The sequence below is a fragment of the Atractosteus spatula genome, chromosome 19, assembly GCF_055471065.1.
Source record: "Atractosteus spatula isolate fAtrSpa1 chromosome 19, fAtrSpa1.hap1, whole genome shotgun sequence".
Lineage (NCBI taxonomy): Eukaryota > Metazoa > Chordata > Actinopteri > Semionotiformes > Lepisosteidae > Atractosteus > Atractosteus spatula.
The window spans coordinates 7507437-7579525 of record NC_142724.1 but is presented as its reverse complement, the minus strand read 5'-3'; the positions used below and the strand labels follow the sequence as shown (position 1 = coordinate 7579525).

Below are 72089 nucleotides of genomic sequence, written 5' to 3'. Positions count from 1 at the left end.
GTAAGAACCATTTATTAGAAGTATTATTGTATTAGACATATTATTGGAAAGTAACTTTAACAGGACCTATGATAAATTAATGTGTAAGAAACATTCATTAGAAGTTGTTTATCAAGAGATTTAATTGGGTCGTTAATAACCAGTTTGAAAAAATTCCCTTCTCTAATCACTGCCAAAGTAAAAAGGAATTTGTTTTTGGTAAGATCTAAAATAAAGGATTGAATTTGGCTTGTCAGGGATTCCATTTGGATATGTATAACTTAGTAATATTAATGGTGGAACATAACATAATTGTATAGCTTTGGTATATGGTAACAGGAGAAAAAATATTTTTTTCCTATAATCCCTTGATTTCTGAAATAATCATGGGGAATTAGTATTTTAACATCTTTTGCTTAAAAAATATTGTTTGTGTTATTTTGTTATTTCTTTCTGTTCAATTCATTTTAAAAATTGTTTTTCTTCCCTTCTGCACTAAATATCTAACAAAGCTGTGTACACATTATCTCATTTTTGGCCAGTGTGCACAAAATCAATTATATCCTGCTTAGATTAGCTCCAAATACAGTTTATTTTTCTATCAATTTTGCTGAAAGCACAAGGGATGGTACAGAAATAGACTTAAAATAAAATTTCATCTGTCAGACCCAGTCCAAGATCAAAGTGCAATTAACTGTAACATGCTCCATGCAAAATGTAATGTCACTGGGTGCAGCAGTACCAAACCATTTGTATTGCTGCTCTTTAAATGTTATATGGATCAATAAACTGGTAGCATATTCTGCTATATGTTAAATAATCATCCAGAGAGAAAAAATATTCTTTTGTTTGTCAGGAAAATCAGTACTGTATAAAAAGGATTTAAGTATGCTGTTTATCCAAGAAAGTTAAGTCTTCAAAATGGCCCCTCACTGTTAGAAAGTTTGAGTAATTTGCAGGGACAAATATGTATAAGTTAAACATTATAGATTGCAAAAATAACTTTTTCTTATTTTGATGCCCAATTTCTGTCCTCACTTGTGTATCTAGTATTTGTCAGCAACAGTCTGATAAATATTCGACTTTGGCAATGTGAAAATAAACACTGTTATAATGTGAACAGGATATCACCGTGTCACCCTGCAACTCACAACTGGCAGCCCACTGAAGCTGAGCAGGTGTGAGCCTGGTCAGTACCTGTATGGGAGACCTCCTGGGAAAAACTAAGGTTGCTGCTGGAAGAGGTGTTAGTGAGGCCAGCAGGGGGCGCTCACCCTGCAGTCCATGTGGGTCCTAATGCCCCAGTATAGTGACATGGACACGATACTGTAAACAAGCGGCGTCTTTCGGATGAGATGTAAAACCGAGGTCCTGACTCTCTGTGGTCATTAAAAATCCCAGGGTGTTTCTCGAAAAGAGTAGGGGTGTAACCCCGGCGTCCTGGCCAAATTTCCCATGCCTCCTAATAATCCCCCTCTATGAATTGGCTACATTACTTTGTTCTCCTCCCCCCCACTCCGACGGTTGGAGTATTCTCGGTCGCATTTAATGGCAACATCAGCTCAAAGATTTGGTTCAAACCGACAAGCGGACCCTGCTGATGCGTGATTAACGCTAGGATGAGAGAGATAATGTGAACAGGATGAGCTTTTGTCCCAGAAAATGTACTGTATAGGATTAAGAATATAAGAACCTTCATCAAATATTCTATCCTTCCACACAAAGAAATGGAGCTGAGCAAGGGATAAGTAATCAAATGAAAACTGGCTCCTTGTTTCTACTTTATCAATGTACACCTCAGGGACTTCAATCCTGCAGAATAATTGTCATTACAGGTTTAAATAATCCAACATTCTAAAGAAAAGTCATCTTTTAAAAAGATGATTCTGTTAAAATGATGCAGAAGCTATAAAATCTATACATAAAGTGCACCAAATGTACTGTAGATGGTTGCAGTTAGAGCTGCCTAACTGATGATTTTCTGAATTCTAGTAATTTCATCACTACTCCCTACATTGTTTTGTTTTATTTTTTTGCCCTGAGCAATGCTTTTCACGAAACCATTTTAAAGCTGTTTTTTAAACAATGAGAGAGAAGATTACTGCAGGAGAGGTCCATTAAAATTAATCTTTAATGTAGTTTCAATAAATGTTTCAATGGAAGGGTTTTTACAGCAACCATAAGCACTTTTCAGCTATTGTTACCACAAAGATGAAAAGGGCTCTCCTGGTTTGCAGATACAAGATTATTCTATCCTTTTACAATTACTTTCAAAAAGTTTTTAAAAATGTTTTAAAACAGGTGCTCCCAGACACACTGTTGTAATTAGTTAAATTTTGTATGAAAGTTAACAGGCTACAGGCTACGAATGCTGTCACTGCACTGCAGTGGTGTGGTGAAAGGATCTACAGGGATCTAGAGTGTGATCTTTGCATTCCAGTTGGCCTGCTAGGCTGTGAAACTGTGAAACGTAAGCTAAAAAAGTTACTTGACAACACACTTGGCTTAGAGTAGGTACAAAAAGATGCCAGAATTTTAGTGTCTGTGAATGCTGTAGTAGAAGAAGACCTCCAAATGTCCTGGTCTCCCTGACATTAAATTAAGGTCCCAGTCGATACAAACCCATGAGAAACCTGGCATGCATCAATCAGTAAAAGAAGTCAGACACATTTGTCTTTCATGCAAAATTCTGTCCTGAACTGGCATCAGCAGCCATTTCTGATGATCGTGGAAGATCTTGACCGAGACTGATGCAAACTTAATGGTGAAACGTAAGCAGCATCAGATGGATGGGCAGGCAATGTCTGTGTTGTGGTTCGAGATCTTAATTTTCACTCCAAATGATATCTTTGACAAAACAATGAAAATATAATTATAGATTCTGACAGAGGCATCCTCTCAGCTGAAGCAAACATACATAGTTGACAAAAACCTGGTCACAGTCAATAAGTGACTTGATCCAGGCTTGATCCAGCAGTGTCTGAGCCATAGAGCTCAATCTGCCTTTATTGCAAATGCTTTATTGATGGCGTTCTTGGGGGTTCTTGGAAGAGTCACCTGGGAGCTAAAACCTTCTTCCCTTTTAATGGAAAACACCTCCAATACATCTGAATTGCTGAATTGCACATTAACCACTGATCAGGACATTAGCATTAGAGTCAGCAAAGAAAAGAAGCAGCAATTCAGAAGTATTGGAGGTTATTGACTGTGACCAGGTTTCCCAAGTGGCAGAACACAACTGGCATTGCACCATCCTGGGTAAGGGTAGGAGACACAACTTCCCTGGCCTCTGTATGTTTACAGTAAAGCCACTGAACAACATTGCTCCAATGATGCTAACTCTCCTGTACAGATCTGTGGAGTTTGCCATGTGTTAAAAGAAGAATAGCTTCTGGAGGATGGAGGAGAATAACTCCTGTCTTCATTCTTTATTCTCTCTATGCAGATACGGGGATAGTTGCTATGAGCCAGGCCAAGAAAAACTGGATGGATAGAATGATAAAAAATTATTTTAAAAAGGGCTGAAATAATTTTGCAGTGTATGACCAAATTTCTTTAGTTTAGTTTTTGCAACAGTTTTAAAACCCAGACCCAGAGGGGTGAAAAGGCTGGAATATCTCAGACCCATTAAACTGTGTCCAGTTACAGAGCTGTAATGTTAAGTAAGATGCATCCAATTTGTTGTCAAAATTCTGGCGATAAAATAAAATGGGTCTACGAAGCTGAATTTTTTTTTTGCCACAAAAGTAGAAAGATCATCAGGGATGTGTTACCTGAATTACAATTTGAGATATGTTCTGGCAGATGAAAGATACAGTACACAAGGCGAGCATCTATAAGATTTTCTGAGATTGTGTTTATAAGCAGATTCCCTGTGGAATCAGTATCACAGAGTTAACACTTTCTCTGTTTTTATTACGTAGGGCCCTTGGAGAAACATTTGCATGAGCATGTTGTATTTTATTTCTTCTTTTAAGTCCAACAAATGGTTAATATTCAGTTGTTTTAGTTCTTATACTACTTGAAGTAGTTAATATCCCATTTTGGCAGCTCTGATCGCTGTAGCCCTTGTCATAGTGAAACAGACAACTGTCATTACATAGCTGTCTGTGCTATTTCTTGTACAGTCTGCAGCTTGTAAAACTTGATCCAACATATAGTGCTCCATGTTTCACATGTCTAACTCCTTTTAAATATGTTTGCATGGATGGACATTTCAGGGTAAATCAACATTGAATGTAGTGTTGTTCTCCTCATCATCTTTACAATTTGTGCAATATATGCTGCTGAAGTGGTTTTCTGAAATCTGTTGACTTGTGGAACTACTGTAAAATTGTTTTCCATTTGCAGAAAACAAATTATGGTGGATATACAGTACAATACTTTCAAATGAATGTTCATACAGGCTTATTGCTCATACAGTATATAAAGGCAACTCACCAGAGTTCCAGAGTTATCAGATTAACAGTAAACAAATCATTGTCCTTTAAAGGAAGAATAAAAGAGAAGAAGTTAGAAATGTTTTGGATAAGGGTTGTGACCTATAAAACACAATTTGTCATTTAATGGTAAGTTGAGAAAAGTACTAAAGTTATTTGTTTAAAATGAATTAAACCAAAGGGGAGGGTGATTGATTTTAAATTCTGTGGGGACATTACTTCTAGAAAGGGATGCTTGGTGAAGGCTTTGCTTGGTGAAACTTACAAATTAATTAGACATGCAGTTGCATGTGTACACCTATTAGCAAGAGTTAACACAAACATGTTCGTTTTTTTTTAAATGTTGCACATTTCATTTTATTCCAAAGTGCTTCAATATGAATGAAAAGCAGGCAATCTCAGAACCCAGCCAATAGCTGCATTTTATTCTTTACAAAATAACACTAAAAATAAGCCGGAATCGCAGTGGAAAGAACACTTTCACTCAGAACAATGCCCATCTATTGACCTCAGGAACTGCTGTACATTTGGCACTGGGCACAAAGCTAAGCAAATTAGGACCTTAAGAATTTGGCTCAAAGGACACAAAGAATCCCTAAAAGGCCTGTTAAAGAAGGAAGAAAGCATCTAAAAAGTGAAGAGTTCTCAGCACAAGCTGTGTCTGCAGATGTCTGTTCTGAGTCACTGCTTGTAATTATTACTCTCTGATAGAGAGCTGAACCTCAGAGCACACACGCAGACAAAACGGACTGGAGGCTCAGTGTGAGAACTGGACAAGTCCTCCTGGACCAGGATTTAATAGCTACAGTGAAATATGTTCTGATGAAATATGGCATATGACAGAGGCTCTTAAAGTTAATATCCCACAATATCAACACTGAAGGAGAGGCTGGAGAAAACATTAATTCTTCTGCTCGTCATCTAGTGCAAGCTGGCTGAGGCCCCAAATATCCGTATTCATATTGAGCAATTAAGCGACATTATGGGCAACAGAGATTTGGCTTAATTCCCTTTAATTTTACAGTTTCATATTTCTACCTCTGCAGTTTAATCCTGACACATAAGGTTTAATCCTACTATTTTTTATGATGTTATGTATTTCACACATGTTGTCAGCTGACACAGGTTTGGGCTGACAGTCTTTAACATAACAGAAGAAAAATATATCCAGACATATCTGGACGCATTGGATGAGTTGAAATGAAAATATATAATTATAGACAGTGGCACACACTGCTTAACCAAAATATTAGGCAATGGCATGTTGCATTGGAGTGACACATACTGCTATACTATACTGTATGTCCTATGATTCCTGAGAATGATAAAGTAGTAGCAGACCAGGCATTTTCTTCATTGTCCTGTGCTGTCATAAAGAAGGATGACGTAAGTGACCTCACAAGAAACCTAGTTTTTAGTGGGCGTGCTCCAGATTCACCTCTGTAGAAAACAGCAGCCTTGGCTAATGTGACAGCTCAGACACCCACATGGGTTTACTGGCAATGGCTGATGATAAACATAGAATTAGGAGCTGCTGTTACAAACTAAGACACATCACATGTAGAGCTACGTCCTCTGCTTTATCCACAGCTATGTTACCATTGCAGAAGAACAAATCCGCTATTGAGATATTCTTGAAGTTTTGGGAGTACAATATACAGTACATTGCTAAAGTCTCTGATTCACACTTTGCAAAGGAGTTCTATCTCTGAAAAAAAATGCTACAAAAAATATACTACAGTTTGTGATAAAAAGCTTCCAAGTTTTTTTTATTTATTTATTGGTCACATGGAGCTCTAACAGATTATTTAAAAGTCATGCAGCAGCTGTTGAGTTCTATTTCTGATGTTTTACGTCTGATTTCTCAGCCTTTTAAATGATGAAAGATCACCCGTGCTCAAAGAAGTCATCATTGAAGGAGCTTAAAATAAGTTACTAAAACATTGTAGATGAGAACAGATGTAGAACTGTTTATTTACACCTCAGTCAAGACATGCAATAAGGTATAATAAATAAGCCATAGCCTGGCTTTCCTATGTGGTAAGTGACAGAAACAAAGACACTAATGCTCTCAGATTAATGAGTCTGTTCTGTGCATCTGCTTTTGAATAATTGTGCAGTTCATTGGATTGACTTCTTTCATGTTTGAGGTCATCGATTCCTTTTGAAACAGAAGGGGATTAAAATTGTTCAGATCTGATCAGTGATAAGGTCACTTGAAGAAATTCAGGCCAAGATTAAGCCTGTCTTGTGTAATACCACTAATTTTGCATCAAACTGTCCCTTATCTGGACTGTTCATGCGGCAGCAATCAAAAACCTCATTACACAAGAGTGGATAACATTTGTAATATCATGCAACATATTAACTATTTTTCCTGAATGTGTGTCTATATCTTTATTTTAGCACATAAAAAGCCATTGAGATATTTCCTGTGTTCTCAATTACCATTACAGGAGATTTAAAAAGCATCATGATTATTATTTAATTACTTTCTTTTCAGATGGGTTATTGCTTGTGTCATATCATGCCAATATCTTCAGCTCCAGCTAAAACTTAGAATGAAATTTAATTTTCGCATAAAATGAGGGACATTTGTTCTTACCTGAAGACAAGATAAGATTACAGTGGACGGCCTGATCTTTTTAAAACACATGAATTTATTGAAAGAATTTACTGAATGGATTTGTGCCCTGAAATGGCAGCTCCTGTAAATGTGGCAACTTCCATGACAATTCCACCTCCTCTCTAGAGGGACACCACCCAGATCTTAGGAGCACAATAAATCTATTTAAGCACAATATTCCTTTTTCTCTCTACATTCTTAAACAACTAACTTGTCCAACTACATATTTCAGTTATATTAAATTTAATAAAGAAATTTAACATATTTACAGAAATATGAATTTCTAAATGGAAATTCTAATTATGTTTTCGTTATCTTTTAATATACACCGATCTCTGCTTTTGCATTCTTAATAAACAAAACAGGACATGTTTTCAAGTAAGAACAATCCTGAAGCTTTTTCATCTCCTGTAATGAAGATTGAGAACACAGGAAATATCTCAATGGCTTTTTTGTACTAAAATATAGATATTGACACACATTCAGGAAAAAATGTTAATATAGTTAATCTTATAGAAGAAACAGTTTTCCACTACAGCCCCCAGACTTTCAATACAGCTTTCATAGGGAGACCAAGCTAGAGAGGCTGGACAAGCAGATTAGTGTACAGGGATAATGTATTGAGCTTTTCATGTCTTAGACCTAGATTCATACCATTAGCAGGGAGAGGTTTCAAATCTGACTTGTGCGAGGTCTCACCACTTCAAAGGTAGGATATTTTGTTGCTTATTATTGCTTAATGGCAGGCCAGGAGGAGAAAGTCTTTCATATCTCCACTTTCTCAGTGTAAATAATTATATTTTTTGTTTTGTGAAGAGCTGTACTACCACTTTGCGTGGTGACTCTCCGCAATTAGTACGGTGATTGCGTTTATAAAACTTTTCTTGCAAGAAAAAGAAAGAACAGAGTTGTATTGTACATGTAGAGTAATTTTCTGCTTTGCATTTTCTAAGGCAAAAGGTGCCTGTGAGAATAATTATAAATCACCAAGTTTTTGTACAGTATGTCCTGTTTTGTTTATACAGTTTGCAAAAGCAGATATTGATATATATTAAAAGATAATGAAAACATCATTAGAATTTCCACTTAGAAATTCATATTTCTGTAAATGTGTTACATTTCTTTATTAAATTTAATAAAATTGAAATATGTAGTTGAACAAGTTATTTGTTGTTTCAGAAAAAAAAGAATATTGTGCTTAAATAGATTTATTGTGCATAAAGATTTCAGTTTAAAACAGCAGTTGTCTATTTGCAAAAACATTTACAGCCATGTGCGTTCTTTTCTTTTCGTCTGCAACAAAGCCCTGAGAGCATACTGTACCTATATGCTATACCTATATGCATGAAAGTTGCTAAAAATTACAATACATAAAATAAAAACACATATTGGACTGAAAACACACATATAAAATAGCCTGTGCAGGACAGGGAGACCTGAAGAGGATGGCTCATACCACTTGTGATATCCATGTTAATACCGTATGTGTTAATATATTGCTCTGCTCTCATTGGCTATGGTCAGATCACCACAACTTGTTCACATCACTTTTGTTCCTCATTACTGATGCGATATTCAACACTGGCTTGTGTGCTGCTTTGCTTCATTTTTGCTCTTTCCATTTCAGCTGCTTAAATTGTGTTCTCCTACTCGGACAGACAGGATAGTCATACTGATGTAGAAACAGTGAGCTTACACACAGGCTTCGCTCTGGCATTGGTCAGCTGCCTATTCTCATTAAATGAATGAAGAAGATGCTTTTGAAGCCTTGAATTAATAAAAGCATTACATAGACAGATAGAACAGCATGACAGCATCACATAGTAATGAAAATATGCTAATCTTGTGCAGGAAGGATTCACTTTTCAAATAATTTCCAGGATGCTCATCTTTTGCGTAAAGCACTGGACAATTGCATGATTGCTATACAAAAACTTTAGTGTCATGCCTGTAGGAATTTATCCCTGTGAAAATGTATTGCACTCAATATGCTCGTTAAGGGGAGCATACTTTCCCTAAAAGAAAGTTAATTTTTTAATGTATATGAGTATATAATTCTTGTCTACCCTGCAGTTGTCTTGGTTCATGCACAACACTTTGAATGAGGCCCACAGCCAGAATGAATGCTAAATAAAAAACTGTTAACAGCACTATCACAGTGCTAAAAACGAGAGAAAAGTTGTAAGTATAAGGTCCATAGAAGCACAAATGTATTTTTAGGATATGTTGAACATTGCTACAGTTTGGTTTGGGGGAGGGGGGTATTATGAACAGCAATTCTTGTTTAATATGCAGTCTAGCATGGAAGGCTTTGTTTCCATTTCTCTAAGTAAAAAGCTATCAGTGCAAGCTATCTGTGCAGTGTGTTTATCTGTGTTTTGAAAGTGAATACTGTCCTCACCAATGTGTTTAGGTGTATAAAGACTCAATCTTTTGAAGTGTTTGGATTGGCATATTTGTTTTGGTAATTAACTAGTCTATTGATGAGATTCTGCATTATCTTGAGAACCCTCTCCTTTACTTGGATTTTACATGACAAAAAGGAGGCACAGCTGAGTACACTGAAATCTGATGTTTTAAAACCATAATCATTATTAAAAATAAAAAATCATCAATTTGATGTAAAAAAATCAGATAATGATATAGCTCTTTAGACATGGCTTGGCAGTTCAGTTCAGTTTTGCACTTTTATATGAAGAAGACAAACGTGCATCGTATTGCTTGCCCTTTGTAATACCAAGAAAAGGCTATGCAGTTCCTTGGGCCTCAGGTTCATCATTACATCATATACTAGCAATTAAATTGCTTGACTGTGAGACCAGTGTGATTTATTTTAATCCTTGCTCTTTACAATGTGACTAAAGGTAAGTGCCCTAGATACTTTAGAGAGCAAATTGAGTAACGGTAAGTGAGTACAGCTCAATATCTAATTCAAGTCTAAAACTGAATGCTCTTTTACTGACCTAGAAATAACTGCATACAGTACATTTTATTACAGCTACATTTTAGAGGTGCATTTATTATATTGTGTTCATTTCTGAGATTTAATTTATTTTATTCTTTACAATATTTCCAGGATAGGGTACTACCTTATTTCCTCTTTTTAAAATGCAAAGTATGCGCTATTAGATACCTAGTAAACCTAACTTCTGATATCATGGCCTAAGACAGGAATGCTCCAGAACTAATAAAGTACTGTTGAATACATTAGGGTTACAAATTATTTAAAACACAAATATTAGAATTATCAGCAACTAAAATCTTTACAGATAAGTTTCTTACGTGATGCCTACTCTCTTCCCAATGCCTAAAAGAAAATTCCAGTAATTTGGCTAGAACTAGTTTCAAGTTGCCAAGGGTCCAGCTGACAATAGTGGAGTGCTCCAGTTTTCATTATTTCTTCAAGTAAGTTCTCATTCATAATTGTTTTTTTTAAGTTATTCTTTAATAGTTGGAGCTGTGTAAACGTGTTTTATATGTTTATATGTTAATATGACAGTGCTTTATTATGTATGTACGGTAAATGTGATGGTTTGTCCCTTAAAAACAGGCTTCAAACTCGTGTAAGTAACTAGACGACTTAAAAAGTGAACCAAGCGACATTTGCCCTGTTAATTAATCCAGAGCTTGAAAAATGTAAACATTCAATGAATGTGCAATTGAGTTGATTTCTGTTAACCTTAAAGGTCACCTTAAAAACTATGAGAAGGAAACAGTGATGTTAACACGATCAAGACCTGTTGGTTGCTTAGGAAACCGGAATAATATATGGACCTCTTTATTCTGATGCATTAAAATTTCTGTAATACATAAAATCCTTCATAAATACATCCTTTTCTAGATGTAATTCATCCATTTATTTATTCCCTCATTTTTATAAAGTAATATTGCACAAGGAAGGATGTTTAATGTGCATAGGATATTTTTCCATTAGAGATACAAACTCTAACCCCATTATATCAGTTTCTCGTATCATATATATGAGAAATGGATTTTGATTGTTAACCTAATGTGACAGTACTTGGTGATATCGTTAACCAAACTAATATTTTATTTCAGCATGGCTGAATATGAATCACTGAATAAATTGATTTTACCCCGCTGTGATCATACACTGTTTCCAGGGGACACTTTTATGTAAGTGTCTGTCATCTCTCTTTCTCAGTTTCATAAATGTTTAGCATACTCCAGTCCATAAATGTGCACTGCAAATTAGTGTAAGCACAAAATAATATTCAATTATCATAAAAATGTAAGAAGCATAAAATGCTCTTTTCTGCTACATGCTGATGAGCTCACTTAAGAGGTATTGTTGTCTTGTCTAACAATAGCTTCTCTTTTCCTTCACAGAAGGCAGAAACCCAGATGACAGTCAGGGTGGTATAATTTGCCCCCACAAAAGTGCTCAATCCTATTTGTGTCCCCTGTCATTCCCTGCAGCTCTGATCTGCAATCTATCTGAGAGTTTTTATGTCCTTATTTTCATATCAGCCCATCTTTGCGCTGCCATTTTACCATCTGTAAATCTCTGTTTTCCACTGTCTGCAGAGAACCTATGATGACACCCCGATAAGCTCAGCCAAGACAGTGGCCAGGACACCAGCCCATCCCTGTTGTCATGACGATGGTATGTATTTCTCTTCTTTCACCATGGTAATGGTGCTGACCTTTAGTGAAGCTTTTCTATACCATAATTTTGACTAATTCTGTTGGGGGAGAAATAAAAATAAGACACAAGTAGATCATTGTGTCAGAGTCAATACTCTTAGCCAAATTTTATTTACCTTTCAGCATAAGGGCAAACATGAATACTGGTGCAAAGTGTAGTTCTTTCTGCAGAGCACCTGTCACAAAGGTAACAACTGAAGCATATTACAGTATGTTTTGAGCTCAAGTAAGAATGTCAATGACTGTAAAGATCTTGGATGAGTTTGCTTAAAAATATATCATCCTTCTCTTGAAGTTAAAATCAGGACAATTCTGCAACTGGAGCCATTTTTCGTATAGTTTTCAACTGTCTCTCAAAAAAACTTCCAAAATCCATTGCCTTAAAAGGTTGTATTTTTTCAGCAAGATCAGGTCTGTTGCCAGAGCTTTTGCTCCAGAATGTTCTTATCTGACTGCATTAAAACCAATTCAGAACTGTGTGCAACAGCTCAACTTCCAAATTATACTCAGTTTGTTGAGCTGGCTGAAAATTAAACTTGTATATTCAAAACCCTAAAATAATAAAACTTACATCAGTTTCAGCATTCTTCAGTTTTATTAATTTAAAGTAATCATAAAATATCTACATCCCTCCCTGAAAAGATCCATTGTAAATCCTAGTTGTTACAATCCAGGTATTAAAGAGGATTTGAACTGCTAACTAGCAAGGCAATGTGTGACTCATTCATCAACAATTCACATTTTTTTTTTGTCAGAAAAATAATTGATTAAAACTTGATCTTGGAGAACCACAAGACAGTCTCTCCTTGTTCACAAATCTTGTTCACCATTTAATAGTTTATTGATCCAAGAGCCTCATTAAACATTTATAGGTGACTGCATAAATGATCATACCATAGTTTGGTTTTGTTCTGTACAAATGTTTTATGTAAACTCCTGTTCTGAGTGCTGAATTTACTTGTGGCTCATTTCCAGCTGTTCTCATTTTGTCATTGATTGGTGGTGGGTTGGCTTGCCTTCATCAATCCTTCCTTAAAATGTGTTTCCAGAATGCATTGTTTTGCCAACAGCACTATCTTCAATGATCTTGTTAAAAAAAATAATTTCTTATGTCATTTCAAAAACATAATTGCTCCTATTTATCAAAGTTCTGCTTAATTCTTTGAATCAATTAAGTTGTGTTGTTTAAAAATGCATTTTTGAGAACTAAAGAACTGATAGGGAGCTTCATACAATGAATGAAGCATTTAGCACAGAGATCAATTTTTTTGCATGTTTGCATTTCTGGAAAAAAGGATCTGTAAATAGTCCACAGCTAAGCAAATATGCAGGCAGGCACCATGTCATAAAAAGCAGCAAGATGACTTAATTTTGTCTCCAGTTAAATAAAAATCAGTTTGTTTAAAGATATGATGTATACTGTTCTCAAGCAATATTTATTCAAGCAAAATCAGCCTGTCCTGTGATTGTTGTCTTTTCACAAGCAACCTTTAACAGCTGGCATTGAAACAGTACAGAGAAAATATAGGGGTTTTTTTGCACACATGTACTATAGTGGACTGGCATTCCATGCAGGAGGAGAGCTCTCAGTCCTGCATTGCACATGGTGCTTCCTGGTTAAGGTCTAGTTTGATGCAACCCTCACTGAGATAAGGGAGTTTCTGCAGATGGATCGATGGATACAAATAAATATTTCAACTGACTTGGCATTTACCTCAATATTTTTGTGCCTTATATATATATACTAAATTATACCAAGCATCAAAAGAAACGAATCACTTGTAATTGCAAAAAAAATCGCAAAGTCATTATCAGGAAAATATTTTTGTAGCAGGTCTCCTGACGTTGTATTGCACAGATATAACATTGATAGATTTATTAGGCTCATTAACATTTGTTATCAACAGGATTGACCATAAGGGTCTCGCCTGTGAAAGTCACAGGAATATTATGTGATTACAGTCCGAACCAATACAAATTACATCTGTGAGGCACGCTTGGTACAGGGTTGTAGATGACGTCTGGTGGAATCTTTGCCCTCTCATACAGCCTGGGCAACGTGTGCCACATGTCATCTCAGTTTATCCCACAAATGTCTGCCTCAAGTCTGGAGAGTGGGGCATCACTGTCACATTCTCATCTTGCAAGAAAGCTGCTGTTACACAAGCATTAGAGGAATTGTACTGTCCTGAAGAATGAGCCCACAGGAAGGGCAGCAAGTGAAGTTCCTCAATGTGCAGTAGGGCCATGGAGTCATGTTACTGTCAAGCACTATAAGTGGAGCTCTATAAACACTCCTACCCTGACCATCACACTTAGACCTCCTCATCGTTTGGTCTGTTGTACCAATACTTCTGAACCAGTGCTCCACATCCACTGATATCAGTATCACTGATTCATAACTAAAGGGGACTTTACATCAAGGTGTTGCTCCAACATATCACTGGAGCAAAGGTGTTCTTTTCTTGATAAGACAGGTATATTTGCTCCTTTATGTGTTTTTCTTTTATGTTTTTCCCCATGACATTTACATTAAACAGGTTAATTTTCCTCATCACATGTTCCCAATCATCTCTCTCACTAATGAGATTTAGCATTAATCCAACAGTAAAAAGGTGACCATACAAACACGGTGATACGTTTCTTCTGATGCTAGCTCTGTATGTATTTTAATCATTCATACCACATATCCATGGCATGTCACATAAAGAAAAGATTCTGCTTTCTACTTCATTACTTTTTTTTCTGATAATATTATTGTCTGCTTACTGTCATAATATGTTACAATAGAGTTTGACTAGAAAATTATGGAGTAGCATAAATTAGGCTAGATGCAAGAGGTCTTTTCTCACTCATATTGCACAAGAAATTAGACAAAACAAAAAAAGAAAAACCAAAGTTCTTTAGTTCATTGGTTGATATCTGTGATACATCTGTGATCTGTCATGTAGTTGGAACTGTTGACTGTCTTTAGTGCTTCTCTGCTTCTGAGAAGAATGAAATGCTGTTTGTACACCATGGCATTTAGGCTCACACAATGCAATGCACTATATTTAGTTGTAGATACAGTGCCAATTTAATGTGCCGTTTAAGGATGGCACAATAGAATTAAAACCAATGAGTACGGGTAATCCAATCAAATCTACACAATCCAAGGCTATACAAAAGTGTATAATCTCTCAGTCTACTTAATAATGTCTGTCATTCTCTATCCCTGTAGAAGAAGTTGCTAAGAAATGAAGCATTGAGCATTTGCAACACAGAAAGGCCACACATCACAGCTGATTGGCTGTCACCAACCTACGGTGCCTCTCTCAAAACCGAACCCCTGGCAGACTGTGACTAAGAATATGTACACAGGTAAGGCCTGAAAACAACAGGGAAAGATAATGTTTCACAAGTAAGCCACTGTAATTCAACTGTGTATCTTCAGAATTGTGTTGTTGAAATATCCAGATGACAAGAGAAAAGCCTTAAAATGTTAAGGTATAGACATGGGGCTGTCTCTCAACATGTGTAATGTTAACCATAATTTAAGTATAAGTATTGTTTGTTTTGTGTTAGAAGCTAAATTTAAATTTAACAAATTATTTTTATGTAAGGATTAATACTGGGAATACAGCTGAGCTACCATTTTTATTTCCTTTTTATTCCAGTCATATGGTACTGTACCTCATATGGTATGGAACCTGGTACGTTACTGTTAAGCATCCAGCAGAGGGCGCAAAAGGGATAAAAGCCATAAAAATGTTCAAGCCACTCACGGTTAACATGACCGTGTTTTTGCTTAACATATACATTGTGACAGTATCGGTAAGAAGGAACTTTTCCAGCAAACTGCTTTCCTCCATTGAATGAGTTAACTGAACTGAAGCACAAGTTGATCTCTTTCCCTGTTTTCCAGAGGTTTCATATTGAAAACAAATTAGTCTGAAAGAATGCCAATGTCCGTCTTGAAATTATTGCAAATTATCTGTTCCCTTTTTGCCCAGCTTCTCCAACCATCTTGAAATGTTTGGGGGCTGAAGTTCAGTAGGCGTTCTCTGCCCTCTTTTTCTACATTCAGACTAGTTTCTTTTTTGTATAGTGAACAGAATTTAGATACGCCCTACGACATGTATATTTTAAAAATATAAAAATGGTTACAAATGAGAGGCCATTCGGCCCACGTAGTTCACAAGTTCAGTCATCCAGCCCTTTCCTGAAGCTAGGCGTGAGCTTCAACATCATGATCAGGGATCCTCCTGACCCCCAAAGGACTCTGTGTCTCCTGCTCTCACTTTGAAATTCATTTGCACTCAGTTTTGGCTTGTGTCTTTGTGCTCGTGTATTAATATTTGCTCTAAATAAGTCCAATGGGTTGACTGCGTCTTTCTCTTTGATGACTCTAAATAACTAAATTCTTCATAGCTTTTGCTGTTAAGAAGGCTCCACAGCCGAAACGTTGTGTTTTCTTTCTTCTCTTTTCAGCATGGAATAAACCTATTACTTGTTCCTTATGAATTCATGTTGGCACTTCTCTTCCAAATGAGGTACTAAACCCTGAGTAAATTCCATTTTCACCAAATTACAAGACTTGAGTCAGTATATTGTTATCCCAAAAAACAAAACACTCTATGAATCAAAAATCTTATCTGCTTGCTGAAATGTAAATTATTTATGTGGCCAATGTGCTATTGAGCTAAAACTTGGGCAGGCACATATATTTTCTAATGAAATATATTTTCAGAATGAGGGAAGAAATTTGAGTCTTTCTTTAATCAAATGAGAACCGCATCTTCCCCCAAACCACTATTTTAAGTAAAAGGAAAATAATGCTATGATTCGTATGTCAATGGGTTAAATTTAACTGCTAATTAGAACCAAAATGAGTTAACCATAGCTGCCCAGCTGTGTCAGTGAAATTGTCACTTAATACACTAGACTTGAGAATCCCTCCAGTTTCCACAGTAACTAAGATTAAAATAGAAGCCCAGAATGGTGGGGGTAATTTGAGATCACATTCCTCCTGGAAGGAAGAAACATGTCTTTTGTGGTATAAAAGTGAAAAGCAAGAATAAATATCCTAAGATTAATAAAAACAATTTCTTTTAGAACTGTAGTAAATTAAATTAAAATGCATCACCTGTCAGGCATTGTACAGCTGCTTTTTGTAACCCAAATTATATTCTGCTGCACGTACCTCTTTAGATCACTATATTAGACAGACATTTTCCAGCCAAGACTGAAGTCTATAATAGCATTAGAAAGGATCAGTGGCCTACCCTCTGTTTAAGGTGTGTGCACAGATGCCTGCAAATTGAGCAGTAAGTCAGAATCTCAATGTTCTCTGGAAAGATTAGGGTTATTAGTGTGTAACTTTGAAACAGAAAAAGAAAAAAAGGGATTATTTGTCTTTTAGGTTAAATAAGTCTGTTCAACTATTAAGAAGAAACTTCACAATAAAGATAGATATCAGAAGAACACATTAATAAAAAATAGTTTTAGAATTTGGTTACATTCTAAGAACAGTATTTGAAGGCCTTTAACTCCTGTTTTGTTAAAATATAAGAGCATTTTCCTTGGACAGATTCATGAAAAATACAATATGTGCATTCAAACAGTCATTACAAAGCAAGAGGAAGCAGAGCAACAATATTAGACATAAAATAAGAAAATTATTTTATGACTCATGTAAGCCTTTCTCTAATAATCCCACAAGAAGTGGCTCACTTAAAACCCTTTGTACATGGCCAGAATAAAGGCTGTTTTTTAACCCAATTACAGCCCAAGCACTGCATGTGGTTTCAGCCAGTAGAGTCCACATTGATCCCTGCAAAACTGCTTTGAAAACAAATGGACTGTGGGTTATTGTTCCCTTGTTACTGCGCAAAGCTTTACACAGCAGTTTATACACAGGCTTGTTGACAATTTCTTTTAAAAGTCCAGATTTATTACTTCTAAGAGATTTCTTGCCGGCTTGTTTGCTGTGCCAGCACAGTGCCAGAGTGATTAGAGTTGCTGTCTTGCAGTGCAGAGGCCCTGGGTTCAGTTCCTGGGGTGCTGTCTGTGTGGAGTTTGTATGTTCTCCCCATGTTCACATGGGTTTCCTCTGGGTGCTCTGGTTTCCTCCCACAGTCTAGAGACATAGTGGTAGGTTAACTGGCATCTGGATAAATTGACACTGGTGTGAGTGTCTATCTATGTGTGAAATGATATAAAAGTTTTATAATTAGAGCATTATTGTGCATTAGAGCAACTGCAATAGCTACAAAATGCAGGTGGTCATTTACCTTACATTTATCTTAATTTCTACTGAAAGATACATTTCTCAAGGTAGATAAGGAACTGAGGCACATGCTCATTTATTTTCAAGTTTCTGAAATGTTTTGATACCCAAAAATGCTTGTTATGTTCGTTCTTGTTATTTTTCTACATCATAATTGTCCGTCATTCCTTCCCACGCACGTTATTAATTTGTATCATTTCCAGTTTAACCCTCAATCTATTCTATCTCCTACACCCCCTCCTTTTCCTGATAAGTGAAAATACAAGGATATTTCTCCTTTCAGAGTTATGGTTCCATGTTCCACTGAATTCCACCATTTCCTTTATTTTTCCGTCCCAACACACCACAAGTCAACAGTAATGTATCAGTTCAAATATCCTGAAAATATTATATGTCGTATATGTGCAATCTGGCCATGCAAAACTAAATTTAAAATAATCAGAATGAAAACTAACAAACAGCAATATGAAGACTGTATAATTAAATATTTTTCTAAGTACCATACATTTTCCACTGTTCTCACATACAGCACATAATAGAACAAATATGAGATCCTGCTTTTATTCCATACACTTTGTACATTTGAATATGTACTCTGAATCGGTATGCTTTGGCTGTTTTTAAAATGACTGCCCCAGTTTAAATAACATATAACACACTTTTGAATGGAAAACCTCAGGCAAAATAATGCAGCATTTATTAGACTGTTATTTCAGTGTCCGATATGACCTCTACTAATTATCATTTTCTTTTTAAATATTTAAAAAGTTTGCTTTGGAGCTTCCTCCCACAGAACCTCTTTCATGTACCACTGTGAGATCCCAGTGGGTTAGATATCCTTAATATTAATAAACTGGGTAACATACAGTATCTCTATGAGAAGATGAACCCTGGGCTTTCATCTTGGATAGCAAGTAGCCAAAGTGCATTTGTTGTGTGCGAGGACTGTCTTCAAAAAGGCTCAAGGCATAATAAAAACAATGTAAAATTCAAGCTGTCTAATATCATACACGAGAGATGCCGGCCCTCCAAAACTGGTTGATGTCAGCAGTCTTTGGACAGACAAATGATCTAAATTAAAATCAAAGGAAAACAAATCTAGCGCCATTTTTATGCTATATGTCTGACTTGAAAGCCATCTCAAAATTGCGAATCCAGAAAGACATTACCCATATTTTAAATATTGCAAGTCAGATCAACAAAAATAAAATGTGCAGAGTGAAATCATTCACAGGTGAATAAAGTGAGTGTATAGAGTATAATACCCCAATTGTAGTATTAGTAGCAGTAGTATTTCATTTTTATCATTTAGAACCATCCAGGTTGTTATGATTTCAGATGCATATTTTACTTTTCCAAAATATTTTCTTTAAAGCGGCATTGATTTACATTGAATTGTAATTATATATATATGTAATATAATTATTTACAACACTATTTTAAACAGAGATTAGATTGTATTTGTGTTGTTTGTTAGTTAGAATATCAAATCTAGCATTTCTTATTTAAGGCATAAGTTTTTTTTATTGGTTGCATATTACAAATCAAGATAAAGCAGGTCAGATTCTTGTATGACCTGCTGTTTCTGTTAGTCTTTTGTGGACATCCTTCACTCATTATCAGAACGCTGCTTATTCTTGGCAAGTGTTCAGGAGCCCAGTGCAAAGCATAACTACACCCTGGATGTACAGCCAAAAGCATACAGGGACAATTTACAAGCACTACTTAATCTCGCCAGCATGTCAATTAAAGATTGGAACGAGCATCTAAAAAAACACATGCAAACATAGCAATACCATTCAAACTTCACACTGCAGACACCCCCATCTGCAATCAAACTCAAGGCCCAAGAGATGAAAAGCGATAGTTTTGTCCATCACATCACAATGCCACCCATTTTTGGATATCTTCTTTGTTATAATCTACAGGTAGATGCTTGACAACTGGGCCAATTCTTCTACCTTGGCTCTAGAATAACGAGCAGGTGGTTAGGGATTGCGTCTTCAACTAATAAGCAAAAAATACATCTTTCACAGCAAGAATTATTGCACTTTTCTTATGTGTCCTGTATATCTTATTTCATGGATGATGCCATCGTCTCCTATGTGCTATCTATTTTTTTTCTCAGAAGTTCATGCTAGGTAAGCGGTCCTAGCTGGAGCAAAGAATTAACAGCACATTGTTAAGCGCCAAAGGAACACTCTTCAACAAACTGGCAGCCTGCTTGATTGAACCTGCGAAATCAACAGTATAAGAAATATATCCTTTCCCTAATGACTGTTACCAGCCTAGATATCTCACCTTTCTATTTTAATACCAACAGGGAAATCAGAGAAAGGACACCAATTAAGTTTAAAATGTCTCTGCAAGCCTGAACGTAATTGCTCTTTTTTCCTTTAATTATCTTTTCTAACACTGTATTCTCTTCAACAGGGGGTATGGTACTGAGTCACAGAAACAAACAGTATATAGCAGATCATTGAGAAACACTGTCAATGTCCAGAGTGTTTTTAATTGGATGTAAAATATTCACATCTATTCATACTGTACATATGCATATATGATTATGTACTCTTGGTTTTAGAATACTCAATAAAAGAATGTAAAACATGGATATATTTATTTGAAAGCAAAGACAAGCCTTATCTGTTTAACTCTCTAAGTTGTGGAAAAACATAAACTGAACATTTTCCAGTTTTTTGTGCAGTTCTTGTTCCACCTAATTTTTCGGTCTTGTTTTTGATAGGACGAGCTGTATTTTCAGTTTAACTATTTTTATCAGTAGTACATCAAAAACTGGCAGAGAACTACACTTAATTTATTCCAATTGTAATTGCACACACACAGTATACAGTATGTAGTATATACCAAACATCATAAGAAAGTTACTTATAAGTGCAAATCACGAGATTACTATAAAGGTAATGATAGCCTTTTTGTAGCAGTTTACATTGACATTTTATTGATCAGTCATGGTGGGTAGATCTATTGTGCAGATTGATGTTTACCATCAACAGGATTCAGAAAGAGATTGTCTACTGTGAAATCCAAAGGCTGGTACAGTAGCTTGTGTGTCCACTGCTAAAAACAGAACAAGGTCTACATCTGGAATGCATGCTTACACCAGACTGCAGATGCTGTCTTGTGGTATTCTGTCCCATTGCTCTAGTAGACCTTGAATAGTCATAAGCCTGTTCACTGGTCTATGGGCCACAGGTACCCACTGTAGATACCAGCCCATCCTACAAATGTTCAGTGGGCTTCAAGTCTGGAAAGTAAGGCCTCTACAACATATATGCCACTTTCTAATCTTGCAAGAAAACTGTTTATACATGAGCAACAAAAGATTGACATTGTCATGCTGGACTGTTGCCATATCGTGATATCAGCGTAAAGCCACAGGACATGTACCAAGTCAGGTCCAGCAAAGAGCCATCAATTACTACAAATGGAGTTCTGTAGCAACTAGACACTCCTATCCTGATGAAACTTGAATTGGTTCCCGTTGATGTGTCAGTCTTACTTAATAATAACTGTAAAATTCTGTGCCTGTTCACATTCATCAAGGTGTTCTCCACAAAACTTTGAGTAAACACTAAAGAGGGCCTGACTACACCATTGGAGAGTCTATGTGTGTTGGTCTAACATACTGACGACACAAAGGTATTGTATTCTTTATAAGCAGGGCATATCGTGTTTTCCATCCTAGAATTTCTCCAGGCTTGACATTCAACAGGGTAAGTTACCCCCTCACCTGTATCCAATCACCTAATTTGTGATGTGATTAAGTTCTTATGCAACAAAGTCACTCAAATGAAGCACACAGCAGTCAATCATGAATGATCGTCTAACCAAAATGACACCAAAATGTATTTTTTCTAAAACTTTCCATGCATAAATACAGTTCTAGATTGCTTTTAATAGTATGGATTCTGGTCTAGTCAAAATGTGAGTATTAGCAAACATTGCAAAAACTGCAGAGTAAATTCATGAGATTTAGATACAATTCAAGACTGGACTAAAACCTGACAGGTAGACAAGTGCAGGGTGTCCCAAACGATAATAAAATCATCAACTATAAACTGTAAACTGAGTTTGAAGAAACCACTTGTGAAAACGTTTATGTTTATTTAGATACTATTTTACTTATTGACAATACTGCGAACCAATGAAAAAGAAAATGCTAGAATTATTATTAAGAATACTGTGGAATTAAAATTAAGGGATAATTTGTGAGAACAGTAAAATGCCTTAGTAAGACCTTGTTTAGAATAGTGAGTAACATTTTGATCACCTCATAGTAAAAAAATCAGTCCAAAAAAATAGACCAGATACCTTCTTGGCATTAGGGAAATGTACTACACAGACGGGCAAAAAGGAATGAACCTTTTTAATCCTGAACAGTGAAAACTACAATGGGACATTATACAAGTGCTGTCAGTCCTCAAAGGAACAAGGACAAACCAGTGAACTTCTTCAGAATCAACATTAAAGCATGAACCAGAGAGTACAAACAGAAACTGTGTGGAAGTACATTTTAAAAAAAGGAGAGAACAGTAAGCGTTTTTTCCAATAATTTTGGACATTTGGAAGAAGTTACCCAGTAACCCAAGTTGCCCAGGATCAATTGACTACTGCAAACCAAACTAGATCTTGTTTGTATCTATTCTTATAGTAAAGACTTAATGTTCCCTGCAATTCCTTTTTGAATTCCCTTCAGGTTTCGATTGAACGAAAAAAAAAGAACAAGCTAAATGAACCGCAACCATAACAAAATGTTTTGATGATATTACCGATATTTATAGCATGTTATAGTTCCTAAGGTCCAGTAACCTTTAAACTGATTTCATCGTTCCAATTTTATTGGGTAATCAAAATCAAAGCTCAGAGCCCATTCACGTTAAATGTTTTGCGCTGCAAAAAAAAAGCCCGCATTTCTATTAGAAGTAACGTTTTTGATAAAATGTAGGTACACGCAATACAAAAATTAAATACAATAATAGTATAAGGCGTTTAACTTATAAAACGTATATTTTACGACCAGGCCATTTCATGAAAAGCTGAAACCATTGAGACAGCGATAGAAGGGCAGTGGTGTGCTTCTGCCCAGCTAGACGCATAAGTAATGCAGCTGCGGCCGCCACCCGCTTTCGGCCAGTCGCTGCCTCGAACTCGGAGGGAACTTTCGGTTTCTGTTCTAGGAAAGCCGGGTGGTGGTTCTTCCTGTGCCGCAGAACAGCAAAGGGCTCGTAGTATAAAAGTTCCTCCCCGGCGAATATCACGCAGACACGGAGACTGTGTGCAAAGCACCGCGCAGGCATGTCTTCCGACGACGATTTAGTTTGCGACTACGATTCGACCTGGGAATCTGAAAGCGAGGAAGATGACCCTGGGGGAAATGGAGCGCGGAGATCTATATCGAGCAAATCTCAGAAAAGCTGGAGTTTTGTATGTTTGTTTGGTTTTTTTTTAAATATAAATCTCGTTAGAAAATGAGATTACTAGTAGACCTCATCTCAGTCTGGAGTGATACAGCTTACAGGAGATCTGTTTTGGTTTGTGTAAGCTTAGCACCTACAGTATATGAACGTTCATAGTACCTTTATAAAATATACGGGGAAAAACAAGAATTAAAACTGTTTAAATCTTGATTTTGGCAGAGTATAGCTTAGTGCAACGTAACACATTACGGTTTCCTCTCATTTTATGTATTTCTTTGCATTTTATGCATTAATACCTAAAGAAGCAATGTATCGCTAAACAAGAACACCGTAAATCTGTTTCCGACAGTCTTATGTGGTGCTCAAAATAAATCTAATATTGCATTTCCCCCATGTTTTCTGAGGGTTCCGCCTGACTGTGCTTTGTCATGTTGGACGGCAAGTTAGAAGGACCAAATCATCTTGTCTTCGGCGACTGCGCGAACAATTAATATCATTTTGAATACATTCCAGCATCTTGCCAGTGCGATTTTCACTTTCCATTTCCGCTAACAGAAAGCTAAGAGACCAGAGAACGTTGCAAATCCGGTTGGTGATGTTGTCGGTGCAGAAACAACTTTCTCAAAACCCTTGGGCGGTTGCCAATGTACAGATATTTACACAGTGGTGCTTAGACTGCCAGAATTTTTCATTGATTTTTTTTTATTAAAAAGGGAGGTTGTGCATAGTTACATACCGACTTGCTGGGAATCCTAAATGAGTGCACATACACTTATCGTTTGTGACATCTTCTAAAGTGGAGCTATAATGGTTTGACATTCTAGAAAAGGCCATCTGGTGTATCACTAGTCATTATTGTTAATTATGCATCATGATTGCCATTTTGCCTCTATATTTAAATAGGTATGAAAGCCTAAATCAGCTTTCACGTTTAAGTAGAGATGACATCGGTACATCAGTTTGCTCTTTTCTGTTAAGGTAGTCTTTAATTGGTGAAGTTTCAAACGAATTTAGTGTATGTTGATAATGTGTAAAAACAGTTAAAAATTCATGCATGTAGTCTGTGCATTATGTTTAATATTTAAGACTGATAAAACTTTGTCTATTTTTTCTAAGAATTTGTTTTCTAAGAATTTGTTTTGATAACTTTATGTATGAAATAGATCGATATAAAGGGCGTAACAGGCTAATTGAAGCAGTGAAGGAAAATATTTTTTTAGAGATCAATTTAAATTGTCAACTTAAATCAAACACTATCTCTGGTTGTGCCTCATAGCCAGAAGTTTCATGTGTATTTCCCAGTCATTGAAATAGAAATTCTGTTCCCCTGTAGAGTGTCTTTATTAACAGGTACCATCCTTTGAGAAGTCTGGTCTTGCAGTCTATTTGTTTTAAATAGCCAAGAGCACAAATGTGTAGCATTACATTGTAAGTCTTTTGTGTAATCTGCTGTAGCCTTAAATACAGTATTATGTAACATTAGAAAAGTTTTCTTCCATTCTTTGGCAGAGATGCGATATAAGCAGATTGCTCTGTCTTCCTCAGCATGTCCCTTCTTGTGCCACAATCTTTCAATGCTTTTAAGGTTTCTAAAAAATGTCAGGCAAGTGCATTAATACGGTATTAATTGCAGCCCTTGTGGTAATGTAGCCTCATAATGGGAAAGTCTTTAATTGGGCTGTAAAAAACACAATCAACAGCTGAGAAAGCACGAGAAGGATAATGTGCCAATAGCTACCGTACAGGCCTCAATATTTGGGCAAGCCCTCTGTCATCCATTACTAATTGATGCCTATTAAGTACTGTACTGGAGATAAATGTTGCCAGCCCTCATAGAAGATGAGCAGGGCGCCACACAGTGAGCAGAAATGTAACAGCTATGCAACAGAATGTGAGGAATGTTGTGCGGGTTGTGTTTGTTAGTGCTTCTCCGTTTCATTTATGCAGACAAAGAAAGCATCCATAGCAGGGGGCTGTCAATGTGCTTATCCCGAGAAGAGCTTTTCTTTTAGCACAGACATGAGCTACCTTTCCTTTGAAGAAAGAATCATGACTTGTCATGGTGTCATTGGAAAGACGGTGTTTACTATGGGCAAACAGTCTGATTCTTCAGGGACAAAACAAAAATAGGCATACGTCAGAAAGCCCAAGTATCACTTTATCTTCCTGTTTGATGTTAAAATCTTTAATCTAAAATATGTCAAGATGTTGCGTAATTACTTTTAAAAGGTCTGCTTAGGGGCCTCTGGTTTTCTATTGATTGACATTTTCTTCACACAAATTATTTTTCTTATCTATTCTAAGAAAAACAAGTTTTAAGATGAATGGATTTTGTCTTCAGAGAGTTTTGATCCTCCTGTTTGTTTTCACGGAAAAAGTTACCTTTATGTTTTCCAGAGCTTTTTCCAGCCTTCTCGAAATCAGCGTGCTGCAATGGACATGCAGAACTATAGGCATGGATATCCAGTAAGTGCTGTGCTGTTATTGTTAAAAAATAGTATTTTGTCTGTATTCTGATGATTGTGAATGTGAATTCAAGATTGCAGTATACAGAATTTCAAAAAATGATTGGCTTGTTTTTAAAAACTTTGTAGTTTTAAAAACTGTCATGAATGATTATTGGCTGAAAATGCTGTTTGTTTGAGTCAGTCCCTTCCTGTTCTTCTCACACATTTTGTAAAAGAGAAATGAGGAATTCGGAGTTTCTGTTCAACAAACCTCCATATCCCTTTAGAAGTGGACTAGTGGTTACTTCTAAAACAAAAGGTTGAAAGTGTTTTTTTAAATTTTGAGTTGCCCGTTTTTTATTGTTATATTTACCTGATTTTGGAATCACCATTTTGTTATACTCATTTCAGAATCGCCAGTTGTGTTTTTCACCTCTTGGCTCATAGCTACAAATACCACACCCCTACGCAGGAGAGAATGGGGAAGTGCAGGCAGGCTTCTCTGACCTGTCCGCCTTCGAGCTGCTCCGTTTTTAACGTCGCAGTCAAATCAGCCCCAGTCTGAAGAGAGCGCACATTTCTCACTCTCGTCCCAGCCTGACAGCCACACAAATCCGCAGGCATGCTGGAGGTCACAGGGGTTGCTTATCTTCCCTGAGAGGGCCTAGTTGTCTATTTCCACCTTTCAGTCCTCATACTTATTTAGTACGTTTCTGGACACTCCACTCAAAGCGCTTTACAGGTAATGGGGACTCCCCTCCACCAAAACCCATGTGCAGCCCCACCTGGATGATGCTACAGCACCCAAAATGCACCAGTGCGCTCTCCACACATCAGATATCAGTGGGGAGAAGAACAAAATAATGGGGCCAATTCATAGATGTGGATTATTAGGAGGCTGTGATTCCTTGTTAATTTACAGATCTTAAACCGATTTGTCAGTGGCAGAAGAGATTTCAAGTGGGATCATCAAAACTGAAATTTGAACACTATGTACTGTATTATATTAGAGAGCAATAACAGAAAGGTAGGTTTTCCTCACTGTTAGTAGTGTTTTAAATCTTTGTGTTTTGTCCTCATGAGGGTACACCTTTAGTGCAAAGACAACTTATTTGTTTTGTTTTTCTTACTGTCCAACAGGATTTTCAGGAAAATGAGGAGTATTCACGTGGAAAGATGTTCAATTTGAAGTTCTACCTGAATGAAATTGGCACTGAGCCAGATGGTATGTCATAATGCTAATTTGCATTTAGCTACAAAACTGAAGAATTTTAAAAGCTGTTCTGAGATTTTCTGTTGTAATTATTTTATCTTGTGCCTTTCTTTGCTTTCATTTAGTTGAAAAACCTGATATTTAATGCTAGACTGTATTATAAGAAATTCTATAAAACAGGGTTGGCCATTTGACCCCTCTAGCTGAATTAGGTGCTAATAGCTAATTGATCCAAGGATTTCTTCTTGCCAGTTCTTGAAGGAAGCTGTGGTATCATCTTTGACAGCTTCAACTGTGATATAGTGGGCAAGCAAGAGGAAATTAAGTTTAGGATAGTTCAGGACAGGGAACAAGACTTTCTGTTCTCAGTAGTGTCTCACACTTTGCACCTTGGAGCTGATGGAATTGAATCTTTTAAAAAAACAGCTTGATGGAATGGCTATTTTAAAATGTTCTTTAGTGAAAAGGCGTAACTAACTGTCCATGGTCTGTTTTACCAGAACGTATTATATTCAGAATAATCAGTCGGTACTAAATCTCCTGTTGAATACTGTGAGGAAATCAATATATGAACTGCCCCTCCGTGACCCAATCAGAAGAGCTAGTTAGCCTATCGCTCTTCTCCCCCCTGAAGTACAGGAGTTGGTGCCATGAACTGCCAAGCAAAGAATCAGTTATTGATCCCAGATTTGTACACTGTTGGCAAACTTTTTTGTGTTTGCTCATTACAAATAGCAGAAGACTTTAAAATGTATGTACACAAAAGGAAAATGAAAGGTTTATTGGAATGGTGTAATCAATACCCAAGATTAAAAGTCCCATTTTCTTCTTGCGTTAATTTCTCTAGGAATAATGATCAAAGAATTTCTCCAAAACTGGAAGCAAGACTATAAGAAATTGGAAAGAAACCATTCCTACATTCAGTGGTAAGAAATTTTCAACTTCATTTATAGAAGAGGATAATATTAAGAGTATATACAAAAGTAAAAGTATTTATTAAATGATCAGAAGGTGGTGAACTTCTGGATACAATAATGTTGTTGTAATTACCAACTTGCAGGTTGTTTCCTTTACGTGAGCCAGGAATGAACTACATGGCCTATGAACTAAGCAGGGAAGAAATTGAGGTGAGTGAACAAAAGAACAAACAACGTCTGCAAATTTGTTGAAAAGGTTTGTCAACCATTGCTTGAAAACCTTTGCTTTCTGTCATTTTTTTGTAGGAATTTCATAAAAATGAAGTAGCCAAACAAAGACTTATCCAGTCTTATGAGCTCATGCTGGGATTTTACGGTATAGAGCTGGTGAACCAGGAGACTGGAGAAGTGAAGCGAGCTTGGAACTTCGAGGACCGATTTGATAATTTAGACCGGTTAGTGAAAAGGCTGGTTCATTTATTAGGTGCATTTAAGCTGCCAGTTGTGATCAGGATCAATGTACTATTCCAATACATTGAATTGCATTGGGATCAGCAGTGTATATTTACACTGTCACCTTGTCTGGGTAAGCTTTCGCCCTCCACTCTCAAACTGTTCACACAAAACCCACACTGTTTTGTGTGAACAGTTTATGTAGAGGTCTGGAGTTCACGTGGTGATAGGATTCCCGCCACAATGTGAACCTATCACCTGAGGAACTCAACAAACTGAAGGAGGTATTTCCTGTTTCCTTAAGAAACGGGTAAATATTCAAACACCCAGTAAAAATAAAATTTACAGGTAAAGCATTTTGGTGAATCTCAGCCTTTTAATTCTTGACCAGAGCACAACGCATTTTTACAAAAGAAAAATGCTTACACCCAGAACTTTTGAGATGCTGTCAGTTATAATCTTATAACACCATTGTCTCTTCTCCACAAAAAAAATGAATAGAACTTGTCAAATTTACTGCCTACATACAAGCCTTCATTAGGACACACACCATTGGCTACACGGTGGTCTTATACATCCTAATAAGCTGCTAGCTTTCCATGTGAGGGGTAGTCTTATTTATTTCTTAAACCAATCAAGAAATAAATTATTCTATCTTGCTAAACAGTTAATGTATTTCAATTAACCCATAATAATAATAATTCCTTACACTTAGTGCTTTTCTAGACACTCCACTCAACGCACTTTACAGGTAATGGGGACTCTTCTCCATGAAGGGGCCCATGAAGAACATCATGTGTATGATAGTGCAGTTGATAAGTTTTTAAATTCTGTGGCTGTTAGCACTGCCAGGGGATCACGTCTAAACTAGACACAGTACCTTTCACTCTGCTATCAGTGTAGTTGCAGTGCCAGATTTGATCAGGATCAAATGTTAAAATTCAAACTGATAGTGTAAATGTGCCTTTTGAGCACTGTCAATTTTTTCCTCATCCCACACCATCCCAACTTAGACAATCCTTTTTAAATTCCACTTAACAGAAAAGGGGGGGATCAAAGAATGTATGGATTAATGTTGCTCATTTCCAAGTGTACTTGCGTGTGAATTGATTTTATTTTTAATGTTTTGCTAGCATAATCCTTAAGTGTTATAAGAAACACTCCTTTGTCTCATTTCTCTTACAGTCAACAACACTGTAACAATTTGTTTAATTCTTTTCTTTGCCAATGCTTACAGAAACATGCACAACAATCTTCGCATAACCCGTATCCTGAAGTGTCTGGGCGAGCTGGGGTTTGAACACTATAAGGCTCCGCTGGTCAAATTCTTCCTAGAAGAGACTCTGGTGAATAAGGAGCTGAGCAGTGTGAAACGCAGCGTTCTGGACTACTTCTTGTTCTCTATTCGAGACAAGAGGAAGCGCAGGGAACTGATCGAGTACGCCTACCAACACTTCGAGCCCAAGGACAAATTTGTGTGGTGCCCCCGGAGGGTTCAGAAACGCTTCGCCAGAAAGAGATCAGCGGACAGCAGTGAGGTCTCGGCTTCCGAAGGCAACCGGAACAAGGAAGTTCATCCTGGGAAGGGACGCGTAGTGGACAAAGGGAAGGATAGCAAGGAGGAGGAGCAAGGTAAACCAGCTGAAGAGGGGATGAAAAATAGGTCAGAGGAGAAATGCAATGACTACAAAGTGAAAGGAACATTCGCTGATGACGCAGGTCAAAGTAATGAACAGATAAGTCTGTCTGACAACGCGCAGTCGGAACTTTTACCAACATCTGCAGAAAACAGGCAAAAAGAGGCCGGTACAGGTGATGGAAAAGATGATGTCAAAGGGAACAGCGAGCTGCCAAAAGACTGCAATTCAACCAACGTTGAGGAAGCGGCATCCCCTCAGGACTTCGGATTTAAAGGTAAACAAGAGAACGAAAGTAGAGATGAGGGAAGAGGAGAAACCGAGAAAATAGGCAGTGTTGTAGATGATGATCAACATGAAAACAATGATGAAGCAGAAGCTGGAGATGGAAAAAATAAGAAGATGACGCCATGTGAGCACAGCCATAGTTCCTTGACTATCATGCCAGATTCTGAACAAAGTGCAACTGAGAATGACCAAAATCACAGATCACCTGAAGATCAATTGGAAGATCCTCAAGATGCAACAGTCCCGGGAACTCAACAAAACCAGGAACCAGCTCGAACACCAAGCCAACCGGAACTAATTGAACAATCTCTGACTGACGGTACAGATGCAGAAGAAACACCAGATGGCATAAATAGATCTGCAGATGTGAGCATTCCTAAGTCAGCTCCGATAACCAATGAGAACTCTAATCAGAAAAGTGGGAATGGCAAACGTACATCCACTCTGTCCAAGGAGGAAGACATGGATGTTGACTCAGTGAACATTGATGCACACAACAATTCAGAGTCAGAAATGGAACAGGGAGATTAAAATGGTGATAAGTTTACAACCGATCACATCAATCTGTTATGAAATAATAAAACCTAAATATATTAAATGAAGGAGATTTTATGTACCAAGACACATTCTTCCTTTAAAAGTTCCTCTGTAGGTTAAGCTCCTTTATATGACCATAGTTTTTAAGTTCTGTTTTATAGTCTTAAAAGACTTTCTGAATAGACTGGCTAGTAGAAGAAAATTGAATTTTATTAGCTCCCACACCAAAATTAAATCCAGAAATCAGATGCATTGCCCATCACAAATTCTGTGTCACTTAAAGGCAGAGTTCTGCATGGTTTCATCATATACTAGATTTAAAGTTTTGTTATTGTTGAGTGGCTCAAAAAATTGATATAGTGCAGTGGTCATGTTTCCCCTTGGCCGTAGCCTGAAGTATGTCTATAACTACAAGTCTACAAAATGCAGTACATATTAACATATTAAAGCCTTGAACCCAACAGTTATCTCCCTTTACAAGTGTCACCTGAAATTATTTTTTGTATAGTCTGAATAGGAGAAACATTCTGACTTCTTGTATATAATGGCAGAATTATATGCATAGCCATTTGTTACTACTGCTATATGGTTTGAATGATGATTACTTTGAGTACAGTACTTTGAGTCATAATATTTTCTCCAATTGTTGTAATATCTTGTGTTGTTGTTGAAATGTGAGTTTATTGGATGTAAGAACAGCCTTAAGCATATGTTGTTATTCATGATGCATTACAGTTGTAGGTGCCAAAGTTAATTTTTCCTCACATTTTTTAAAACTGAAATCTCAGGAAGAAAATATTTTGGAGGTGTATGATAAGGTTCTTTCTTTTTCAATATCTTCTCATACAACTATCGTTTATATATATATGTCTTTCAATACTTGAACTACATCTAAATCTCTGTAACAACAAGGCAAGTAGTAATGGAGTCATTTTCTTTGATGCAAATTAAACGTTACCTATTTATCTCGTTTGTTCAGTTCTGTTTAAATTTACAATAAAACGTTTAATATTTAATAATGGAAGTGTTCTTTTCAAACATCTGAGCTCTGGAAGAAGCTAGGAAACAGCAGTGTTTAATTATACCAGCCATAAATGGTTTCTTTAAATAGATCTCTTGTATTTACAGAATTCTGATGCAAAACAATCAAGTACTAATTAATGGTTTATGCATTGTGGTATTGAATGTATGCATACAGTATATGGATGACAAATATAAAGGTCCATCAATTTAATCTAAAATACAGATTTTTGTCACATACAACTGCTCCGCAGGTGAGATCAATAACCTTTCATTGAATACCTGAAAAGATGATAAGATTCCTGGAATATGCACTCTTAAATTTTAAGTATCTTAACGCTAAATCATTTGCTTGTTTTGCACCACTTTCCGTAAACCTCATTTTTCCAGTTTGTCCAAATACTAGAAGAGGTGTATCGAGAAATAGTCAACATTGTACTTTATTGTATCGGAATGTGGGCTACATTATGACACTCCCCGACTTCTGTGCTGAGCTGTTAATTCGCTGATTCTTTGTGTCCCACCTTGCCCAAGGTGCTGACTGACACGCACATTGTACAGCCTATTCCTTCCCACACCCTCTCCCCCTCCCGTGCCCTTTTCCAGCTCCTGTGCTGCGCTGTGCCCCCCCTACCCCCTCCCCGACGTGTGTGACTTTGAGTTCAGCCCCTCCAGCTGGAGACTCGGGTTTATCTGGATGCAAAGTGAACTTATTCACGAGCTCCGCGCCGCGAGGAGAAGGAACGGTCCGTTATAAGCCGGGAGGAGAGAGGCAGCGAGAGGGAAAGAGGAAGGGGGTGACCCTTTTTAACTCAAAATCCGAGTTGAGAGGAGGACCCGAGCCATGGCGTGTTTCTCAGCTCTTGGGCTGCTCTTCCTTTGCCAGCTTTTGATTGCATCCTTAGCCCAGGTAAGTGATGAATTTTGTCGCATTCTCCAGCCCAAGTTGCGCCTCAAACGGTTATACAGTATCTTACGTGTAAGCCCCAATTGGTCTATAACATGCTCAACACCACCTATTCTAAATGATTATGAAGATGCAATAGGTAACATTATCGATCCTTCCCCTATTGAACCAAACGACTTTATTTTTTTCTCTCTTTGTCGTCGTTTGTTTTTTCATTATTTTCGGGTCGAAGTTCTTCATGGATATGATATGCGTTGCGCAGGATTTGTGCACAATATCGTATGAGTAGTTTTAACTGATAAAACAATGTGGTTCTTTCAGTTGAGCACAGAGCTGGACTATTTCACCAAGTGTGAACTTTTAAGCAACAAGTGACTAGAGAGGAATCGTTTACTTCATTTGTCATTTATGTTATGTATTCTGAGGTCGATTCTTGTGGGTCGGGTTAGGGGATATTAAACAGCATATTTTATTCAGCTTTGATGGTATAAAATTAGCTTTCTTTGGACCATAATTTTTCATTTAACCGGTACCTGAAGAACAACGAAGACGTACACATTACAAACTGTACTGAAACTGCAGATATGTTCCTCATCCTGCAGTAGGTTGCATCCTTTTTAAAACATTTAATGATTGGGCAATGTATAAGAGTTTGAAATATGCATTTTATATCATTAACAAGACTAGAAGAAGTGGGAATAAAGGAAACCGTTTATTTTCCGTGGATAAAATCTTAGCGTTTATTCCTCTTTATAGTCACTTATTGTTAGTGTAAGTTATAATGTACTAACTATTGCACGTAATTATGAAACGAGGCTTTATGCCTTCTCGTCCAGCTTCAGGAATCTGGACTGGCCTTCACTTCAGGGAGATCAGTAACGGTCACACAATGACATCTTTGTTCGTTCTGCTCCTCTGAGAATTACGGCGTCTCAGTTGACTGCTTACCTTGATTTGTTTAAGAACGGTCCTATTCTGACTTGTAAATTTAATGTTTGACAATATAATTGTATAATTTGCTGTTAATAACCTTATTTGCAGTCATGCCCTTTGCTTAGCTTAGGGACCACGTGGAACCTGTGCACATTATTAAAAGCGCATTATAAATCGCATTATATTTTTTGTTCTGAACACATTTAGACTGAAATACTCGTTTACACCCCTGCATTTAAAAGAATAGCATAGTCTTTTTTGGGAAAGCGCGCACATTTAACTGTAAAGTTTGGTAGAACACGGGGAGCGCTCAGTAAGCCCCACTGGTGCGTTAAAGCGCCCCGATTATTGCCGGGGGTTTATTTCTGTGCACTGCTTTTCAACATGTATGACTTTATAAAGCTGTGTTGCGGATTATGGCTGAAGACATTTTGAAGATCTCAGTGAAGACCACAATTTATAACTGTACAGCTCATACCTCTGAGATTGTTGTCTATGTTGCTCTGGATGTTTTTTACGCACTAGATGTTTGTGTGATGGATGTGCTATTACCTGTTGTCCAGACGCAAGCGGCTGTTGATTATGCTGACTGTGTGTTCTTGTGCGCCAGACACCCGGCCCTCGGGGACCGATAGGGCTGCCGGGACCCCCGGGACCCCTGGGGAAGGACGGCACCGATGTGAGTGGGAACCTGCCGGTTTGAAGGGGAGGGGGTGGGGAGTGACAGGGCGTCTCTCTGCCACTAGAAAAGCACTGCTTACTGTATCATTATTCCTACTTCTGGAGACAAAACTGCAGCAAGTTTTATTCACAGCTCCTAATAGCCACTTAGTCTGATATCTATTAAAAGCACCGAGATCTTCCGCATCATTCACTTAGCTCGGATTTTTATTTCTTTTGATCCCATAAGTACTGGATTAGCCTTGGAAGATCTTGCTTACCAACTAGAGAAACGACTTTAATTTGGTCTTTTAAGAATGAAGGTGTGCAACTTTGCGTCAATAGGAATAAAACTAGTTTGCCATGTACAACTGATTTCATTGTAATGGAACAGAATGCAATAGAGTAACGTTTCTTGTTATTACACCACAAAAGAACGTATTATACCCCTCAATGTTTAGTACTGCAGCACATGTCTAGAGCAAAAGTACTACTGATCCTGCAGGCCTTCCTGTCACCATTGGGTGGTTTTGTTTCAGCCATGTCCTACAATATTTTATTCATATAATAGGGTGATAGCAGGCTATAATACTTAAGTTGGTGGTTTTTATTAGACTTCTATAATTAAAAAGACTTTAGATGGAGTTGCTCTAATTGAGTCCAAGTTCAAAAAAAGTTTCACTAATAAGCCATACAGTATCAATTTCACTCCACTGAAATCTGCATTGTTGTATATAATGACAATGTGAAGTATCAATGAACTATTTATAGTATTTGTGGTATACAGTGTTTTCTAAATATTTCTATAGTGTTTTCTAGATATATCTTACTTATGCAATCTTTTCCATGTGTAGTTTTTGCCATGTTTAATCTGATTTTATGATATAAAGCAGATTTCAAGAATGTTTGATGTTCACTGTTCTAATAGGATTGCAATGATCATTCAGAATTTTGTAACTGCTCTTTTGTTTGGCCTGTATTTACCAGTTCATTTCCAGTTCCCAGTCTGCACCAACAGCAGCTCCTTCTGTATCTTCCCTGCTGCAGTTTGTGAAATCACTGCAATCCCAAATACACACCTGGCTTCTTCTTCCTGTCTGTGAAATGAATAATAAATAATGAAACATTAAGGAACCCCCCGGCTCTGCTTCTTGCTGCCTTCATGGGGTTCATAGAAGAACCTAAACAAAAAATGGGCTAGGATTATTGTATGATTGGACATAATGATAGGAATTTTTTATCAAGTGAAAAATTTCACTTTTGCAAACAAGATCAATTAACCATTTTATCCTGCCTTTGTACACCATAAGTGAACCAGGATCACTGTAAACAAGACTAGAAGAGAATTTTTCACTTCCAACAACTATCTATATCCTGTTTCTGTCTAATAAAACTACGTTTGGGACTTCATGGAACTTCAGGAATACATTTGTCATTTTGGCACAAAATATTAATTTCTCTGTCTTTCTTATTAGTATTTACAATCCAAAACAGCATGTCCATCAACCTTTAAGTGGATCATTTTAAACTCTGATGCTCCTCTCATGGATAATTCAAATACTATGTGCAGAAATATGCATGTTATTACTTTAATATCAGTAACTATATCCTTGGACTGTTTTTTGCTTTACAAAACATATATATCATACCCTGAATACTAGTTTAAAATCAAAACTCTGTTCGATTGCTTTCCTAGTTCTTTCAATTGACTTAATTAGAGCAAACTCTCAGTCTTTGTCAACATTGTTTAACATACTTTAACATGATACTTTGCTTAAAATATACGTTTTTATCTTTTTACAGGGAAAACCTGGTCCCCCCGGACTTCCTGGCAAGCCTGTGAGTATTTTAAAAATATCTTCTATGTTTCTTTACTCTCTCACAATATTATTATACCAGATGCATTGTGAACTACTTCTGAAACAGTATGGAAAGGATCAAATCACAGGGTGCATGAATTTGTGTTTTGCATCCACTGAATGGACTGTCCACATTCTTATAAGAGCGGGGATCAGCTCTGCCAGATGATGTAACCATTTTCTGTTGGATTGCTGCAAGTCATTTTTGAAATCAAAGTCTGGCAAAGGGAAGGAATTATAATTTTTCATAACCCAAATCTTGTAATAAATGTTTTGTGTCCATTTGCAAGACTTTGCTTTTAAGTAATATGTAGGCGGTTACGTACAATAATGTAAGTTCAATCTTTCCCTTAGTTCTTCCTTTGCATTTAAGAGTTCCTTAAACTTCCTTCCTTGAGTTTAAGGGTGGAGCAGTTTAGTACATTGAGGCTGATGTGCTAGGTGAGGGAAGCTTAACTCCTGACTTCCAAAATACAAAATGTATATTTCAGGTGATTTGTGCAACCGTCACCTGGTGTTTTACTATACGAAATTACAGAACAGGGTTTCCTGCTGGGGTTTCTTTATATAAATATAGCAGAAGTACATAGAAACAAGTTGAACATTTTGGGAAAGGGCAGATTGAACTTTATACATCTCATTATGAATTGTCTGGTAACTAAGAGAGAGGTTGGTTAATGCTTCCATTCATACTCTTTGTGCTGCTTATTGGTTCCCTATGATGATAGTCATCATCTCTGTGATGAGATCTTGCTGAGAGGATGCCAGTTATCTCATTCAGTAGTCTTTTATTTGTGACTGACTTACCTGGGCGCTTCCTGTGAACAAATGGTTCAAGTCTGAGCTACGTCCTTAGCTACGTCTCATAGCCCATATTCCTCTTGCAGTGTGGCACAGCTGGATGAGGCTCACCTGGAGTGGTAGGGCTTGACTCGGTTGGTCTATTCTTAACTTGCTAGGCAACAGTGCAAACTCAGTGCTGAAACCCTTACCAAACCTTCAGTCTTTGCTGATTCACCTGTTGTTGCTATAGATCTAGTAGGGTTGATAAGCATGCGCTGTTCTCGTTCTCCCTCTTTGATGGTTCACAAATCAGAGTCATTGACAACAACGTATTAGTGGAGATTCCATGTGAAAAAAAAATGGCAACTACTGGACCAATTCCTAATGCAGCCTTATAGATGACAGCACCAAGTCTTCATTTGTCGAGCAGAGCTTAAGGTGGCATACGTGTGGGGCATGTTGTGTGGTTTTGTACGCAGTATTTAGTACTCCATTGTGCTTTAGGGACCCAAAGGAAAAGCAGGGGGACCTGGATCTGCAGGAAATGCAGGGCTTCCTGGCCTTCCTGGAGTGGATGTAAGTAATTATTGGCCTACATCAACCTAGAACTCAGTTCTTTCATGGTGAGTTCAAAAACTGCAGCCATTATGACTACACATCGATATTGAGCATTGCAGAACTGACAGCTGTCACTGGGCACATCTAACTATATCTTACCTGCTAAAATATGCTGAATCTAAATAATCACATACAGTGGGTAATCTTAACTGTGCTGCAGTCACAACTGCTATCCTTCAGGTGGTGGTACAAGCAAGTCTATCAGTAAAGCAGGTATTGTTTACAAAGAACAATGTAAACCAACAGTTCCTGAAGGTCACTGCCTTTTATGTTCCTGTGCCAGGCTCAGAACTGTTCCATCAGTGTCAAATTCAAAACAGTTTCAGCTTAACAAAAACCATCGCCTGCTTTTCCATGCGTCTTCTCCCATGTTTCATCGTTGGATAGGCACAGTCATTACAGATCTTTCTTCTGTCTCCAGGGTTTAACAGGTGCTGATGGCAAAGCTGGCAAAGATGGGCCACCTGGACCAAGAGTAAGTACAACCAAAAGCCCCATGGAACACCTTCCTCAGTGTCATAACGATATTCATATGAGGATACAAAAACAGTTATTGAGAAATGTTTTTATACCATCATTCTGATTCACCCAAGATAGATCAGTATGGGTTACATTTAGAAGTATTATTTAGTTCTCGTACAATCCCAACATTATGACTGGATGAGGGCTGGTTAATATTCATACCCATAATTCATGCAGCTGTATGCTCATGACAAACTCCCTAAGCTTGAAGTGTGTTCCTTCCTAATAGATAAAATCAATAACCCAGCTTGTTTACAGGACAAACATGTGCTAATCTCTTGTTCTTCAAAATGTTTCTGGTGTTTTCCATTATTTCAAAGTTCATTAACGATGTTTTTTTTTAATTTCACCATATTTTTAAATTTAAAAAGAAGTTAAAATGTGGGTTATTAGTTCTGTCTAGTGGAATTTCAGTTTTTTTTCAGGTTAATTGAATCTTGGCTAAACTCACAGGGTTTGCACAATGTTGAATCACTCTTCCTAAATTCATTGAAAATGCATAGACACTGTATGTTATGTGTAATGATTGTTTTCCTTCTATTGAAAATAAGAAATATAAGAAACAGTAATCTTTTTTATTTTTTTTATATTATGTAACAGGATTGATGTTTAAATATTTAAAACACAATTCAAGGCATTAAATATTAATAAAATGGAGGTTTAACATTATCCTTTTCTTTTTGATTTTGATTAAGTTTGTTCTTTGTTCTGAGTTTTTTTTACTGCATAGGATGAGTCTGTCCCTATGCCACAGTTATAGTGATTTCTGCAGTCGAAGATTTGTGACACATATTTGCAGTTCTTAGAAGAGTTAATTTGAGTACCAGGTCCCAGTTTGTTTGTACTGCACTGTCTGGCTACATTTGTCAGTCTGGTGCTAATTCTTAGTGGGAATCTTTTTAATGAGGTTTTGGATGAACAAGATTTACTTTTCCATGGCTGTGAATGTCTTAATCCTATCTGGAATGTGCACAATTGTACTCAGTCTCTGTATAGACAACCACAGAGACTTAAATCTCTGCTTTTGTATATGTACATATCAAAGCTGATATCATAAGATCATTATTGTTAGTCTAATTTATAAAAGACTATGTACTTATTTATTAGTCAGAGTTTTATGTTCACTAATAGGAGAAATTAATTGGGATACACTTAATATACATACTGGAGAGGAAACAATCACAGATAATAATGTTGCAAACCTGTATTTGAAACTTTTTATTCTATAATCCAGTTGAATACATATTATTTATAAAACAATTCTCATTTATTAATTGAATCTTCTTATTTCTTATCATTGATTCACTGTAGAAAACAAAGCATTCATTAATTAATTTTTAACAGGGATCCCATAGAACAGCAAATAATTCTGTAAGACAAGATCACTTTATTAGCCGTATACAATTTCTTGCATTAGGAATTCATCAATAGAATCATAAATGATAAAGTATAACAGAACTGTAAAGGATAATTCTTAGTATCTTTATCTTAACTCATTTACCCTTAATGTACTACAGAATGTGACCAAACATATGAGAATTGTCTGTGATAGCACCTAGGTCTTTTACTTTTGTGGAAGGGAGTTATGAACAGTCATTAGACAGAAGCTTCCTTTTTGGAATCTTGTTTACTCGTGTTGAAGGAACGTGCATGTGTAGTTATTGCATGTTTAATTATTATGAAGTGCAAGTAAACAAAAACTCCAAGTGTCTTGGTGGGGATTTGAAAACTAAGTAATTCTCAGAACATTTTGCTTGATAGCAAAAGGGGAAAAAAAAGTACTGGCTTTTTTCTAAAAGGTTTCTGCAAGAAGTTAAAGCATCAGGTCCTGGAAGAGATAGCAATTATATGCTGAATGAAGAGGAACAAAATGGTTTGTTTTCCCTTTAGTCTTAGAGCTGTGCCTGAATTCTCGTATTCTCAAGATTATAAAAAATCTCATTTTGAACTGAAGGAAAATGAGGTTAAAACTGTTGTCGGAAATAAGCCCAGTAGAGTGTGCCAACATGTATCCACTAGGGGGCATTTAGCTAGCATGTGTTTGCAGAGATTCAGCCTGTGCTACCCTCTCTTTGTACCTTGCGTGGAGCAAGATCCTCTCTAATTCAAACCAGAAGAAAATCTGAAAGCATTGATAGTTTATATACAGTAACTGCATATAGGTTTTAGAAATACGATTAGTTTTTAATGCATTTTTAAGTATTTTGTTGTAAGAAAATAGGTATTCTGCTTTAGATTAACATGAGAGGAGTTGCATTCAATTGAAAAGGTGATGGTTTAAAGCATATTAACATAATGGGAAATTATAGTCATTAGTAAGTCTGTCTTACATTCCAGTAGCTAAAGTGTACATGGTTTTAGATATGGCATTAGCTATTTGTCAGGTTTTACCACTTTGTGTAGAAAGAATTGTTTTTCCAAAGACTTAATTAAAGAATCTTCTTCATGGGATTAAAATATGCCTTTTAATTTGGTTATGTCACTGTCCCTAGTGAATAACTATTTGTTCTGCATCTTATTATTGTAAGTATACTTTAACCAGCAATAGAGACATTTCTGATAATTGATGGATGGCATTTAATTGATTCCCTTCTCACTAAATAGTTCCAGCAAAATATTTGACAATATATTATTTTCTCAAATTGTTTTATTCTTGGGGATTTTATTTATAAACTAAAACTTGAAGGAGTGGTGAGACAAGTGGTTTCTTGCAGATACTATGAGGGAAAGGGTCTCTCACCAAGCAGTTTGTGTACTCCTTTGTGTTTACTGCTGTGCAGTTGCTACGCAGGCTTTAAAAGGAGTGTACAATGGCATGATCGTGTTAACTAATTTAGACAGGATTCCCTTACTGTCACTTTACATAACCTTCAAACACATCTGACAAACTGGGGGGGTCTCCTTTTAGCTTGGTTGCACACCACTGATTTAATATGGTATCTTTTAGCAGGACACATTCTGTGCTTTGTTTCTTCTGTGGTTCTTCTGCGGTCTTCCAATTAATATATACACTTCAGTTCTGTTCCCCCTGAACATATTTTGACCTCATTCTAAATGGCATTTCTACATGAATACAATTTTGGCATCAATGTACTCACTACTTTGAAATCACAGAACCAAATTAGAAATTTTGTCTTCCAAGAGACACCAACAGATACTGTACATTGCAAGCCTGCTTTCAGGTTACATTTCAAACTCAACTTAATACAGCTGGTGCTTGCTTTTGTGTGTGTGTTCCCAAGAGAAAGACAGATATGTGGACTGTGAAATCCCTTTGTAGATATACATGAGACTCAGTAAAAGTTAAAAGTCTTCATCACACAATCTGCTGGATTTTCGTCTGCATACTGTGAAAGAAACACTTGTGTAGTTGTAGATATTTTAACTGGCTTCAGAAGAGTAATCTTGCTTCATCTCATTCTTTCTAGGGGGAACCAGGACCTCCTGGTCCAGGCGGGCCTCCTGTAAGTATTGTAATTTTCTTCTCTTTATTAAACCCAAGTCAAGACTGCGATGAAAAGCAACTAGTATTTGCCACAGTTATAGTAATGTGGTCAAAAGAAATTGCCCATTCATTGTAGCTGCCACCAGCTGTAACATTGGTATCATTGTAGCTACAGCTACCAACCATCTGTAAATTTATGGCCAGTGAAAACAGAGGTGACGTCTGCTTGTGTTAGTGTCTGTGTGTCCTTTCTAGTGCCCAGCGTCCCTGACCCTTTGCTTCTCAGGAAAAGCTTCAGCTCCCCCACGACCCTGTGAAAGATAAAGTGGTTAGAAAATGGAAGGATGTTAGACGTTTTACCCAAATAAATATTGAGCAATTGTGTACTTGAATAGCAGTGTGTGTCTTCATATGTATCCCCCTATTTTTCTTAGGGCAGAGGGAAACCAGGACCACCAGTAAGTGATTTTTATTATTAAAGGCCTGGAAATTGAAATATGTTTTCTGTGAAATGTGCATTAATTTAGTGGACAATTTGCACAACCATGCATCTAAAGTACAAATTTATCCTTTCCTATTTATGTATTTACTTTGTTCAGAGTAGCACCAAATATTTAAAGTTTGCTGGAAAATCCTTTTCTAATGTTCTTTTTCTTTGATGTATTTTGCACTGCAACAAGGATAGGTATAATCTCTAATACAGTAAGTAGGTTTCACAGATAATTTCAGTATGACATAAAGTTCCATTCGTTGGCTGTTAATTTTAATTGCACTAATAGTGTAACATACATTTATTATTCTTTGTGATTTGACTTGTATATGTATTTTTTTTTGCAGTACAGTATATGTAATATTTTTGTGTTCAAACTATGCTTTTCGTATAGCAGAAACTTTTTTAACTGGTGGTGTTTGTGTGTGTGCGTGTGTGTGTGTGTAATATGGTTTGTGCGTTGGGTATGCATGTGTCTGTGTGTCTTGTTTCATCTCTCTAGGGTCCCCCTGGAGCCACAGGACTGTCAGGAGGATTAGGGCCACAGGGGCCTCCGGTGAGTTGAGTTGAGTCTTTTTTTAGGATAGTCCAGTCTGCTTTCACAGCCCTCTTCTGCCACCATGTCACTAGATTACAGACACCCACAATATCCTCATGCTTGTTGAACCCTGAGCCATCACAACACTTGCACTTGGACCTCATTGTCATTCCAGCCTTAGAGAGCTTTTGCCTTTGGACCAAACAGATGAAAATCCAGACTGGAAGGTGGGTGAGGTAACAGTTAAAGTCAAGCTGCACAACACGCTGCTTACTAGACCTCAATGCATGTGGAGCACATGGGGTCATGGAATAGGAAAAGGTCAGTTCCACGCTGAAAATTAGAAAGAGGAGCACAAGCATGTTGGCTATTGAGCCTTCTTCTGGTGTCAACACATACTGATGCATCTCCCCATTCAAACATTTTGCAGAATGATACTGAAAAAGAGATAAAAGGAAACCAACACCTCAATATGGTTTGTGAAACCTGTAACATAAGACATTTAAGCTAACAAAGTATGCAATGCATCACATGGCATTCATTACCCGTTTGATTCTGCAGAATGACAGCACTTGCTCACTCATGACATTGAAGATCTTGGTTTAAAATGCAAGTGAATTATTTTAAACAATGTACTTTATTCCAAGCCTAGGGCAGACAGGCACAAGAGCCAGTCTTGACAGGGTAGGGGTGCCTAGTTACCACCCTTGTGGAGACCAGAGATTAGGACATTGCACCTGTCCTGCATGTCTTTGGGAAGTGGGAGGAAACAGAAGAGTCTGGAGTAAAACTTCAATTCCAGTGAAAAAAGGCACGCAGACACCAAATCCAAAAACAAACCCCCATCCCTGGAGCTGCGAGGCAGCAGAATTAACCAGCACGTTATTGTTCCACCCCCAAGATACAATCTAGGTGGGGAAAACAGAAATAAACATAAGACTCATTTTTGAACTGGAGCAAAATGCTTTTATAGTTGTCCTGTTAGTCTTTTGATTCCCTGTTTTGAGATATACTCATGAGGTCCCATGATTATGCTGTTTTATACTGTTAAAGTTATTATCCAGTGTAAACCCTGGATCCAGTGTAATCTCCTTTTCAGATTCAATCTTTGATGATGTTATTTTTTTTTTCATTTTTAGCAGGGTGCTTTGAAAGCTTCAAAAACAGTTAAATGATTTGAATAGGTTTATATACAAACTGCTCATCTGATTGCTGCTATCATTGCTGGTTCAAGTATCTCACCTTGATGCTTCTTGAATCACCATCAACCAAAATGCGACTCCCTCACTTATCTTGACAGACACTATAAAACCAAAGTAGGTGTGCAATATCTGAATAGAGTTTATAGAAAGCTTAATAAAACAGAATACAGTGTCAGCAATACAATACAATAAAAGACAACATTTTCAAGTTAATTTTCTTCAGGTAATTCAGAAGAAGCCTGCTTATTACAATAAAAACAGACATGCACTAGCATACACACTACAGAAAAAGAGTTTGTATTACACCTGAATACCTACACTCACAGCAGTAATAAGAAACTCTCTCAAGGCATATCCAGATGAAATTGCATTTAATTTTATCAGACGTCCTTTTCAGTGTCTTGGTGAGAAATTCAGAGTGGTTCATTGTTTTGATCTTTAGATTTAAAAGATTTTTTTAAGGTAGAAGAGAAGACTTCAGGTGCTTCAGGTTAGCGATTCTCTGACTTAAACCAATAATAAGACATCATCTGGTGTTCCATGTGTATTACTGTCTGAAGTTATCCTGGACTGCTAATACTGTACATATGCCTATAGACATTCTAAAAGATAATGGAAAAGCCAATAACGGAACTGCTTCCACTGTTTAAGCCTTATTTAGGAATAAGCAGGTAAAACATTTATCAGCTACCCACCACTTTCACCCTGAGCATGTCCTGACTGAGCCGTTGAACCTTACGGTCCTTCGCTAAATCTGATAGCTTTAGCTACTACTACAGACAAAGGGCCTATAATAAAGCTTTGGCTCCACCTAACACATCCTAAAAGAGACCCAAGTTATAAAGTGAACCAACTAAATTGTTTTGTGTGTAATGGAGTCATCTACTTTGCTTTAAATATGTTTTGAGTTCCAATGCAGTATAGAATTTATTATATTTCAGATTTTAAAGTTAAAAGATAATTTATATAAGCAGCACCTTGGGTGTAGTAGCAAGTTATTCTAGTTTGCATGGGTTCTGATCAGATCACAGCCAGCTCGTCTCAGAAATGAGGAGACAAATACTGCAAGATCCACGGGCAGATAGTGTGAGCAATCAAAAATAGTTTTTGATATAAGGCCACCATTGTGTGTTTGTCTGAGGATTTGGCATCTAGTCCATCATTTTTCCCTGTACGTATGATGTGATATTTGAATCACTTCAGTAATTGAATGTGTTGATAATGAATTACCTTTAGGACTTAACCAAACTTTATGCAATCAGAACAGAATTAACTTTAATTAAGTGTGTGAATATCCTTCCTTTCTTGAATGTCATAGCTGGCTTTTCTCACTATCAATTTTCAGAATGCCTTTCACAACAGGAGTACATTAACCATTTTTATCATGGTGCAATAAGTATTATTTGTTTGCTGCAATGGTTTAGTGCTAAGGTTTAGTCCAGGGTTGGAATCCTCAAGCTTTAACCATTAAAATGTGAGAGATTGTGTAATAAATGTAGCACCATTGCACAGTTACTCTGTCATTCCTTTCCCTATATTTACAATATCAGGTAATAGTAAGTAAGCTAAGCAGTGACTAATCGGAAGATATTCAAAAGCATGGAAAAACAGAAAACATGCATCTAGAGATAGTCACGGCGGATTTTCAAGTCTCCTCTTCGCACAAACGTGAAGCATAAGATAATTCAGAAAATCAAGGGCAGAACGAATCATCAGAGAGCTCATAACTCTGCCGGAGTACATTCACTGAATAGGTGCAGCCCAAGTTCCATGTAGGTCACTGTCACAGTTCTCACAGTTGAGGTGGAGTCAGTGATCAGGTGTGGCATCTGCACACCCTGAGGGCCTCTAGTAACCTAGTGCAGTTAAACCCATAGCAGATTCTGCTGGGATTAATCACTTGTTTTGTCTCTAACTTTCAGGGACCTGAAGGCCCTCCTGGATCTACTGGTCCTTCTGGACCTCCTGGACCACCAGTAAGTATGGAACTGGCTCAGATAAACCCTATTGGAAGTCCAGGTTTCAAAGTACTGGTGTTGAAAATACACATAATTTCCTAAATGCATCATAATGAATCTGAAGTCACTGTAAAGCACTGTCACATACAACTATTTCTTTAAAATGAGATAATCCAGCTATGCTCCTACCAGCTGCAGTCCCATACTGCTGTGTTCTAGTGGTCATGCTGCAAAGCTCATGCTGTAGCTGAGGCATCACAAAAAGTTTCCTTTCCTACACAGTGAAGTGTAGGAAATAGCCGGTGCTATAAGTGAACACCTCCTTTCATTGTATATCTACCTGCTACAAGTGAAAAATGAAAAAAAGAAATATTATTTAAAATAAACATTTACACTCTAAGAGAAAATAGTGACCTAGGAGTTCTAAAAATGATCTGCTGTTGACACGATCCAATCGAAATCTCACAGTGAGAGCTTGATCTGAATAGAGGTGCAGGCAAAACAAAACATCAGCACCAAAATAATTACAAATGACTGTTTTGTTCAGATTGCTAACTTTGAAGAGCCCAGATTGTGTATTGTTGTGAAGATATCAAAATAATCTGATCTACAGTAAAATCACTCCAGATAGATCACCTGTGCACGAGTACCAGTTTCTCTTGTTTTTAAGTTACCTTATATTACAAAACCAAACGTTAAGAAAATTAACTTGAGACCATGGTCATTTTTTATGTTTTAAAAATCATCAGAATAAAGTTTTATTTATTTACACATTTAACCTTGAATCAACTCTAAATGTGGTTCTGAATAACAGTACTATTGATTATAAATAGCAAAAACCTGAATTTCTGATCCATGTAGCCAGTGTTAGTGCTGCCCATGTATTTGTACATAGCAATGGCTACTGTTAAAGCTCATGAACATGTAGTATGACGTACGTATTTTTGAAGAGTTCTGCTAGTTGAGCGTATAGCTGTCTACACCATGTGGGCTGTTCTGTCAGAGGGGCAGTTCCCTGTCTACCCCTGTCTACTGACGATGCCCTCACCCTTATCCTCTTTCCCAAAGGGTCTTCCTGGGGCTTTCCCCGAGGGCAGTGGTGAGGCTGTGGTAAGTTTCCTCTTTCACCTCTTTTCATCTGTGTGCCTGTAAAATAGAATTTCTATTTAACAAATGGATAGAGTTGGGGGGGAGGAATGAAAAGTCCAGTGAATGTGGTTAATGTCCTGTTATCGTCTGTTTCCAAATATAGTTTTTTAGACTACATCCTGAACAGAAACCGTTGTAGATTTAGATTGACTGTAGAAGCACAAATGGCAATAAGTTATTTTATTTTACCATAAATTAAACCAGATTGAGAAAGGCGGAAAATAGCCAAAGCTGTCTCTATTAAAGAAAAAAAGTATCTAATCCTTCAGACAAAAATACATTTTGATTCGGTCATCTCACTTGACTGGACACGAAAGGAAATAAACATGGGCAAAATATTAGGAATTTGTCATTTATACAGTAATTTTGACATCCCTTGGCTTTAAAGAGTGACCTGCCTTAAAGAAAAATCTCTCCACCTGAGACACTAATCTTTTGGGTTTAAGAAGATTAAGATGGCTGAAAAATTCAGGAACCACCAATACTACTATCCTTTGAAATCAAATAAACTAGATCATAAGTAACAGCAACATATTTTTCAAGCATTTCAGCATGATAGAGATAATATTGAATTTGAAATGTTATAAGCTGCTCCTCTTATTTAAAAAAGAAAATGTCTAAATTCAGATTTCATGAGGTGTAATGCCATATATAAAGTACCATCATAGCTATTTCACATGCCTCACCTGTTTCATTTTCTTGTAGGGGTTGTCAGGTTTTCTGAATGTATTAGCGGGAGGGGTAGTATTTAGGCTGTGTATTCTGTTTTATGTATTTTTGAATGCCTCTAAGGGAATGTGATTTTCTTCTGGGCAGATGAGTGCTGTTATGCTGTGTGAAAAGTAATTGTGATGCGTTTGTCCCCTGTCTTCTTATAGTGTCCAGCCATTTGTCCTTCAGGTCCACCTGGAGTTCCAGGAATGCCAGGGTTCAAGGTGATTAAAAAGTTTTTGCTTTTTACTCATCCAAAGCAACTTGCGTAAAATACTCACAGTATGTACAAAATGTATCACTCTGCTGTAATGAATGATATAACCAAGTTCTTGTTAGAATACAGCTTATTGATTCAAGAAACATCAAAAGCTGGTACAGCACAAGCAGTTTGACAGATGAATAGAAGGCTAAAATGAAAAACAGCACTCGTAGAATTCACTGCAAACTAACAGCTCTGTGCCGGTGTGGTACAACAACTTTATGATTTACTGAAAAAATGATACTTCATGAAAGTAGTATAATATGTACTGTAGTAGCATAAAAATATGTAATTGTAACTGTAAAAAATGGCTAAATATAATTGCTTGTTTATCGTGAATTCATCAGTCCTACTTGAGAAGTATGAAATAAACATGGACAAAGTTAAAGATGTCCGATCTTGACTAAATGAAGGCAAATTTATTATTGAATTATAGGACCAAAGAAAATGGAAAATAAAGCAGAGAGGGTTATCAACAGTACAAAAATGAAGGTTTTTGAGCCCACCATTAGATTTAGATTAGATACTTTTGAATAATGTGTCAAAAGGATGTTATTTCAGATTTATCTTTGCCTGTTAGTGTTGTTCAAATGCCAATCCAAAGTTTGACATGAAGTGTAATGAATAATTAAAAACACCTGTGCTGAGACCTTGTTACTTATTCAGAGAATCTTACCTAGCAGAAGGTCATGAAGTCACGAAATGTTCTGACAGATTCAGCCTGTGTGCTGTTGAAAACTGCAGATGGGGAATGTGGAAGGACAGGTGAAGACTGTCCCTCATGTTGTGCTTCTCAATGTGTTTCAGGGTCACACAGGCCACAAAGGCGAAAAGGGGGAAACTGGGAAAGACGGAGAAAAGGTGAAAACAGAGTGAATAATATCATTATCTTAGTCTTTTGTTTTTTTCTGGATGACCCATATTCTGCTATTGCATTCCAAATACCTAATTTGTATCAGGCACAGATTTCCTACAATATATACATGTGGGATAATTCAATAAAACATGACTAAAAATGACTAAACATCAAAATTTTTTTAGGGTTTTCTGAGGTCCTTGGCCAGTGTAGAACAATGTTCCAGATGTTCAGTGAAGTGTCCATTCCAATAAGGAGTCCCAGTCACTATATGTCATGAGCCAGCTGTGACTAAACTTCTGAAAAAGAAGCAGGGGATTGGACAAGCAATGCCAGGATTCAGGCTGGGGTGTCTATGGCCAGTCACGTGGCGGTTAGCCGAGGGTCTCGGTGTTGTGAGTGTTCTCCCAGTCCACGCTAGCTCTCCTCTGTGTATATCTGTGCAGCTCACAATGTGGGGAATGCAGAGGCCTTCAGACAATAGATGAGGAGGCACTTGAAGCCAAAGCAATGCATGAACATGTCCTCATGCCCTCCATGATGTACAGGGTTAGAGAAGTGAGTCAAACTGTTAAAAGGGAAGTTATAAACTTGAGCAGCAAAGCTTTTGAACATCAGCCCAGGATAAATAGTTAAATATGATGACCACTGTTCTGTCTGCTTCGTTCCAGGGTGACCCAGGGCCTCCAGGTCCACCCGGCCCTCCTGGGACAGTTGGTCTCCAGGTTTGTGGGATTTTGTCTCTGAGATTTTTTTTCAGATTTTTTCACTTATATTAACTAGTAAGCATCCTTCAGGGAAATGTTAGTGGAGAGAAAGATAAAGAATGTATAAATAGTAAACTGCTCCAAACATTCTCCAGTCAGTTCCAAAAGTTCCAAATTGCTTTCTTTAGCTTCCAGCCTTTGCTGTCTGTCTTTGTCTCCGTAACTTGTGAGAGAAGTTGTTGTCAGTAATCGTGTTTTACCCTTCATAATCTCTAGATATAAGGCAGGCAGTTTTATATCATTATCAGATATGCTCACTTTATGTAATATTTCAACATTGATTTTCTTGATTAAAGTCTTTCAACCTATCTCTGATACACATTTCTTTTAGTATTCTGATATAATCGGACTGCTCTCATCTGTAGCCCTTTTAAGGGTTCTTTGTCATTGTTATAATATTAAGAGTTGCAAACGTCAGACAACTTTAGTTTAACCTTGAATTCAACAGTTACACCTATGTGGCCTTGTATTCTGTTATTGTTTTGACATAATACTTTCTATTTTCTAATTGGTCATTATGTACTCGGCTGTGTTTTGTGCTCTCATTCAGGACTCCACCCCTTCTTACATTATATTTACTCTTTGAAATGTACACACAAATATGAATTTTGTTTACATCTCTTTTTCCTTTGTAGATATTAGTCAGGCAGTTTAATATCATTATGAAATATGATCCCTTATGTAATATTTCAAGTTATGTATGTAAAGCAGAAATAGCAGTGGTCCCAGCACAGATCCCTGTGGCACATCACTCTCTCTAAATTAATGCGTGGCTTCTTACTGTAACTCTTTTTTGTATCTTATAAATGTAAATAAAGTAATATGGACTGTATTCTGGACAGCTGGGTCAAAACCGTATTCCCATGCTAAACCTCATATAATTGCCTCCTGTGTGCCTCCTCCTCCCTTATTCTGCATACTATTGGCATTAGACTTCCCGGGGTCTATTGTATCTCCCTCTTTGTCTTTTCTGTCTTTATTTTTGATTGTACAGGTTAGACAATGCCTCATATTGTAGATTCTGTGCGAGCACCTTGTTTATATGAACTAAACATTCTCTGTAGAGACACTACTTTATTCTGGTCTCTGACAGAACTCAGTAGTGTGATGTGTACATGCTCTGTTGAAACTCTACCACGCTATTGTCAGTCACACCTCACACTTACTGACACCCTTTTCCCACAGAGGCAGAAAACAGATGCTAATCTTAATGCTACAACCTCTCCTCAAATTACCTCATTCCACTGATGTGATGAAAACTGATGTGAAAAGATACAGTAGTTAGCACTAGTTAATACCAATTACAGTCTACAATATTATTCAGATCATTAGAAAATTACCAAATACAAAGAAATAGTCTGGTCCTCATTAAGGTTGCAGTGGGTGCAGTGAGACACATACAGCATGCTCTACTGACAGCCCAAGTTAGTTTTCAAGAGTTATGGGCTTTTCAAGAGCTATATTCACCATGGTAAACTGGTTCCATTCAGAACATGGCAGTGTAGTCCCTCTTCAATATTAACAAATGGCAGTATCCAGAGAAGAAGAGCATATGGCATTATAAATTTCTCTTCTGTGTATACCCTATAGGAGTCCACAATAAAAGCTCATTTAATAGAAAGGCCTTATAAGCACTGAAGAATTGTGAACGCATTCCGGTATTAATAATGGCTTAAACAGACCGTGTGTCCTTCTTGCTTCATAGGGTTCGCGCGGTTTAAGAGGACTAATGGGTCCCATGGGCCCAGTGGGAGACCGGGTGAGTAGCTCATCGTTTCATCAGATGAACGGAGGGATATTTGTTCATGCTGCAAGAACATGAATGTAGCTATTTTTAGAAATATAAGATTTTTGGAGTTAACATATATCCAGAGGTTACACACTCAGCTCTTGGCCCAGGTCATTTCTGGACATCTCTGTATGCAACAGCACATGGCCACTGGTTTGAGAGGGGAGGGGAACAGCTCTGCTTGGTATCTGACCTAATTGACTAATTGATTGAAGTGTGTGAGTTTTCCTGTTTCTTTGACTTGGTTTCTTTGCTGGCAGGGCCTGCCCGGCTTCCGTGGGCGTCCGGGAAACCTTGGAGTCATCGGAAAAAGAGTGAGTTTGAGCGAACAGACCGCGACAGGCAGGAGCTCAGGAAGAGAATGAATCTGAACATTTAATTAAATTGAATTCCCATTAAAAGGATATTTCTAGGGTACCTTTAAAATATCTTCGTATATGGAAACAAGATTTCAAATTTTCTCGTTTAATGACAGGGTCCATTTTTAAAAAGGTTAACTAGATTATATAGTACTTTAAAAATATGAATCCATTGATTGTTATTTTATCTTTTATGATTAAGCATTTATGAGAGTATTTAATATTTTTCTCAAATTATAATGCACTGTTACTATTTACCGTTGTTAAACAAGCATGGAAATATAAGCTGTAGGGGTTAATTATAAACCATATTTTTATGCATACATTTTAATAAATGTGGACAAGATTATTGACTGTTAATTATCACATATTTAAATGTTAAAAGGAATTATAAAGGAATGTTGTAATAATGTTTGGCAAGATGGAGATTATATTGGATGGAAACTGCAGTTATTTGTGGTTTGCTTTACAAAAGGGCAAAAATTAACTTTAATTTGATCACCTTTATATTTGTCAGGGATTTCTGCAGGGTAATAATAATAAACTTTAGGTTATATAGCTCCTAAAGGTGGCTTCTCAAAGCACTTACTAAAGGCATCCAGGTGGAATTATATCATCCAGGTGGATGCCTTTTGGAATAACATGATTATAACAATCATATTACAGACGTTATTAAATGTTTTTCTTAATGGAGTGAATTTTTTCCTTAGCAAACATGCCTGTGTTTTTATGGTTCTAGGGTGACTCTGGAGAGAAGGGACCACAGGGCTTTAAAGGACCAAAGGGTGACATTGTGAGTAGAAAATGTTCATGTCTCTTGTATTAACATACAGTGAAGGCCAGGCCTGGCACTTTTGGGCTGGATTGTGAACCATCATCTCCAGCGATACCATAATGCTCAGATTATTATGACCTATTCAAATAAATTGGCTTGTCCACAATAAGTTTGCAAGAGTGCAGCGAGACACTCCCATACAGCATGCTCCACAGACAACCCATATTAGGTTTCAAGAGCTATGGGCACCCATGTAGGAACTGGTTCCATTCAGCACTTTTGACATTATGGTCCTTCTTCAGTATTGTCTAATGGCAGTATCTAGAGATGAAGAACTTGGTGGTGTTTGAAATTCCTCTTCTGTGTGTAACCTTTAGGAGTGCATCCAGAGTGTATCCATCTGTCTCCAGTGATTGGGGTCTTTATTAACTGATTTCTAGCTCCTTGGGCATGGCAGTGACCGACTTGCTAATCTGCCACAAGCTATTGCCTTCTCTTTTTTTTGGAATGGAAGGAAATGCTTTTTGAAACCGCAGTACCAGTATATTGATGTTTTTTTCCTCAGGGAAAACCAGGTCCGAAAGGCATCTCAGGGGGATCTGGGTCCAAAGGAGAGCCTGTAAGTATCATAATAACTGTTTGCGACGCTCAGTATTTTTTTTTTTGTTCTTTTTAGTGTTTTGTTGGGGACTTGAATAATGTTTATTTGTACTTCCAGGGCATCCCTGGTCGAGATGGTAAAGATGGCACACAAGGAACAGATGGGGAAAAGGTAGGCCTGGTCATTGTCCAGTTTGTCTTGTGCCCCTGCAGGCATGTGCCGCTGTACTATAGACATGGTTCTCCTTGTCTTTCTCCAGGGTGATTCTGGCCGACCGGGAGTTCCAGGAGAGAAAGGGCCCAATGGACTCCCTGTAAGTGTGTCTCTGTCTAGTAAAGTTACAAAGAGTTTTGTACTGTTGTTTGGCCTGTCCTGTCCGCTATCTCTCTGTGCTTTACCAGTCATGGCCTCCTAATGGCCTAGATGGCCTCTGCTCTCCTCCCCACTGATAGCGGGTGTGTGGGGAGCGTACTGGCGCACTTTGGCTGCCTTTGCATTTTCCAGGCGGGGGCTACACATTGGTGGTGGTGGTGGTGGATTCCCCATTACCTGGAAAATGCTTTGATGGAATGTCCAGAAAAGCACTATATAAGTGTAAAAGGAATTTTGAAAAATAAAGAAAATGTAAAGGTGAATTCTTCTTGGTGTATTGCCCTTCTTTGATGAATCTTTCAGTTTTCTCTTGATAGTATAGTGCACTTTTTGGGGACACATTCCTGTCTTCCACAAAGCTTTTATCTGAGGCTGTCACATAGCAGGTTAACAGTAACAGGATGATATGGATGGCTGTAAAGACACATGTTGACTTCTCCAAAGTTGTATCTTCGGCCTCTGGAATATCCCACTGATGTCATTTTGAAGTCATTTATCAGTGAGAAGCTAGCTGTGTTTTTGACAGGATAATGGATAAAAAACACAAACGCTATGGAAAAATCATCCATACCTCAAGCTCATTTTTTGTAAAAATGATCTTCCTGTCATTTGTATTTCCTCTGTCCGACATTACTGGTTTATGTTTTACAGTACCATCCTAAATCTGTTTCTTTCTTGTTTTATCATTTCAGGGATTACAAGGAAAGGCAGGATCCAAGGGAGCAAAAGGACAAATTGTAAGTAAAAATATTTTTAAAACTCTTTGAACATAGAAATGAGCACGATAGTGTTAGCACATTAGTAGCATAAGAGTATAGGCTCACATCACACACTCACATCAGCCTATACCTTTTAGATTAGTTTTCTTCAGCGAAACAAACAGACCCCTGACGAGGTTATGTCTGTAGTTACTCATACTACAGATATCATGGTTTCATACTTCTCATGTAATCTTTACTGGTCGTCTCCATAAGATAAGCTTACATATATAAGTATATGTAGATAAGTCTACATAAAATGAGCTGATGTGATCTGAGTCCAGTAAAACAGTTGTGTAAGAAGAATTTAGTGTATAACCCAATACTAACTAATAAGTATCCAAACAGCTTTCCAGTCACTAGGACCCGTGTACCCAGTGTATTGATCAGTTGTGCCTGAAAGATGCTTGACACGGGTTTCTATTTCCCAGGGTGACCAAGGAGAAATGGGAGAGGCTGGCCCTTCTGGAGAGCCAGGTATTCCTGTATGTATCTGACGGGCTTGTATAGCGCCTTTGGACGGGGCATCTGTGCTCTGAAGCACAGAGCAAGTGTGAACCAACACAGTTTGAATTGTGAATATAGTGAGAAAGTCACTTCTAGATCCCTGGAACATTTGTAATGAGCTTCAAAGACTGTTTTACCATCCAGGAGGAAGGGGGCAGTAGAATGATACAACTGATTCCAAAACAAAATATTCCAAAGTGCTGTATGTAATTTCCATTCTTCCTTTGGCCTTAAAGGCAGCATTTTAAGATCTGATAGTACCTAGTTATTTTGGCTTGAAATGTATTGGTAATCAGCAAGAGTATAAATGTGCTTAAAAGTAAACTTGTTAAACTGCAATTTTACCTTTTGTGTCACATCCACTTGCTTGAATAACCCAAGTTCATTTCCCACAGCTCGCCAATGTCTCTTATGAATTTTCATTTAACTTGCCCAGAAGCAACCACAGTAACTCATCCCTCTTCCTCTTTTCTTTCTTAATTCAGGGTATTCCGGGCATTCCCGGAGAGAGGGGCGAGGCTGGGCCTAGAGGTGTAGCTGTGAGTATTTCATCCCAGCACCCAGTCCAAAACACTTTCCAAGCGCTACACACAATACTGTACTGCCACCTTCACGCTATAGTTTACTCAGCACAGACTTTTAGATCCATGAAAAAGAGTTTAACAGACGTACTAGGGACTGTAAATAAGAGGGCAGTTGCAATAGTATCAAGTTAATAATATTTTAAATATACTAACTGCTGATGGCATGAAATTGCTCTTGGCTGGCACTTGTTTCGGTGTTTCATGGTCAGGTTCCTGACCATAGAAAAGATCTATTGCTCATGGCTGCTACCCCACTCTAGCCAGTTCTCAAGCTCTGGGGTCACTTATGAGTTATGATCGATCCTTAAACTAAAGAAATGGAAAATTATTCTAGAAACAGTGCCTGAACTCAGGCAAATATGTCAAATCTTTAATAGTTTTCGAATTGATAGAACATAAAAGGATGTGATATATAATAATGTGTTAATTGCTAAATAAAGATATTTAATAATAGATACTAAAATATATATCATTTACAAAATATAATAACTGTAAACCCTGTGTTTTGGCTAGGAAAATAACCAATCAAATCAATTATATGGAAAATTGACAGAAGCTTTTGATTTATAGTGTTGAGTCATTACATATTTAGATGTAAGAAAACTACATATTTATTTTTATATTTTTCCCCTAGCAAGCCATAAATAGCTGTATAAATAAAGTATGGTTTTAAGATGTATTTTTAAATTTATATGGTACCATATAAGTAAGCCTGTGAGCTACAGGGTAAGAGAACACTGAAAATATTATGTTCATATATTACAGACTTTTATTTCACCCCTATCCAATCAAAAATAATTTTCAGTATATTTCAATAGTACGTGAATTACAATCTAGCGATGCCATCTCAAAGCCATTCCTACTGGGGCTAGCCCTAACTAAAAGTAGTTAATTCGAGAAAGTGGGAATGGTCCTATCTGGACAGAAGAGCTATTGTCCAATGTTTAAGTGCTGCAGCCCTGGGAAAAAAGATTTGTATACTTCAGCAGCTCTATTGGCAGTGTAGATTCCAGAGATGAGTGGATGCACTGATTGCTTTAAGCCTGCACAGCTCAGAAAGGAGATCAATACAAAGGGCTATTTTAAAAATGTCACCAATGAATAACCCAAGCCCCCAGCGAAAAGCTCCTGTAATCTGATGCAGTTTGCCATGTTCTAGATGTATAACACAACCTGAAAAAATCATAACATAGGGCTCCAGCTACATATCCCTAGGAGCCTTCTCTTGCTAAAGAGCAAGTGACAGAAGATATATTTTGTGATCAAATTATTTACTTTTTTGAAGAAAGATACACTTCGACTTTCTACGCACATCCTGAAGAGAAAGAAAAAAAACATCTAAAAACAGAAAAACTGGTGTTCCCAGTGTTAAAATTGAATTAGCTGAATGTCCAGTTTTACAGATTTGAGGTGTCCAACATCTTTTTTGGGTGGAAAAGCTCGGTGATGGACATTAGAGGGAGAAAGGCGCTTACTGCCCAGGGATGGTTGTGGAACTACTTGATGTTTGCCGTTCTGATGGAGATGTGCTGTTTATTTCACAGGGAGGAATCGGGGCTCAAGGAGACCTGGGGGCACCAGGGGTTAAAGGTTACCAGGTCAGTCATTTCTTTGTTTCACACTGAGCCCTATTCCGAACATCAGAGGTACAGTTATTTTACCCTTTTTAGAAAGCGAAGGCTGCACTTAATTCATTCCTTATTGCTTTACCGCACTGAATAAAAAGAACATCTCTTCCTTGATCTTTACAGTAGTGCCCTGCAATGCTCATTCACTTTTTAATCACTCATTCACATGATATGAAACTTTGATGGGCACATTTATTTAATTAATGGTCTACTGTTTGTGCATATAGGAACACATTCATTTTGTAGCTCCTTCTTTAGCTATATTGTACACTGTCAAAAACAACCAGATGTTTAATTGTATCAAATAATCCAGACATGAGCATGTTCTGCTGACCCATTTGCGTGCCTTTAAACCTATGGTCAAATCTCTCTTTGGTATCTCTAAAGTTATTTTGACTAGAAATATGATCTAACTGCAGGGACCTAAAGGTGCTCAGGGGGACGCAGGACTTCCGGGGCCAACAGGAATCCGAGGACAATTTGGTGACAGGGTGAGTCCACACACTGAAGGTCTGTCGTGAAGCTCACAATGAAGCCTGCACAATTAAAAATGCTCTCATGATGCTGCAGATGTGTATTTAAAAAATGAGAAAAATGAAAATGAAAACAAATACGCCATGTTGTACTGTCATAGTGTCTAATGAAGACATTAGTTGCTTTACTTCAAAACTGACTGCAACAGAGAAGACTAAGTGTCAGAGCCTGACCATTTTTGATGTACTTCAGTCTGCTTTTCCACTGTGGGCAGAATGCCCATCAATTTTCTTTAGAGCTCTTGGTATGCCAAAGATTTCCCTGTATTTAAAAATAAGGACCTTTCCAATCTTGTTGAACTGTGCTTAAATAGTGGAGGCCAATTAGGTGCTAAAAGGTATGGATATACTGCAAGAATCTGCTATTATAAATTAAAAGACTTTATATTAACATTTCTTACACTATTTTTATAGACTGAACCAATGCAGGGAAAATAATTATTTTCTTTTACTGGCAAAGGTTATTCATTACAGGGGCTTTCAAAGCCTCAGAATTTCCTGTTATGCAGAAATAATGATATTTTTTCAATACATTAACTTTAAAATATCCAAAAAAACTTTGAAGAATAATGTCTTTGAAGAGCACTTCAAAACACAATGTGCACATCCAAAATCAATGTCAAATTTGAACAGCTGTATTGGAATACACAGGAAAATAATATGTCAAACAACAAAACTGCATATTTTGCGATCTCAGCAACATGAAATCAAACCAAAATTAAACACATGCTGCATGGGGTAAATGTAATGACTCTCACAGAACATTTTAAATTAAAAAGACTTCAATGTAATAGACACATGAATAATTAACACCACATTACTTGCTTTGTAGATTTTGTCCTATTTCAATGTACTGTAGGTAGTCTCAATATTTGAAAAGTACATTTTCATTACCATGCATGAGCATAGGACTATTCTGTATGGGTTGGTTTCCTCGAGGCTCGAGAATGTTTTTATTGAGTGTTAGGGGACTGTCAGTGGAGACGCAGAACAAAGTGAGTCTTTATGCGGCCTGTAAGCTCCCTCTGTACATCAGACAGCCCTGCCTCTTACCCGCAGAGCCAACCTGTCGGCGGCCGGGGGCCTGTCTGTTACTCCAACAGCAGAGCCTTTATTTATCCTGTCTCTCCTTCTCTGTCTCTTAGGGTCCAGTTGGAGCTTCGGGGCCTAAAGGAAATCCAGTATGAATATTTACAGTCCTTTATCTGCCTCTCCTCTCTAACAAGTTTCATTTTCATCTGCGGTCTTGTCTTCACCAAAATTAATAAGAACAATGTTGTGACTTCCTTCACTTCTGTTAAGTGGGCTTAAGAGCCTCATGACGAATATGCTTTAGAAACAGAGTATTGCCAATTAATATTTTGATTTTCTTGGAGGGTTTGAGGAGCGTGTACTGTCATTCAGAAAGTAAACAGGAAAGAAAAGTTGTCAAAATTGGTAAACTCCAAATGCTTTTTTGAGAGAGAAGAGGGGGTTTAGAGTTTCCAGTGGGCTTTTACAAGACTTTGTAATTACATCCCTGTTGAGCAATGTGCTGAATGACAAATTACAAATTTGCAGCCTATGTTTTAGCATCAGTATACACTTTACAATATACAGTATATGCAGGACAGTTACATCTTTGAAGCTCGTTACTTAATCAAAAGGGAACCTTACATCTACATTGAGCTTCTTCAGATGCTTTCTTGATTTAGGACTGAGGAACATAAGCACTTGATATAATTTAAATTAAATAATGAAATCAAAAGACACCTTCCTAATCCTCTCTTCATTTCTCTTGTTTAGGGTATTGCAGGAAGTGATGGACTTCCTGGAGAGAAAGGGGAACCGGTATGTCAAGAACTTTATGTCTACAAATCTGAACTTAACAGAACGATCCTCAAATTTAGATCTAACTCAATATGAGCACAAAAAAAGGTTCTGTATAATTAACTTTTAACTGGGAATTGGAGGGGTATTTATTTGTATCATTAATGACCTATCAAATCTATCTGCCAGTGGTTTAATATAAAGATATATACATAGTAATATACATTATTATATATACAAATGATTGATTTGTTTTGTCAATGATGTGTTGAATGGTATGAGGTTTTGTGGCAATAAGAGAAAAGATTCTCTTAGGCCAGAGTAATGAAAAATGACTCTTTGCATTATCATTCCATTTATTTTAGCAGCATCACATTTCCATCTTTTTTTGTTTTCTCAAAATTTGTTTCATTTCTTTAGGGTCCATTTGGTCCAGTTGGACAAAAAGGAGAAGTAAGTTTCCTGGAATTATTTCTTCATTTCAGTGGGTTACACAGGTTTAGACATCAATAAGTGACTGCAAGCACTGTAATATATAACCTCATCATAACTGGTATCAATGCAGCTATTGTTTAACTTAGTCACTTAATGAGATAGAAAGCACACAAACACAGCGTCACAAAACACTGTTTTATATTTATCAAAAATACTAGCCAGGACAGAGTTTGATTAATGTACTTATGATAGAAAGTGAAGCAAAGGCTTTAGTCGCACACCTGGCATCTAACATCACATTTCCCAGTAAATGACAGTTTGAGACAGTCGTATCTGCCTGTTTCATTCTCCTTCTTTCTCTTTATGCCTAATATATAAGAGATTCATCATCACATACTGCTTACATCTGTTTGTTTTTTTTAAGGAAAAGCATCAAATGAATTATAAAAGTGACAAAGGTCTTTCAGACCAAAAATATATATATGGGACCTTTGGGGCTGTTGGTACATAATGGCTTCTCTGCATTACCCAGGTAGTGCTGGACTTCAGTGGTGGATGAAACATGTCCTCTGCTTTATGTATTTAGCTTTGAAACCCTTTGATAACTGATGATTATAACATTTCAAACAATTCTGGAAATGAAATGCAAATAGTATAATATGAAAAAACCTTACTCTGTGACATTTTACTCTTACTTACTGGCTACTGTAAACCCCTAATGCGAGACCTGGACTCACCCAGCTGCCACCTCACTGCTCACTGGCAGTGCTGTGTGAGAGACATGAACAGCAGCTCATGAACTAATTACACCAGATTCCAGAACACATTCCAGGTTTAACTGGATTAATTACTGTAATGGATTGCTACTTCGGCTTTATTAACCTGCTTTTCGGAGCCCCAAAGGGAAATAATTAATGCTGTATCGCTGAAAAGATTGCAGCCCAATTAATGTAATTACTTCAAGCACTCTGATGTGTCACAGTGCCGCACTTTGCTCTTTTTCACTTAATTTATCCTGGGAAAAAAAAAAGATGCTTCAAAATGATGTGTGCAAAAAGAAATTCTATATATATGTCACAAGTTTCCTCACATACAAATCAGATGTGGATTTTTAGACTCTTTTGAGCCCGATCTATATTTGGCGCTCTTCTCTGTGTCTGTGAAGTGTGCTCAAGTGAAAGTAACGTTTCTTGTCCGAGTGATTTCCTTTTGGATTTTGGGATCAACAAAGCCCAGCGCCACACCACTGCAAGGCCTGCTAATTCCATGGCTGTTGATTTACTCTGTTCTGCATGTCGGCAGCAACATTACAGCATTGCTGTACTAAAGTGGTTCCAATAGATTTGGTTCAGTTCGGTCATTTCTCTTTCTTTTGGTCTCCTAAAGCCTGGGAAACGTGGTGAAATGGGTCCGAAGGGCTTCACTGGTCCCCAAGGAGAAACCGGGTCCCGAGGCCCCCCTGGGAAATCAGGCCTCATGGGCTTCCAGGGAGAGCAGGGCCTGCCGGGCATCGCGGGGAAAACCGGCGTTCCTGTGAGTGCCCTGGGCCTGGCGCCGCCGCAGTCGCTCGCCGGGATGTGAAAGTCCGATTCGTGTTTTTCGAGATTCATTTATTTAATCCTCAGTGGATCCGGTCAAGCCTTAGTCCCAATGTTTTACCAATGCTTTGTAGACTCTATTTGGAGTCTTAGCAGCTTCTAGAGTAGAGTGATTTACCTGCCCAAGCCTTAAATGCTTCTTTTGTCCATGGGTAATCTTTTGCATGTTCGATAAACTCAGTTGCTTCTTATTTGTCCAGGTGAAATTCTTGAACTTTAGGAAAAGTTTACTCTTCACATTTTTTCCTCCCATTTTAGGGCAAACTGGCCAGCGAACAGCACATCAGGGAAATTTGTACCGGAATGATAGATGGTGAGAAGAGAACAATAAGCTTATTCTGCTTTCAATAAATGTGAAACCTAACACTATCAATGAAAGGTGATCTACTGCCCTGTTTTCAATGGAGGGAAAATTTCAGCATTTCAGTACGAGTTTGCTGTGGGATGGTCTGTAAAGTATCTGACTTCAGACTTTGTGATCAAAAATAGCATACGTTTTAGTATTTTCTCATTTTACTAATTGACATGTGGTCATGGGTTTTAGATCACATAGATCAGCTCTCATTTGAGATTGCGTAAAATAAAATAATATTTTAAGTCTGGGGACACCACATATGCAATAATTTTACACTTGAATTTTTTTAAATGCCTGTGAATCCATCCAAAAGATGTAGACCGGTACAGAAGAACCCACTACTCTGGGAATTAGAGAAATTATTAGAAAAGACTTTTGTCTCCTCTTATTATTCTTCTATCATGACAAGAGAAACGTTTCTGTCTTCTACTCCTCAGATCAGATTGGCCAGCTGGCTGCCAACTTGAGAAGGCCCCTGGCACCTGGCATGGTGGGTCGCCCAGGGCCTCCTGGGCCACCAGGACAGCCTGGACCCGCTGGGTCGATAGGACACCAAGGGCCACGAGGGCCTCCCGGATACCGAGGGCTCCCGGGAGAGCTGGGGGACCCCGGCCCCAGAGGTGAGGGAGGAGTGGGCTATGCAGCTGTGGCTGGGTATGGGAGAGGGTGGGTAGAAATGCACGCCACCTGTCCCACTAAGTAGGCATTGCCATAAGGCCTGGCTTGTTGAGCTGTGCTTGAATAGTGGAGGCCAATTAGGTGCTAAAAGGTATGGAATGCATATATGTGTCCAAATATATGCATGTCAGATTATCTGGGCCCAATTCTGCTAGGATTAATGATTCTCAGCTTCTTTGTATTTGTGTGCTCTGTATTCATGTGTGATACTTGATGTTTGATTATTTTAAAAGGTGAATGGATTTTTAACTGTCCAAACAAAGCAGCAAATGGAGAAAATCCATCTTCTACCCACTGTTTTTCTGTGTCTGAAAACTCTTCCATGATGAAATATGCAATCCTAAACCTGTTGAAGTGCTCTTTTAAGTTTTTTAAGTAGGACTGGAACAAAACTGCGAAATACACTATCATGTGACAATGTGATAGACAGGGCTTTACTTCTCATAAGTATAATTTCTTTTTTTATTTACTTACTTGCTTTGAGACTTGCTTGGGAAACAATAAAAACAGTAAAGGGAGGTTAAGCCCCATATTCTGACATAACATCATGTCCTGGCTGGTGTCAGGTCTGGAATATGATTGTCCAAAAGTAACGATTGTGTTGTTGCCTTCAATTGCACCCTAGGGGACCCAGGTGAGCAAGGTGATAAAGGACATACAGGCAAAGGCGTTGATGGACCTACAGGAGACCAAGGGCATCAAGGTACGTGCAAGGCACTGAAAAGTCCATTTAGTGAGCATTTCTTAACAATCCTTATTATACATTGAACAAATTTAACAAAAGCACTTTATCTTTCCGGGTGAGTCTCTGTGCCTTACAGTTACATGCTTCTGAGCACTAAAGCTTATTGTTCTGTCTGCCACCAGGCCTTCCTGGGGTGCCCGGAGTGAGTAAAGACGGTCGCCATGGCACCCCAGGCGACCCGGGCTACCCTGGTGAGCCTGGCAGAGTGGGAAGACCCGGTGCCCAGGGGTCCCCAGGAATCTGTGACACGTCGGCCTGCCAGGGGGCCGTGGCGGGAGGAAAATCGCCCAGTCCGAAAAACAGTTAAACTGGGAGGAATGGCAGAGTTACCTTTTTTAATAAAAAAAAAAAGAGAAAGTGACTGGATATCTAAGAACAAAAGAGTGAGGAAGAGGGCTGAAAAAACCCCTGCAATACAGCAATAAAAAAATCACTCTTCCAAGAAACTAAAAAGGACAGACGGCAGTAATGAGCAAGAGCACAAGAACATCAGTATCGCTCCTTAAACAATAAAACAGTCTCCCATGAATGACTTTACTGAAAAGGTGCTTAAAGACAATTATTTTTTTTTTCTTTCTACACACCTCTCTTGCCAAACAGAGGCCCCTCTCCCTGCTGTTCCTCTTCCTGAATGTCTTTGTGGTAGGTTTAGAGTTCAAACGCAGCGCTGCCCTACTGTGGCTTTGTGTCTCCTCAGCAGGAAAGCTTACCTCGCAGTCTTTCGTGATCACAATTCTGAGCAAGAGCCATCATTCTGCGCAGGGGCTTTGTATATAGAATTATAAATATCACAAACTGTGTCCATGTATTTTGTATAGTTGAAGTACACCTGCAGTAAGATCCATTCTCAACACTTACCTAGTTTTGGTGTTATTGGAAGCAGCTTGTAAAGTGTTTTTGTTTGTTTTCGTAACAATGCAGTGTTTAAATTGGATTTAATTCTGAAAGCCAATTCCCCGCAAAATATGTCAGGAAATAAAACCTTTTAAGTGTCTCTGTGGGTGCAGCAAACAATTGTTACAAGCATGCAGTCCTCCATAAAGTGTGCTTAATCCCTTTCCATGTCTTCAATGTAAATCCACATCCACTATGCAATGGTGCTGTAACTATTAAATATACATGAATTTAAATTCTATTTATTATTTGTGGGTGACTGTTGTATGTACAGTAAAGCACTACAGCACCATATGTTGTAAGAAATATCAAATAAAGCCACTTTTCAGTAAAACATTACTCTGTTCTAAACATCAATAAAAGTCAATGATACAAGTTATAAACTGAATATACACAAGAATTCTTGAATTGTTTAAACAAAATACAAAACAATGTTTTGAAATTGTTTTATTTTTAAAATGTAAATGCCAACAAGGAAAACAAGAAACTTTACTCTTAAATTACAGAACATGGCAAACTATTGATGTTACAGTACTTTTAAGTATGTAAGTGCTTTCAAGCTATTAAAAAGTAGAACCTATCCTACTCCAATAATCATTAACTAAATACAAGTATGTTATTAATTCCAAACTTGTCAATTTTAATGTGTAACAAATACCCAATTCATTTAGCTTTATTTAATATATATATATCTTTTTGCAAGTAAAAGTCAATTTGACTTAACATTTAAGATGCAAAATATTACTATATATTAATATAAATAATATTGTAGTAAACTACTGGAGAAAACCTGTCCGGTATTTTTCTTTACCTTTTAAAATCTAGCATGGAGAAACAGTGCCACCTCTGGAAGCTTTTCTGCAAAACAGTTTCATGTTCCTTTTCCCCCCATATTCAAGAAATTAAAAGATGTATAGTTATCCTTTATATTTCACAATCGTGTTGTGAAAGAGAAATTAAAAATTTCAAATGTGTTTTATAATAAAAGTTGATAACTCCATTATTTAGCCCTACAGAACTTGATCTGTTGGTGCCACTGTTGTACCTATGATGCTTCCATATAAAAAGAGAATTATCCTGATGTATGTCTGTATGGTCACAGCTCAAATACCAGGTCTCCCAATAAAATGACAAGCATTACAGAAGAAACAGGAGGGTAAAGACTCATCATGTTGCTCTTGTTTTTGGTTTAAGACAATATAAAAGGATACACAACTTTATTTTGTATCGATATGTTTTTAAATATGTAAACTATAGACAAGAATTATTTATGCAAGACATTCACATGAGCTCCAGCTACAGAATGAGACAATGGTTGTTATTGGAGATCCAGATGTCCTTCAACTGTACACAATGGTCTCCTTTTGTTCAGAGCTCAACGGAACAAAAGACAATTCAGATGCATCATTAGTCTACTAATCAGTGCAGCAAGATTAGAGCCTGTGACTGCTCTATTCTTACTATGCAAAGCCAACCATGTACATACGGATAGGGATTTCTGCAATGTATATTTTAAACATTTTTAGTGTGTACGTTAAGAATGCAATCAAAATACTCTTCTGGAGTATTTGCAAAAAATACATACTCTATACAGTGTCCTTGACTTCATTTCTGCTCCACTGGTACGCTGCTCAGTGGGCTCTCTTCATGAGGCATGGGCTGCACCGTCAGGCCAGGCTTCAGGCGTTTGCCAGTCTTGCCACAGAAAGCATTCTCAAACTCCTGGACAAGAGAGAATCACAAAGTATCTGTTGGCAAAATGCAATTTCTGTACCACAATTACGTTTTGCATGGCTTAATATCTAAAACTGGGGTTCCCAGTCCTGATCCTGGGGTCAAACACACACCTGATGATTTTCATTCTAGCTCAGCTTAATTATTTAGTTCAATTAGGGTTGACTACCAAGTTGTCTGATTAAAAAAGGTGCTTTAGTGGAATATTCACATTGGTTTCTACTCAAGAGGTTTGGAATTTTATTTCAAAGTAATTTTATTTCCGTTTAAGGGCACAAAAGGGCTGGAAATTATTATGATTATTAGGTAATAAAGGTTTTGGTGCTACAATCGAGAGCTTGTCTGGAACAGAAATAGGTGTGAGGACCTCCAAGGCAAGCATTGGGAACCCCTTTTCTACAAGAACATCCTTGAAAAACTCAATTCTGACTCTTAGTATCCTAGATATACACAGCACAAATGTACCACTTCGTATTTATGCATTTTATTTTATAGAACAATGTATATCTAGTGCTATTTCTGGTTTCCAGTTTAGGAAATCAATTATTTATAAACCAGTATGAACTTCACATCTACTTTTACAAACCAGGAAACATGCAAAAAGTATTTTTAAGACTATTATTTACTGACAGAATGCTATAACATTATGTTCAAATTTAAGTCCCCTGTAGGCTGCAAATCATGTTAATAACATTCTGAAGATATTCAATTTACCATAAAACATTTTACTATTCTTTTTTAAATGGGTATTCTCCATACCTACCTTTTTCAGGCTGTCTCCGTGTACTTCATCAATGTATTTGAGGAACGCGGTGGTCCACTGCAGTGTTGTGGCTTTGTCAGTCTCAGGGGTGCAAAATGGAACCAGGATGTTCAGCTCATCACAACAAATACGGATTCTCCTTCTGAAAGTATTCCAAGGAGAAACTACACTGATTTAAACTGAATTCAGTGTTGATTTTTTGCCCTGATTCTTGCAAATAAAACAATTTAAAGATGGAAGGCTTTGCACACTTAATTAATGCAGAGATGCAATAAACAGAATGCAAACCCATATTTTCCAAGTCAAAACTGCCAGTGATGTGTTCTGCAGGTTGTTCTCACTTCTATCAACATTATGCACTTTGGACACGTGTACTGAACAGTGCTTTCCATTATCCAGGATTCTGAATACACGCACTCGGCAGTATAATACAACTTACATCATTTAGCTGGGAAAAATGGCCACTTTCTAAAAACAATACTGTCAATAAAATGTTGAAACAAACGCAAGATTTTGGATCAACAATACTAAGGAGAAGACAAATCTAATCATGGCACAGTGCGAGATACTCAAAAAGCAAGAAGGATCCCTTGCGGGGAAAATGACAGAACAATTCACTTCAAAAGGGAACTGAGCAGCAACAGGAACCAAAAACTACAGCCTGTTACAGCTGTCAGGGAAAGCAGCTCACGACCCATTTCTATTCCCGCTCCACGGATAAGCACCTCCTGTCCCGCTCCATGCTGTTGTGCCTCTCCCGGCGAAGCGAGTTCTCCCCGTACCCTCTGCTCTTCCTGAGGGTGCCGTCCGCGGCCTCGCCGCCCGGGGCCGCTAGCCCGTTCTGGATGTCGCTGAGGGCGCGCCGCTCGCCGGCCGCCTGCTGCCCACGGGCCCGGCTGCGCCTGCTGCTCGCCCTGCGCCTGGCCTGTAAGATTTCTTTATTTTGTGGGAGAAGGGGGGGGGGACGCGTTAATAAAGAAGAAAGATGGGAGCCCTTTCGGCATCTTCAGCCCGCTTGGCGTGTTTTTTCACAAAGAACAGGGCGGCTCCATACACAGGGGCAGACATAAGCACCTCTAAGCTCCATGTCCAGTGCTGCTCACTGGTTTATTCAACACTTCAGTAGCTTGAGGAGCTGTCCTCCTTATACGATAAAGAAATCTCTTCTGGAGCTTTTTCATCATAGCTGCTGTTCAGATATCTTGTGCATTAAGTAACTTAAAACCACACAGCAATAAACGTTTAAGACACACCCTGTATCTTGAAACTGCTGATGTGCTTAAATTCTTAACTATCTCGCTTGGAGAAATGAGTGTCCAATAAACTTTAGGATGGGCATCATTGTATGATAAGTAAAATTCTACAAAATTTATTTCACTTGCTAAATTAATGAACGACATCAAATGGTACTAAATACTAATTTTTCTTTAAACCTGCAGTTCACTGGTTACAGGTCACAACTTGAATTATAAACAACTTCAATCCACAGTCATGAACCTTAAAATCAAAAACTTAAAATTAAAATAAAAAATAAGCTGCTGCTATCGGTAACTGCTATTAAAATAGCTTATTTTATACAGTAGAATTCTCTAAACATCTCCATACCTTCTTGATTAACCCAGACTTGTTCGGCTAAGGACTTGGTTTGGGTCAGGACTGTTGGTTCGAAAGATTCTGTGTCTTGTTGATAACTAAAGGTGAAATTCCTTGGAATCAGCTCCTGGTGCTTTGCCGATTCCAGGAACTGTGAAAAACTTCCAATACTCTTAAAACAAAAGATTAAGAAATAATATGAACACATAGGATCAATGATGCTGTTTTTTTTAAATAAACTTGTCATTTTATGTCTCTCAAAACTAATAACGGCTAAAAAGTGACTAAAACTGTGGCACAAGCTCTAGAGATAACAGTTGATCCCAAATAAATTAAATCTACTAAGTAAACATTTGCTTTTTTAACAACAATTACTGACAGTTTACTACAACAGTTGACTGAGCTGCTCTGAACCAGGGGACCAGGATAAAGCCCTGGCACTGTCCTCGTGCATTCTGTGACTTTCAGCGATCCGCATGACTGAACCACCTTGCATGGATAAATCACTGAATCTGCCTTCAGGTTACAGTTTTAAATAAATATGAACTGAACTGTTCAAACATTTAGGAGCATCACGTACAGAGAGGCTGTATATTCTCCTTCACTGCAGTGCCTGGATTTATTAATTTACTGTACATCCCTGAGCCGGAGGACGTCTGCTTTTAAAACTCATAAATGGCAATACAGCAAGGAAGCCAGCTGAGACAAAAGGCACACCAGTGAATCAAAACCCCCACAAGCATCCTTCTTCTTCTCTGTGAGCAGGAACCTGCTTCTGTTGCAGGTAAAATGTGGCTTGTGAGGAATGCTGGAGTACGACAACCAAGGAAAAAAAGGAGAAGACAGAAGAACGCTAGTATATTAGCAGATAACATTTAAATTGGGTGTGGTGATTAGCACTGCTGCCCCACAGCACTGGAACCCTGGTTTCAATTCCAGACAATACATTTCTAACTGCTTTATCATATTCACATTCGCACCCAGGCCAATTTTCCCAGAAGCCAATTAACCTGCCAGTATGTCTTTGGCCTGTGGGAGGAACCCGGAGCACCCAGAGGAAACCCTCACAAACACAGGGAGAACATACAAACTCCACGCAGACAGCACCCCAGGAACTGATCCCAGGCCCCCAGCACTACGAGGCAGCAATGCTAATCACCGCACCAGCAGAACAGATGAGTAAGATGAAAAGTCCATCACTCTAATCGTAGCTGCGCCAGTGTTCCTACCTGTGCGGAGGTGCCAGTATTCTCAGCCGAGTTACACAAGCTGGCCCCATAGAGAGGGTAGGTGAACTCTATGGGCACGGGCCGGGGTGCCACCTTGGTTCTGCCCAGTTTCAGGCCCTTGGACACTCCCAGCAGCTCTGACGGGTGATGCAGGCCTGACAGGAAACTGCAAGGACAGACATTCTCACTGCAGCATCACCGACACACGTCCTCTGCACTTTGAAGTCATTTTTGGGGCGCAGAGATGGAAAATTAAACAGGACTGGGGGCTCCTCCTCACCCGAAAGGTTGGAGGTGTGTGGAACAGCAAAGTGGCTGAAGCCGATACTTTGGCTTCATTCAAAAATGAAGATGGGACCCTTGGCTCTTAACTACCAAACAAGCTAGATGAGCTGATTCCATTTATCTGTAACTTTTTTAAAGGTTTCTTTAAACTTTCCGAACAGTCATTAAGTCATTGACAATATCACCTACTAGGGCTGTAGATATCTAGGGCTTTATCTCACTTTCAACTCGCTAAATATGGACACTTGCCATTTGAAACGAACAGGAATACTCCCCTTTAGCAACCATTAGCTCTTTCCCGTATAAAATACCAAATAAAAAAACAAACACTCACAACATAGAAGGTAAGGAATAGTAGGGAACCGCAATTATTTGACCACGACCTTTAACATAAAAGTCCGAACCACAGACCCGTCAATACAGCGGAGCTCTGCACATTCCTGCCACATACTTGCTCAGGGAGCCCGAGGGCGCCTGGGTCTCCGGACGCCTGCTGATGTCGCAGGGGCTGCAGCCGAACCGCTTTTCCAGGCACACCCGGGCGGGCGGGTTGGGTCTGGTTTCGGCACCGCCTCGCCTGAGGTCGCCGGAGTCGCCCCTGTGGTCCCGGCTCCTGTCCGGGGCGGCGTTCCTTGCTTTAGCCAAGACGGGCCCGGGGACCTCGCCCGCGCTGGTCGGGGTCCGGTCCGCCGTGAAGGTGGCAGGGAGGGGGTCGCTCATCAGGATCATTTTAATTTCCTGCAGGTCGACGTGGTTCTGGCTGTGGACAGCACCGCCCGGCCCGTGGGGCCCGGCCCCGGGGGCGCAGCGCCCGGAGCAGCCGGCGGGGGCGCCCTCCTCCCCGTACGCGGCCTCGCCGTGGGCGTGGGCGTGGGCGCTGGCCAGGAGGATGTGGCTCCCGGCGAGGTTTGACCTCGCGTCCTCCGGCCCGCCCGCCGCGGCGTCCTGCACCTCCATCTCGGAGTAGATGATGTGCTGGAGCTGCGAGTACTCCACCTCCGTCATCTCCACCAGGCTGAGGTCCGAGCTGAAGGCCAGGCCGCCCTTCGGGGCGGTGGCCTCCTCCGTCTCGGGAGAGCCGGGCTCGGGCGGCTGCGATACAGCCTGGACCTGACTCGCTTCCGACATGTCTACAGAAAAATAACAGATACACCAACGAAAGAATTAACCATCCCCAACGAGGAAGCCCTCATTCGAAGCGAGCTATACATTACTGAAGTTAATCGTTTCTCTGGCAGAGTCTTAAGGAAAGTACAAAAATGCTTAAAATTGTATCGAAGGGCCGTAGGTCAAACACCGTTGGGCTGCATCAGACAGGTCAGTCATGAACAGTAGTTGTATTTAAAAGGAGCGGGGGGGGGCGATTTTTAAAGTAACTTTTACACAGCCAACGCCGATTCCAGCGATCACAATGAATCAAGTCAAGTCCTCAAGGCGGCGCGGCGTAAGATGCGTAAGACGCAGAAGGGGGCGAGACCCGATCTACCTGGAAAAACAAAAGCTTTCTCGGACCAAAAACGACTTATTTCTTTCTGTCTCTCTCTCTCTAGCGGCCTTGACTGCGGCGCTCGCCGGCCCTCGGGCTTCGCTTTCGCGCTCTGAGCGGGAGGGGCTCGCGCACGGCACCCCCCCCGAATCCGCCGGTCTTTGTCTCCCGGACTCGCGAATTACTTTCACGTAAAAACCGACACACTTAAGTTAGAATTCTCCTCTGGAAAAGACTCCTCTAAAAAACAAAAACTCAACTTTTTTAAGATATACATTTATTTTATACCTCAGGGTCTTGGAAGTTTCTGGAAGACTCGGAGGTTGAGAAGCCTAATGTTGACGTTTTGAACGCTCCTCGATTCGAAATGCAGTCAGCGGTGCCGAGGAATGTGAAGTAGCTGGTGTGTTTTTGTTTTCTACAATTTTCTTGGGCCAAATTTGTTGCCTCCTTACGCGACCTCCATCTCGACAGATCCCTTACTCTGTGACGTCACCCGCATGAAGCCTGGCCTCACACCTGCTTCCAACACGTTTTCGCGGGGCTGATGCATGTAGCGTAATACTACTGTATGCCTATGTCCCATTCGTAACATTTTCTTTAAAAGCTGTATCATTAAAAAGCTGTAATTCCATTAAAACTCAAACTGTCTTTGAGAATCATTTTCAGTTTCATGTCACCCGCATGCTGCCGCAACAGTTTTTAATTAATGATTTATTGTTCAAATTAACAATAGATTTCATACATCTTCTGAATTCATAAAAATAAAGTATATAAAGCAATATTGTATTCCATCCATCCATTTTTTAACATTTTCTTCCAATTCAGGGTCACAGAACCTATCTTTTGATCATTTGCTACGTTATTGCCAGTGCAACAGCTTCCCAGAAAGACCCACACTGCCTTATACCTTTGCTTCACGATGTGTTTAATTTTCTTAGCAAAGAAGGTTTATGAGCAGTGACACACCATTGCTACCATATGCT

At 38.2% G+C, this 72089-nt stretch overlaps 3 protein-coding genes across 3 annotated transcripts; 2 read left to right on the top strand and 1 right to left on the bottom strand.

Moving 5' to 3' along the window:
- Window positions 1-23042: 23042 nt before the first annotated feature.
- ogfr (opioid growth factor receptor) lies at window positions 23043-31929 on the top strand. Its single transcript, XM_088937458.1, has 7 exons — window positions 23043-23428; window positions 25819-25887; window positions 27009-27093; window positions 27929-28007; window positions 28142-28208; window positions 28305-28453; window positions 29689-31929. Exons 1-7 carry the CDS (start codon window positions 23300-23302, stop codon window positions 30905-30907), a joined length of 1797 nt encoding a protein of 598 aa, XP_088793584.1. The 5' UTR covers window positions 23043-23299; the 3' UTR covers window positions 30908-31929.
- Window positions 31930-32669: 740 nt separating this feature from the next.
- Window positions 32670-64343, top strand: col9a3 (collagen, type IX, alpha 3). Its single transcript, XM_088937519.1, has 32 exons — window positions 32670-32843; window positions 34384-34452; window positions 36237-36272; window positions 37580-37651; window positions 38115-38168; window positions 41644-41679; window positions 42095-42118; window positions 42653-42706; window positions 45813-45866; window positions 46917-46958; window positions 47876-47932; window positions 48778-48831; window positions 49498-49551; window positions 51299-51352; window positions 51643-51696; window positions 52481-52534; window positions 53082-53135; window positions 53235-53288; window positions 53377-53430; window positions 54182-54226; window positions 54679-54732; window positions 55240-55293; window positions 56883-56936; window positions 57386-57457; window positions 58645-58680; window positions 59285-59329; window positions 59729-59761; window positions 61130-61276; window positions 61600-61654; window positions 62134-62316; window positions 63000-63077; window positions 63242-64343. The coding sequence occupies exons 1-32, from the start codon at window positions 32778-32780 to the stop codon at window positions 63424-63426; spliced, it is 2037 nt and encodes a 678-aa protein (XP_088793645.1). The 5' UTR covers window positions 32670-32777; the 3' UTR covers window positions 63427-64343.
- Window positions 64344-65618: 1275 nt separating this feature from the next.
- On the bottom strand, window positions 65619-71737 carry LOC148817991 (transcription factor-like 5 protein). Its single transcript, XM_088937549.1, has 6 exons — window positions 70069-71737; window positions 69333-69498; window positions 68116-68275; window positions 67236-67446; window positions 66511-66652; window positions 65619-65735 (listed from the first exon to the last, which is right to left on the bottom strand). Exons 1-6 carry the CDS (start codon window positions 70743-70745, stop codon window positions 65619-65621), a joined length of 1473 nt encoding a protein of 490 aa, XP_088793675.1. The 5' UTR covers window positions 70746-71737.
- Window positions 71738-72089: the final 352 nt, after the last annotated feature.

What these genes read in the sequence shown, in the direction of transcription:
- LOC148817991 (XM_088937549.1), bottom strand. Translation starts at nt 70,745, where the DNA reads ATGTCGGAAGCGAGTCAGGTCCAGGCTGTATCGCAGCCGCCCGAGCCC. An exon ending in CCCTCGGGCTCCCTGAGCAA is followed by an intron (nt 69,499 to 70,068) that starts GTATGTGGCAGG and finishes CTGTCCTTGCAG; the next exon opens with TTTCCTGTCAGGCCTGCATC. An exon ending in AGTCTGGGTTAATCAAGAAG is followed by an intron (nt 67,447 to 68,115) that starts GTATGGAGATGT and finishes CACAAAATAAAG; the next exon opens with AAATCTTACAGGCCAGGCGC.
- ogfr (XM_088937458.1), top strand. Translation starts at nt 23,300, where the DNA reads ATGTCTTCCGACGACGATTTAGTTTGCGACTACGATTCGACCTGGGAA. An exon ending in ACTATAGGCATGGATATCCA is followed by an intron (nt 25,888 to 27,008) that starts GTAAGTGCTGTG and finishes ACTGTCCAACAG; the next exon opens with GATTTTCAGGAAAATGAGGA. An exon ending in TAAGCAGGGAAGAAATTGAG is followed by an intron (nt 28,209 to 28,304) that starts GTGAGTGAACAA and finishes ATTTTTTTGTAG; the next exon opens with GAATTTCATAAAAATGAAGT.
- col9a3 (XM_088937519.1), top strand. Translation starts at nt 32,778, where the DNA reads ATGGCGTGTTTCTCAGCTCTTGGGCTGCTCTTCCTTTGCCAGCTTTTG. An exon ending in TTGGAGTCATCGGAAAAAGA is followed by an intron (nt 51,697 to 52,480) that starts GTGAGTTTGAGC and finishes TTATGGTTCTAG; the next exon opens with GGTGACTCTGGAGAGAAGGG. An exon ending in GAGGACAATTTGGTGACAGG is followed by an intron (nt 57,458 to 58,644) that starts GTGAGTCCACAC and finishes TCTGTCTCTTAG; the next exon opens with GGTCCAGTTGGAGCTTCGGG.